The following is a 60,948-nucleotide window of genomic DNA, read 5'->3' as shown; positions in this document are numbered from 1 at the left end:
TAACACCGGTCCTGAGAGATCTACATTGGCTCCCAGTACGTTTCCAAGCACAATTCAAAGTGTTGGTGCTGACCTTTAAAGCCCTAAACGGCCTCGGTCCTGTATACCTGAAGAAGCGTCTCCACTCCCATCGTTCAGCCCGGACACTGAGATCCAGCACCGAGGGCCTTCTGGCGGTTCCCTCACTGCGAGAAGCAAAGCTACAGGGAACCAGGCAGAGGGCCTTCTCGGTAGTGGCGCCCGCCCTGTGGAACGCCCTCCCACCAGAAGTCAAGGGAATAAACAACTACCTGACATTCAGAAAATACCTGAAGGCAGCCCTGTTTAGGGAAGTTTTTAAACTGTGATATTTTAAATGTATTTTAATGTTTGGTGGAAGCCGCCCAGAGTGGCTGGGGAGACCCAGCCAGATGGATGGGGTACAAATAAATTATTATTATTATTATTATTATTATTATTATTATTATTATTATTAGGGAGACGTGTAGCTGCCTGTAGAAGTAGTTTTCTCTAGCCGTATGCAAGATGAGGCTTCCAGGATCATCTTGATGCATGCTATTCTCCAGTAACCAAAATAACTTCGGGAAAAAGCAATTACTTTCAACGTTCTGTAACAGAAACATGACTCACCCATGATTACATTTTGGAATCTTTGTTCCCCAAGGCAAAGCTGGCAGCGTATATAATGGGGAAGAGGAGCTATGCATGAATACAGATACACAGTGAGAGAAATGTAGTATTTGCAGAGCTGTCTTTGGTTGCAAATATACTTTAATAGCTTCATTCACTACAACCACATTTGGGTTATTTATTGAAAGTCCGTGTCAAGTAATTACATTTGCGGAGAAAATTTGTGCTGCTAAGTAACAACAAATTGCAGGTATGGATAGGCTGTGATGGTTGAGGGGACCAAGGTGAAAAGCTTAGAATTGCACCACTGTGCTATGTCAGCCTCTATACATTTAACAACAGGAGATTTGCACAGATGTTTCTTTCCACCAGTGGTTTCTTTAGGACATACCAGTGATTTTTAACTAAAGATTGCAATTAAGTACTTTTGAATGTAAAGCTTTTCTCCCTTGCAAGAAGAAAAAAAACCAAGGCAAATAAACCCACGTAAATGTTTCATAACATTGGCACCCCAAGTTGCAGTCAGTTCTCCTAATCTAGATAGCTCAGCTGAGGCAAGCCAATCTTTTTAGATGGTCCCTCTAGGAAGGTGCTGAAAAGGGGGATTCTCCACACCAAGGAGCTGTTCATCAGATCAGGAAAATTATGTCATCTGACATCATGATCTGGTTGTCATCTTGCATCTGTTCCAAGGCCACCTTGACTTCAGCAGATGAAAAAGGGTTTGGGTTGTCTCGATTGATAGACTCCATTAGGCTCTTCAACCCCACAGACTGCGCATGAGCCGCTTTGAACACCTCCAGAAGGGCAGCCTTGAATGCTTTCAGCCTGTGCACGTAGAAGAAAGATAGATAGATAATACTTTATTCGGCTATAAGCCCACAAGGTAAAACAAATCAATAAATAAAAACAGCATTTTACATTCTAAAATATCAACTAAAATATTTCAACGCATAATCTCCTTCGCATTACTTACAATCTCTAGATGTACCGTATTATGGCCTTAAAGATAAGGATGGAGCATAGAGTTTACTAGATTTTTAATAGTCATGAAGCATTCCATGAAGTCTTTTATATGAAAGAACTGAAATCAGGAATCTGGCAACCTGTAATGTTCTATAAGAGTCTATGTCCTGGAGTAGATAAGCTAGATGCAATTCAGGTGGTTTAGCAACAATTTCCAGAATGATTGAACTCAGGATCCTTGATCGGGGAACACTGTATAAAGGGCAATTTAACAAGATATGGTAAAGGGATTCTATTGATTTGTTATCACATGCGCATAAAACAGAGGTTTTACCGTTAGAAAATCAATTGCTCAGAACATTTGAGGGGAACACATTAAATCTGGCTCTAACAAATGCAAATCTGTGCGACGCAACCGATAAGGTAGACAGATATCGAGGTATCTGGGGCATAGATGTAATGCCCAGATTTATCGGAGAACATGTACCTCCACCTGTAGTAAGATTTTGTTGCAAATCAACCTCCTCCAATCTTTGTTTGATGACCTTTTTAGCTGCAATTAGATCTAAATTTATTAAATCGGAAGGAGAGATTCCATAAGACAACAGTTTGGAATGGATTTTTGTTGCCCATGGGCTGATGAATTCATCTCTCCAAAGGCAGTGAATAAGATGGTAATTTGGCAATTTATGCCAATAATTAAAGGCATTTCTCCACATCAGAATCTCTAGGGAGGGGATCTTAAGTTCTAAGCGAATGGCAGAGTTGCTTACAAATAAGGAGTCTAAACAGTGTGATTTGGCTACACAGTCCTAGGCTACGCTCTCAAGCCACGAAGCAGCTAAGATGCTTTTAAAGAACCGTGTCTGAGCTCTGACTCTCCCACCGCTGTCTGCATATTATTCTCTGCCTCTGCCACAAGATGGCACAGTGTTTCTGCAGCAGGAAGTGACAGCAGTCTGCAGTCTCTATCCATATTTAATAGAGAGAATACAGAACAGGGTGAAAGAGGGTGAACTGAATGATCCCTCAAGTGGGGCACTTTGGATCTTAAAAAGGCCAGCCATGAAGCCACTGAAGGAAATGCTTATATTTATGCCTTATGAGGCTCAGGGTGGGGAGATGGGAAAATCCCTTGCTGGATCAACATGAAACTTAACAATGAACCAAAAGAGATGCAGCTAATTTGCATACTTTAGTCATAAATAACTAGCATCATTTGACTATCTTTCAGACATGACAATCTTGGGTCTTATTTTTAAATTACTTTGTCGAACTGCAGAAAACTACAGTAAGACTGAAATCCCAACCGCGCTTACCTGGGAGTAAGTCTCATTTAACTCAATAGGACTTATTTCTGAGTAGACACAGCTGAGATTGCACTGTTAGCCTCTGAAAATAATACTGACCTTTGAGTTTTCAAATCAAGGGTCAGAATAAGCGTGGCCTTCTTTCATTTTATTTATTTAAACTACCACATTTTCAAAATGACCAGCCACAAGACTACTTGTAATTCTACACAGTCCCAAGGATCACACTAGTGCCTGAGTCTGCATAACCATTAAACTCTGACCTGTAATAGTTATCTGCATACTACCCACCTGGATTCATCCAGCTTTGACTTAGTCTCACCAGCGCCCAAAGGTTCAGCAGTCTTGGGAGTGTGTGCCTCAACTAAATAATATCGAGGAGAGATGAGTTAAGTCTTGAAGGTGTCACAAAAGAGGGGAATGCACTGTCAACTATTCGCCAAACTTTGATCTATTATACACCAGCATAAACTTTCATGGACTCAAGTCCTCTTCATCAGGTGTGTCTAACGGGTAATTAATGAATAACAGATTTGTTGCTATAATACATTTGTTCAGTCCTTAAGCTACAAGACTTTGTTGTTTTTGCTGCAACAAACCAACACAGCTCTCTCTCTCTCTGGAAATTACCCTGTTTATATAGCAAATATTTAACAGGCAGCCCGTGTGGTCTAGTGGGAAGGCATCAAGCCAAGCCCTATGACTGATGCTATAATCCTACATCCACAAACCTAGTAACAAGTCTCACTGAATTCAGTGCGACTTACTCCTGTTACATACCTTTTAGTTTCTTGAGTACTGTTACCACCGAAAAATAAAACACTTTTTTTTTTGTTAAAGAGCAGTGGATTTTAAGAGACACAAGAGCAAAGTTAACTCAAAAGGTTTGTAAGTACCGGAGAAACAAATACTGTGTATATGAACATTACGCAAGTGGTAAATTCTGGAATGGCGAAAACAGAAAAGCAGCAGTTTTTCATAGTCCGGGGAGTTCTCCAGGGAAGTCTGCTAGTTGACACTAAGCAGCTCCAAAGCTATCACACTTTCAGCAAGCTTGCCAGAGGTGAAGTGACTTTTGCAGCCAACTGCATGCTTAAATCCCTTGTGGGCAGATTCTACTGTGCAACTGAATCAAAAATATAGTGCATGAATGCTTTTTTGGGGGTCTGAATCCATTCATCTACTAGCCTGAGACAGACCAGAGGGAAACTGCTCACCTTCTGGCATTTCCTCTTCAGTGTCACTGAAGGAATAGGGATCATGAGTCTCCCCTTCTGCTGGCTCACAATCACTAGAACGCGTCTTCCTCCTACAGAAGGACAAAAAGTTTATAGCAATATTCCCACCCACAAATGGTTAGTAGAGGATACCTGGAGTGTGTAGATTTGCGGAGAAAGGGAGGGAGAGATGAGATATTGAGCTAGAAACATCTTATTTTATTTTTAAAAACTGTAAAAACTTATTCTGTGAAACTCTCCCTCCCTTCTATCTTCTACCTTCCCACCCTGCGTATGGGACTGAAAAGGAGAGTAAGACTGGAAGCAAGTGACAACGGGAGGCAAAAAGCCACGGACATGATCCGTTCCGGGGTGCTGTTCGCACCCCAAAAAGTCCACAACCAGAGCGGCACTTTTACGCATGCGCGAAGCGCTGATAGAGCGCTTCTGCGCAAGGGTGAACCGTGCAAAACGCTTCTGCGCATGCAGCGAAACCAAGATATGAACGCTTCCAGGTTTGCTGTGTTCTTAACATGAAAAAATGCATCCTGAAGCGGCTGTAACCGGAGGTACGATTGTACTTCAGGTTTGTCCTTCAGGTGGGTTTGAAACTTGCAGCCCTTCAGATGTTGCTCAACTACAACTCCCATCAGCTCTAGACAGCGTGGTCAGTGGTCAAGGCTGAGGGAAGCGGTAACTCGATTACGTCTGGTCCCCCCATCCCTGTTTTAGAAGAAAGCGGTCCAAATTATTCCAGATTTTACATTAAAAGCCATATTCTATGCGGCAACCTAATTGTAGCCATTTACATTCCTGGTCTCTGCTACTTGTCTTTAATTTAGGTGGATGTATTGGGGAGGGGGGAACGACAATTATATTGCTTTTTGTTTTAGATGTCATTATTTGGGGTTGGAGAAGGAATGTGCAACCCGTTTGCTGAGCGTACGCTGCCCACCTGCCCATCACCTGATGTCATGCGATGCTTCCCTTTCAGAACTTCCAAGCAAACCTTAGCAAGCACCCTTACAAGGGCTTTCCATAGGACCGGGAGTGCATCTTGCTTGATCAAAGGAACAACCCGGATTATCTGGGCCAGTGAGCTGCATATAACTGTCTGAAAGCAACCCACCAAGTGAGCCACTGGCTGAACAGATAGTTGCAATGAGATGGAAATGCATCTGGTGGCAAGATGATCCATTAAATATTACAAATTTGTGGTTCTGCTATCTATTGCCCAATGAAGACTTCTTGAAGAACCAAAAAAGCACATTGTGAGAGCCAGTGCGGTGTAGTGGTTAAGAGCGGTAGACTCGTAATCTGGTGAACCGGGTTCGCTTCCCCGCTCTTCCACATGCAGCTGCTGGGTGACCTTGGGCTAGTCACACTGCTCTGAAGTCTCTCAGCCCCATTCACCTCACAGAGTGTTTGTTGTGGGGGAGGAAGGGAAAGGAGAATGTGAGCCGCTTTGAGACTCCTTCGGGTAGTGATAAAGCGGGATATCAAATCCAAACTCTTTTCTCCTTACACTGCTTTTCTTTACTTACCTCTTTTTCTCTCTTGTTTCACTTTCTTGTGCAGCTTCATTCTCTGTGTCTGAACCATCTTCAGTCTCCTTCTTTCGCTTCTTTTCTTTCTCCAAAACCTTTGAAATGAGAGAAGCCCAAAGAATCTTTAAGTAGGTCTACTAAACAACCATTTGCTCAGGAGCTGAGAAGTCTCAAAAGCAGAAGCCATCAGCATTGTGGCTCCTTAGAACAGGAGGGTGAATCTTAGGTAGTTTTAAGCCTTAATTAAGGTTCAGTCTCCAAATAAATGAGCTACCCAACACTGTACTTTGGGGAGACATATACCAGTAACCTGCACAGAAGCATGGTGACTTCTGTGTTATGATTAATACTACAAGGGTTTAGAGACAATTTGCAGAAGAACGCAACCATTCCTTTCACAACACACCTGATAAAAACTGACTCCGATTTTCCTGCTCGCTGCACCACAATTATGTGGCCATTAGCTAGACGCTTTTTTATTTCATCAGGCTTATGCAGGCAACTAAGAATACCTATTTCCACAACAGTTATCTGATTTAAACTTGTTTTATATGGCTTTTATTGTATGGTTTTATGCATAGCTATTGTGAACCGCTTAATTTTAAAAAGTGAGATGGCTGTTGGATGGACAAATAGATTGATTGTGAAAGAGAAAAACAACTACCAGACTTTTAGAAGACATCTGAAGGCAGCCCTGTTTAGGGACGCTTTTAATGTTTAATAGATTATTGTATTTTAATATTCTGTTGGAAGCCGCCCAGAGTGGCTGGGGAAACCCAGCCAGATGGGTGGTGTATAAATTATTATTATTATTATTATTACTCAGTATAACAATAAGCTGGCCACCTGCACCTGTGAAATGCTTCGTAATTCAGGAGACTGTAAATTCTCCTACATGTCTCAAGAAGGCACAACCCACAATCTCACTCAAAAGCTCCCAGGGATGCTACTAGAGAAGTAAGCATTCATCACTTAGTATGGCCACCGCAGCCTGTTGGCTCCAGCTTGCCGTCCATGACATGGAGCTGAGATCAGGATCCGCCAGCTAATGTCCAAGTAACGAGGGGCAGATTCATATATATTAGGTTACTAACAAAGGAAGGTGTCTTTTACTGCACCACACTGTTGGTCCATCTAGCTGAGCACCACTTCCATCCTCCAGGGTTTCCAACAGGAGCCTCTCTCGGCCCTACCTGGAGACAGTAGGGGTTGAACTTGTGATCTTTTGAACATAAAAGCATGTGCTCTGCCACCAAGCTACGTCCCTTCCTCATGAGTTCAAGGAGTCTGGGCAGGAGAAGAGGCAGCTTGCTCCATTTCAACTGCCCATCCAACCTGCAGCATTCCTCCTTTCGTTTCCCAATCTCACCCTTTGTACGAAGGATTGCCAATGTGTGTCAAGATACCAAATACAACCCAAGTGAAGAGAATGCTATCACCTATGCACAACTGCTCAGAAATCTGCAGGAGGGCGGGGGATGACAAGATTTTTGTCTCTTGGAAGGATACTACTACAACAACTGACTTCTCAAGTGGTCCTAACAGTGCTGCAAGTCACCACATGTTAAACAGTTACCTGTGCTCTCTCATTCTGCCCTTGGCTAAGTGGGGCAGCACCATGGTGCACTTACTTTTTGCTACTGAAAATCCTCTACCCTTCAGGAACAAGGATACATGTGTTGCTTCAGCATAAGCAAATTGCCCTTTGATCCCCTCCTGAAGCACTAGTACTGTATTTTTCGCTCCATAAGACGCACTTTTTTCCTCCTAAAAATTAAGGGGAAATATCTGTGCGTCTTATGGAGCGAATGGGGGTCCCTGGAGCTGAGTTGCCCAGGGGCCAAAAGCAGATAGTGCTTTTTATTTTACAAAGAGAAAAGGGGGTGTTGAAAGGACCCCGCTCAGCAGCTGATCAGCAAGAGATCGGGAGAGAGATAAGAGTCCCGGCTCCCTTTCAGCCCCGCCCTCCATTGTTGAATGTGCTGCAGAGGGAGGTTGTTTGTTTCCCCAGCGACATGTGACTGGCTGATTAGATTATCCGTCTGGAAACTGTAGAAAAGGCTCCCTTTCCTTTAGAAGCTGCAGAAATGTGAGTTGAACCCCACAAAAATGGGGCTTTTTCCCCTTTGCAAAAGGAGCTTTGCTTTTCTCCCTTTGCAAAAAAGCTGCAAAACTTTTAGCTGATCCTCAAAAAACCCCAAAAACAAACACAGGGTTTTTCCCTTTGCAAAAAAGCTGTAAAACCTTTAGCTGATCCTCAAAAAAAACAGGGCTTTTAGAGGAGGAAAACCAGAAGAAAAAAAATTCTTGTTTCCTCCTCTAAAAACGAGGTGCGCCCTATGGAGCGAAAAATACGGTGACTGGTCCTGCCTCGACCCTGGTCAGAAGTCAAGTTCAATAGAGCTCTATTTTGTGCAGTAGAGCTGTGCACAGCAACGACCATTGCCAGGGAAAAGCTTCAGCATAGCAGCAATAATTCTGGTTCCTGCACTTAGCAGAGTGATTGAGTTCTCCTGTCCAATCCAGCGACATCTGTGTAGCAATTCACACAAGTGCTGAGCCATTACAAATCTCTGCACAGCAGATACCAATACAGGTTTCTGGAGCAGCAATGCAATTCAGCAAACCTCTGTGGCACTTGACGAGAAAAGACCTTCTGCCGTTTGTGAATATGAAGGTAAAGTCCATCTAATTACTGATCACTATAGGCCAGGGTGGATTTGATTTAAATCAAATCCATTTAAATCAAATCAATTTAAATCACTAGTGAGTAAGACTTGATTTAAATCTTTTTCTCTTTTTTTTTTACAGAAAGACTCATTCTTCCTGGTATAATCTTAATATTTACAACCAGATGAAGGTTTCATTTTTGGAATAATAAATGTTCAGAGTAGTTTTTACGGTTATATCAAAAATTACTGATTTGGTTATAATATTAGAGATAAATTGACAGATAATTATGAAATTATTGTGAGGTTTAATAAGTTTACTGTTTATATTTGGATAACTTTTCTGCTATACTTTACTAGAAGGAGAAAAATAATTTCCTTAATAACAATTTAAACAATTTATTTAACTAAAACAATAACATTATACCACATGTATCCACGTTTGTTAACTGACGTGGTTAAACGATTAAAAAAAAACTTAGACTGAGTTTTAGCACACATGAAAAACTTAAAACAAATCCTTATTTCCTGATGAATAGCCTTTGGACTATAATGTAACTTAAATAGAAAGCTATCTTTAGAAAGATTTTTCCTCCAAAAGCATTTCATTTTAAAAAACTGATTTCAATTAAAAAAATCTGATTTAAATAATAAAATCTGATTTAAATTAAAAAAAATATCTTTGATTTTTATCCACCATGCTATGGGCCACCTTGGGAACATTTACAGGGAAGAACACTTGAAATAATGGATGACATTAATACCATTCAAAGATACAAGCCAAGCAGTACCAAATACCTGTCCCCAGGTTAGATGCATTTTTTGGGGTTATAACAGGCAATCCAACAACAGTTTGCACACCTTTTTGAAGTAGGCAAATTGCACCAGCTCTAAAGCAGCTTTGGCATCCTGCTTGTCCACTGTTTTGCTCATCCTGGCTTTAGCATGTGCCGTTGAGAGTCTGATCAATGTTTCCAGCGTACGGGCTGTTATAGGGGAAGTCTGGAAAGTAAGATGGAACCATTGAGCTGCTGAATGATAAAAAGAACCGAGACTCCCTATCTCAGGCAATCACTTGTAGAACACACACAGCAGCACATAAAAGGGAGAAGCCACAGGGCTCTTTTGCTATAGCCAAGCAAGGAGACTGCCAAGGTTATGCAGCTGACGATTCAAGCTGCAGGACAACCAACTGATAAGCACTACATGCTGCTGTAATCTTCCCCAATGTGAACTGCAAATGTCACTCCCCACCCCCCACCCCAGGCAGGAGATGACTACATACAGCCTTTGAAAAAGGGAAAAAAGTATGAAAACCAAATAAATGTAATTTCTCAGATCCATAAAAAGGATCTGCCCCACCCATCTGCCAATACTAGTATGCTGCATAGAATCATAGAATGATAGAGTTGGAAGAGACCACAAGGGCCATCCAGTCCAACCCCCTGCCAAGCAGGAAACACCATCAAAGCATTCCTGACAGGTGGCTGTCAAGCCTCTGCTTAAAGACCTCCAAAGAAGGAGACCCAACACACTCCTTGGCAGCAAATTCCACTGCTGAACAGCTCTCACTGTCAGGAAGTTCTTCCTAATGTTTAGGTGGAATCTTCTTTCTTGTAGTTTGAATCCATTGCCCCGTGTCCGCTTCTCTGAAGCAGCAGAAAACAACCTTTCTCCCTCCTCTATATGACATCCTTTTATATATTTGAACATGGCTATCATATCACCCCTTAACCTTCTCTTCTCCAGGCTAAACATACCCAGCTCCCTAAGCCGTTCCTCATAAGGCATCGTTTCCAGGCCCTTGACCATTTTGGTTGCCCTCTTCTGGACACGTTCCAGCTTGTCAGTATCCTTCTTGAACTGCGGTGCCCAGAACTGGTGCCCAGAACCTCCTGGTGAGGTCTGACCAGAGCAGAATATAGTGGTACTATTACCTCCCTTGATCTAGACGCTATACTCCTATTGATGCAGCCCAGAATTGCATTGGCTTTTTTAGCTGTTGCATCACACTGTTGACTCATGTCAAGTTTGTGGTCTACCAAGACTCCTAGATCCTTTTCACATGTACTGCTCTCAAGCCAGGTGTCACCCATCCACCTGGCTGCATGCAGCTGCAATTTTTTTTGACAAGCATACGTTAAGTTCAATGGGATTTTAATCCTGGGCTACAGGCTCAATTCCTAGATTTTGTATTAAAAAATCCTTCCACGAAAGCTCATACCAAGAACAAACTTAGTTGGTCTCTAAGGTGCTACTAGAAAGAATTTTTTTGTTTTTGACTATGGCAGACCAACACGGCTACCAACCTGTAACTAGATTTTGTATGTTATGGATGGGGGCCAGGGAACGTGATGATGCTCAGGTAACTTCCATCTGCACAAATCCTCTTATTAAGCAGTGCTGCAGCCCTATACCATTGTTCCCCTGCTGCTGTTACTCAGAGGAAAGTGAGGATTTCCAGGCCACATTAGGCTGACTGAAAAGCAGCTAAGCTGCACATCAGAAAGCAAAACAGCTGTCATAGTCAAGGCTACTTTGATCCAAATACACAGTACAATTATTTGTTCCTCCTCCTAAGAGTTCAAAAGAAACATTTCCTTTACCTCCGCAGTCCAGTGGTGTAATGAAACTGCCCATTGCCATCCAGAAACCTTTGCAGTTCAGCAGGTATCGGAACCTGGGTTTCTTTGTGTCTTAGCACAGTGGTCTTGTGCTACTATATCACACATAATATGTTATTTTCTCAATTTCACCTTTGCTCTCCTCCCCCACCCCACCTTTTCTCCAGTAAAAAGGACCCAGCTCCCTACTCACTCGAGCCACATCAGAGCTGATCTGGTCCTGACTGCGAAGAGAAGAATATTCCTGAGCAATGAAGGCTGCTGCCTCCTCGGTCAAGACTGGCTTGATCATCTTGGCGAAGTGAATGTATTTCCTCATGAACTCCACGCTAACAATCTTCTCTCTGTTTGGCAAACACAAAGTGATCCAAGTTCTGTAAGCGATTCAAACTAAGTTCCTCTCTTCAACATATCAAATACAGAGCCCTGACTCTGTATTTACCTATAGGCAGAGGTAAAAATATGAGAATTAAAGCCAGTGAACCCCTTTTGCCATTTCCCTTTTACGAACCCTGCAGCCTCACCCCCCCCAAACTAATCTTTGTACTGAGAACGGTGGTGGAAGCGCCTTGCAGGAGGGAAGTCTCAGAAAAATGCTGGGGTCTGTGTGCCTCTCTGGGTGACTCTCCTTACCTCCAACTCCCAGAAATGCCCTGCACAGAGAAGGCAAGTAGTAGGGGAGTCCCCAACACACACAAAAAATGGGGGAGGCGGAATCTTCTCTATGAGGAAGAGCAACAGTGCTTAAGGCTTTTTATGTTTAGTGGGGGGAAACTACTAAGGGGGGGGGGTAATATGAATAAAAAGCTTATAAACCCATAAATGCTGGAGCCAAAAGATCTCCCTAGTTCGCCTCTCTTGCCACAATACATGTCACCCAGTGACTTTGGACTGGCAATAGATCCACCACAGACAGAAGTACTACACAATAAGCGTAAGGAAGTCAATGAATTTATTGCCACAAGGTGCAGTGCTAGTTGGGGGTTGGACAGCTTCAAAAGTCATGGAGGATGCATCCTATCCTATAGCTAATCCCTGCAGTGAGAGGCTGGCGGGCAACTGGAGTGGGGCAATGTCTTCCGTCCCCTGCCTGTGAACTTTCAGACACACAGCTCACCACTGGAAGATAAAAGCTGGACCTTTGGTTTGATCCAGCTGAGCTGCTCTTATACTAACTAACCAAAACTTCCTGTCAGTTCCCGAGAAAGCAAAAATATTGGGAGTGTGTGTGTTACCGTATTTTTTCGCTCCATAAGACGCACTTTTTCCTCCTGTAAAGTAAGGGGAATACCTGTGCGTCTTACGGAGCGAATGGTGGTCCCTGGAGCTGAATTGCCCAGGGGCCAAAAGCAGATTGTGCTTTTTATTTTACAAAGAGAAAAGGGAGTGTTGAAAGGACTCCGCACAGCAGCTGATCAGCAAGAGATCGGGAGAGAGATAAGAGAGTCCCAGCTCCCTTTCAGCCCCGCCCTCTATTGTTGAATGTGCTGCAGAGGGAGGTTGTTTGTTTCCCCAGGACATGTGACTGGCTGATTAGATTATCTGTCTGGAAATGGTAGAAATGGCTCCCTTTCCTTAAGATTTTTCAGAAATGTGAGTTAAACCCCATAAAAATGGGGCTTTTCCTCTTTGCTTTTCCCCCTTTGCAAAAAAAGCTGCAAAACCTTTAGCTGATCCTCAAAAAAAAGCAAAAAAACAAAAACAAAACCCCAGGGCTTTTAGGGGAGGAAAACCAGAATTTTCTTGTTTCCTCCTCTAAAAATGAGGTGCGCCCTATGGTCCGGTGCATCCTATGGAGTGAAAAATACGGTATATAGGGCCCCTGAATGTAGGCTATTGATTTGCATTTGTGTACGGTCTGAAGGCTGTGGTGCTTTACATCAATCAATCTTATCTGCAAGGAGGAAGACTGTGGGAGGCACTCACTTCCTCCTCTTAGGCCCATGCAGTAGATCGTCGTGTTTTTCATACACCTGCAGCTCGTGGTCCTCCTCCTCAGCAAAGGCAGGGTCATCTGTGGCCAACAGCTCAACGGTGCTACCCAAAGGCATTGCTGGAAATAGAAGGGAAGGGTTGCCTGGAGACATATCTAGGACACATTCAATTACTATAGCAACATACACAAAAACCTGCACCTTCTCACTGTACCGTTTCCTGAAAAGCTCCATTTAAAATAAAATAAATAAAAATCTGAGCAGCAGAGAAAGTTTTAAGCCACTACCGGTGAGAAAATATTATAGCGATTGGGCAGTGCCTTTACTGACATGTGCATGGGCCTCTCTAGACATGCACTGTGTGCTCTGTGGCACCATTCCTGTACACAGCCATGTAGAAGTGGAAGTTCTGGCTGGTACAGCTTCCCTGCAGGGATGAGAAGAGCCAAGCTGCCAAAGCTCCCTCTAATAATGAAAGCAGGCGTGGTGAAATAAACTTGCCTCATCAGTCCAGTTTTGACTCTTGACCCTACCCACAAGGGGCATGTGGCTCCCAAACGGTTGCCCAGGAGGAAATGTGGCCCTCGGGCTGAAATGGTTCCCTGATCCCCGTGATAGGAGGAAAGTCTTCTGCTTTTTCTGCCCTACACACCTGCATGGAAAAGTTCTATTTTACCCTCAACTTCCAACCTGACTTCCTATTAGTTGCGGTGGAATTCCTTATCTAATGTTAGGAGCATCCCTGGGTTCCACAGGCAGCTTAGCATGATCATTCCACTTCCCACAACAGCAAGTGAAGACCTGAACATGTGCCATGGCACAACTCCGATTAATTCTCATGTCACACAGGATTTCCCACAAAGCTTTTCAGGAAGAGAGACTCACCGTCTCCATCCTGTTCACCAGCTGCTCTGTAACGATGCATCCGCAAAACATGGTCCGAAATCTCCCGATCTAGCTCTGGATCCATTTGATCCAAGACAATGAAGAGCAAATCAAATCGAGACAGTAAAGAGTCCTGCAGGCCAATGTTCTCCATGGGGGTTTTGTATTGGTCATACTGTAAAAAGTTATATGGGAAAAAAACATCGCGTTCAGCCTGCAGCTGTCAAGGGTATCTTATTCCTAAAGAGGGAAATAAGGCCTACTTGGATGGGGAGAGCAATAAAGAGAAACCCAGCATTTTCTGAAAAAAAAAATAAGAAGCACAAATATAGCTACTTATGCATACCACTGTTTTTGAGTACAGAAAATGCAAATGAATTGACAGCCCAAGCTTGCTATGCACTTTCTCCTGCAGTTCTCTATTACATCAAAGAACTCCATTTTCAAATAAAGACAAACAAACAAACCATTGTGGTGACTCTGGCCTGCTTGGCAGGGCTATTGCCATTTTAAAAACCAATTTTGGGAGCAACAACAATCACACGTCTATTCATATGCATATATACCTTGTTTCCGTTGCCTACGTATTATAGCACTTTGTTTTAATTGTTTAATATTAAATTATCTACCCTGAAATATTTATAAGCAGGCTGTAAATGGATTAAATAAAATATGTTCGGTACAATTCACAGCATGTACCTGGGTCATTACATCGTGAATCTCCTGTTTCTGTCAGCAAACACCATGTCAGCATGGAAGACCACAATATCAACTCACGTGGCAAGTTCTTCTGGATCACATGTTTCCAAGAACTCTTTCTCTATCAACTTGGGGGAAAGAGGGCAGGAAGCACCCTACCTGCTTGCCAGTCACTGTGCAAAGTGCAAAATGCAGATTGATGCCAACTGGAGAATTCCACCTGAAACTATGCCAGGGGTTCGCTACCAGCAGTATGTGAGAATGTATAAGACCCTCTGAAGAAGGCTATCCCCATATTTAAGACGACACAACTTCTTTAGCTGCAGCCCCACAAAGTGACTAACAAAACCAGTATCACAATTTAAAGCAATAAAAAGGAAACAGGAATGGTCTGCAAAGTCAACAACTTTGCCATTAGGTGTGCCTGAAGAAGTACTCACCTTTCCGTACACCGGGTTGGCAGCTGCCAGGACACTGCAGCGGGCATTGAGCTGGGCCTGAATACCCGCCTTGGCAATGGTAACGCGCCCTTGCTCCATCACCTCATGGATAGCTGTGCGGTCAATGTCAGACATCTTATCAAATTCATCAATGCATACCACACCCCGGTCAGCCAAGACCATGGCACCTGCTTCCAGACAACGCTCTCCTGAAGACAGTAAATTGAGAGGACACATTCGTTTGGACACAGCTCCCTTCACACCTTTGCAACTAGGTGGATTGGAATACTGATATCCAAGCACTCAAGTTTTGTACTACTTCCCCATTTCCATGAACGCAGTAAGCTGTCCCAGCACTGTCCCTTAACATTCAATAAGTCCTACAGAAGAGCAAAGACAGTCTAGCCCATTGCTTTGGGCCTCCAGTTGCCCTGGATCAGAAAATCGAAGCACACATGTTGATTACACCCATCCACTGACCACAACTTGAGCATTCATCCCAAAGTTAGCAAAAGTGACATGCTAAGCAGTACATACAGGTGAAATTCGAAAAATCAGAATATCGTGGAAAGGTTCATTTCTTTCAGTAATTCAACTTAAAACGTGAAACTAATATATGAGATAGACTCGTGACATGCAAAGCGAGATATGTCAAGCCTTTATTTGTTATAATTGTGATGATTATGGTGTACAGCTGGTGAGAACCCAAAATTCACAATTTCAACTTTGGGGTTTTCATCAGCTGTACGCCATAATCATCACAATTATAACAAACAAAGGCTTGACATATCTTGCTTTGCACATCATGAGTCTATCTCATATATTAAACTCTAGTAGCTAATGAAAACAATTGCTTACATAAATGGACTTTTCCACGATATTCTAATTTTTCCAGTTTCACCTGTATTAGCCAAAGGCTGCTGTTCTACCTCAAAAACAGGCTATTTAGCAGAATTAGCCCCTAGAGTACTGTTTCCAGCTATGAATCTACCAATAATCTGTGCAGATCCTGCACATAAATGCTTACTTCTGCAATTCAACTAGCAGCAACATTGTACTTTCCCAATGCCTCACTTCTGCTCAATGCAAATGGGTTACAAAGGAGGATATCAAACATGTTTTTGTCCACAGATGTTAGAAAGGATTAAAACATGCACCCATTTTTCCAGCAAGGAACACAAAGACCCAAACCAGTTATAACCAGCAGAGCAAGAGATATAACCCAATTTGTAACAGCCATAAGGCAGCTTTGCTCCCCACAGAGCTGTGCCCCATTGATGTCTCCAGTTCTGGCTCCAGCTGCCACGCAAGAACACACTATCTTGACTTCAAAGTGCCAGTCATCAGCCTGTGTTTCCCACTGCAGTGACTGCTAACCTTGCGTGTTAGCCTGCTCCTTACCAGTTTCCGGATCTGTAGTGACGGCGGCAGTCAGACCAACTCCAGAGGAACCCCTGCCTGTGGTGGGGATGGCCCGTGGAGCTGTGCACAGCACATAACGCAGCAACTGAGACTTTGCAACAGAAGGGTCACCTGAAAGAGAAGAGACAGTGGACTCGTTATGATGTTAACACCGCCTCGGTACAGAACCTCCAGCCTTCCAAGCCTCTTCATTTTGGCCCATGAGACTGTCATGGCCAAACCATGCTCACCTGCCTTACACTTGATGCCATCTATGGCATCAGGTATGGGGCAGACAAAGCTGAAGTTGGGCCAAAGGGGGTTTTGCAGCCATTGCTGATTGGCTGGTGATCAGCACCCAAAAAGCCCTATGCAAAGTGCTGTGCTCAGGGCTTCACAAGTGCTGGCCAACAGCTGACTAGTGCCACTTGGACAGTGCCTTTGCCCATAGGGTTTGATTTCAAATTGCAGAAGCCCAGACAGGTCACACAGGGTCACAAAGGCATTAGGCGATTGACAGATGAGTGGCCCAACTACTACAGGATAACTAAGTGGCACAGCAATACAACAAAATAGAATTAAAACATCTTCAAAACAATTAAAAACATCTAAACTATGGCTGGCAAGCTATGAACATTTCCATGATTATTATTTTTTTAAAGAAAAGTGCCCGCCCACAGTCATACCAATTAGCAGGATGTTAATATCCCCTCGGAGGCGACTTTTGTTATCCAACACCTTCTCCACTCCACCTAGCAGCATGCAGAGAATTGCCTTCTTGATGTACTCATGGCCATGGATACTGGGAGCCAGAGATCTTGAAAGTTGATCAAACACATCCTAGTTTCAGGAAACAATAGCAGAAAAATGTATTAGGAGGAGCCCATAGACAATTAACCACAGTTTCAAATGGCAACAGAAATCAAAACTACTTTCGAGGCACATCAGGAAAAAGAGAGTTCCGCCACAATTGTATGGAGGGTCAGAAGTGGATTAAGGTAACACCCACACTGGAACTAATATTTTTCAGTATCAGCTGAAAAGATATAATACAGTGATCATGATGTATTATGGGATATGTCAGTGCAAGATGGCACTACAGAAACACACTAAAATTTATTTGCTCATTAGCAGTATTTGTAGGCTAGTATACACCAAAGTTTCTCAATGTCTCACAACAACAAAACCCCACAATTTAAAACTGAATAAAAAATAAAATAAGCAGAGTAAAAAGGGCTTAAAACATAATATTTTAAAAAATTGAAGACATTCCTAATCTTACTTTTAGTTTTGATTTTACCATAAACAGGCTCCTTATAATTAAGATCTAAAGCCCTTCACATTACTCTCTGCAACCACAGTTTTTAGCACAAAGTTTACAAGGTCCACTTAACACATTCCATTTTTAGGCACATGGTTAAAAGCCTCAGAGCGGTCAGTGTGACTACAACAAACACATGCGTTATTTGCAACTCTGCTGAGTCAACATTAAAAGCAAACCTGAATCTTCCGAAGCAAAATACGTGAAATTGCCCTAACATCATAGCCCTATTTACCTTTGAGTGGCTTTTGCTGAATTTTTTTATCTTGGAAATATCAGCTGATGAATATTCAGGCCGAACCTCCTTATTCATTTGCTTCACTTGGCAAGCGATCAGAATAGTTCTAGAAAGGGTGAGAAAACACCTTTGTTACAGGTCTGCTTTGTTACAGGTTGAGACTGACCAGCTGCAGATTAGCATAAGATAATTAGAATCATAGAGTTGGAAGAGACCACAAGGGCCATCCAGTCCGATTGCTCAAAACAAATTGGCAAATGTTAGTTAACAAGTGTTTGGTCCATTTACAGTGAGTATCTAGAGAAGGTACAATGCCCAGGGAGCCTTTTTTGAAGCCAAAATCCACTTCATGACATTAATAACCGCAGAGCTGAAATGTTTTACATTTTCAAAAGACTCATATTCATTAAAAAATATCCCCAGTTCATATAATAGAATTTAGTGATTTAGCACTATGTACACAAGCCACCTAGTGCTAGATCACTAGGTGGCTTGTGTACGTAAAGAAGGCTGATCGCCGAAGAATTGATGCTTTTGAATTATGGTGCTGGAGGAGACTCTTGAGAGTCCCATGGACTGCAAGAAGATCAAACTTATCCATCCTTAAAGAAATCAGCCCTGAGTGCTCACTGGAAGGGCAGATCCTGAAGTTGAGGCTCCAGTACTTTGGCCACCTCATGAGACGAGAAGAGTCCCTAGAAAAGACCCTGATGTTGGGAAAGATGGAGGGCACAAGGAGAGGGGGACGACAGAGGATGAGATGGTTGGACAGTGTTCTCGAAGCTACTAACATGAGTTTGGCCAAACTGCGAGAGGCAGTGAAGGATAGGCGTGCCTGGCGTGCTCTGGTCCATGGGGTCACGAAGAGTCGGACACGACTGAACAACAACAACACACAAGCCACAATGAGCCTCAACTAATTACATACTACCTCCCAGCCACGGCTGCTTCCCAATACTGGCCTCATGTTGAAGGGAAGTCTGAAGTGGAGGAAGCCTGCGCACACAGATGGGGAACAATGCCATCTCTCCTACAGCCCCTTCTCCTTAATTTAGTGTAAGAGGCAGGTTGTACTTGATCAGCGGAAAGGGAAAAGCCTCAGAAGCACTTCTAGCAAACCCAAATTACCTAGGAAAAGTAATAATTGGCTACTAAGCCAAAGAAAAATTTGTGGATCTTTGAATATGATATTAAGGTTTCTGGGTGCTGCTACTTTCCTACATTTAAGAATGGCATGTTCAATGGGAGGAGAGGGGAATTGTCAGATTTTGCATTCACAATTTACATATTGGCATGTGTAAATTCTTATGTATGCACCACCTGCAATTTTAGGAGAAAAGTGTGATGGAGGAGAAACAAAGGAAACCATTTTGTGAGGGGCTTCAGGCCAATTCTTATGATGCCAATTCTTATGATGGGAGAGAGACAGAGAAACACAAACAAAACAAACCTCATATCAAGAGAGGCCAACCGAGATCACACAGACCAGAAACAGCAAGTCAAGGCATAAAAGGGTCGTAACAACATGTGTGAAGGACAGAATCACACAATTTATCAAGAGAACTAAGATCTACATGATGCCCTTTAGAAGTCAGGCTATCTAGAATTTTTTCCAGCACATATATTTGGCAACGTCCTTTGTGACATAAACTGACATTAATCCTCTTACAGAAAGGGGGGGGGGGGGGGTCTTGGCATACCAATATCTTCCCTAGGACAAGGCAGAATCTTTGTAAACTGCCAGAAGAATTAACAGAGAAGAGGAATGATGTTTGAAATGTTGTAATATGGTTACCATAACTAGGCAGATAATGTCTTAAGATTCTGTGACAAGTAGGCAGCAGTAAGGGCAAGAATCCATTACAAGAAGCTTTGCTGAGTAGCTTGATTTTATGACAGCACACCAACAAATAAGCTTGCCTGCTGAGCGTTTTACCTAAATGTCCCTGAAGTGTAGCCACCTTTCTTCCCTGGCAGACAACGGAACGTCCCAATGACCTGCACTCTGTCCCCTGGTTTCACCTTGTCTACCAAGTCATCGTCTAAAATGATGTCCACAGAGCGAGGGAGCTGCCCAGCTGGTGCTTTTTCTGGCATCTCTTGGATTGTGATTGTCTGGTGGTCCTTGTAGGTAGACAGGCCAAATTCTGTCTCAAGCGGGTTGTTGTCTTCATCCTAGACAACCAGCGTAAGATTAAAATATAACTTGCTTTTTATTGTTTTTCACACTGGGTGGCGCCCAGGCATGGTCCAAGTGCCACTTAGGGAAATGCTGTGGTTAAGTAATTTAGCAAGGTACGTCATGTGAGATTATTTTAACTGTAAGCTTGGAGGATCATAAAATAAATGGTTATTTAATTGGCAAATAAATTGAAGAGATTTTGATAGACTCACTACTTCAACACATCAACACTTTCTACTATTATTATTTGTTAAATTTGTATACTGCCCTATACCTGCAAGTCTCAGGGCGGTTCACAACGTATCCAAAAACAGCTGGTTTTTCAGCCAAAACAAAATCACCACAGTTAAGGAGTTACAAGCTGACCAGTATATCCTGTAGATCACTATGTAGAAGCAGTTGCTGAAGCATCTGTTGCTGCAGCACCTGTTTTTTTTTTTTGGGGGGGGGTTACACACAGAGATATTGAACAGCACAAACCCTTTCACACAACTATTTGGGGGTGGGGTGGGGTGCACGTCATTTAGAACCAATTTTCAGGGAGCACAAAGGGCAGCACAAATAGCCTCCCTCAATTCTCTTTCCTTTCAGAAGAAAAAGAATACACGAAAGAAGTATTATTAAAGAGGTAGGAAACTGGGGAGAAAATAGAATTGAGATAATTTGGATAAAAGATCCACTGAGAAATGTCCATCCTATTGATGGGAACACCCTTGAGGACACGGAACCCACTTGGCTCACCTTGGTAGGGTAAACAGCAGCTGATGGAAAAGGTTCCAGGGATGTCATATCTGTGTACCGGCGCTCAATTGTCTTCTTGGTAGCAGGGCAATAGTGCACACTACGCACAATCTTTGGGCGGACCAAAGAACCTGTGTTGGAGTGGGAACAGGGAACAGCCTTTAATTTTGTTTTAGGTCACAGTATTCTGAAAAAAAAAAATAGATGTTGCATAAACACCATTCACCCCAGACAAGTGAAAGTCCAAATTTCCATTTCAGAGCATAACTTTTCGACTGTGTTACATTAAAAGCCTGATTCTGTCCAGGGCTACAGCCTAATACTTGTTTAAATATGTTGCAACTGACCCCAAAGGAAATCTATTTCCCACAGGTGCTTCCTTACTCCCCAGGAATAGCCATGACCAACATCAGAGCTCATGAACGTTCTTATTCAGAATGTGCTTCAACATTCCCAATTCCTTGTCAGATTCCTTCACTGTCTCTCTTCCAGCTAATGCAAAGACTGGAAGAAATCCCACAGCTAGACTGACACGTCTCCAAGCTGGCTGGGGGAAGAGTCTGCTGCTCCTGGCCCCCTCCCTGTACCACTGTTTCCACACAAATGTCCTCTCCCACAGTAGCATCAAGAGACAAATAACGTTGGAGAACACCCCACCCCCAGCTACCCATCTTCCTTTGTGAGTGGCCCCACCCCAGTCAAAAAAGGCATTTGCCAAGGTAACATTTACTTCCACTCCAATACACAAGACCTATACAGGTATACAAGACGCATAAAGTGTGCATGCACACGAAAGCTCATACCAAGAACTAACTTAGTTGGTCCCTAAGGTGCTACTGGAAAGAATTTTTTTTTTGTTCTGACTATGGCAGACCAACACGGCTACCCACCTGTAACAAGACGCATAAAAACGCACAGGGAAAAAAACAAGGAGGGGTTGTGAGACCACTGCACCCCTGCCCTCTTCAGTCTGGCACTATCAGCCTCGATTTGCAGACCTGCAGAGGGCAACTGTGTGAAACAAGCACCCTCCAGAGTCCTGCATCCAAGGAGGCTCCCTGAGCCCTGTGGAACCCATGGATACAAGAAGCTCCCTGCTTCACACAGTTGTCCTCTGCAAGTTGAGGCCTGTGGGCAGCATACTCATTGCCACTGCCCCCCATGTTTTTCTCTATACCTCATGGCAACACCCAAATAGGGTCACTATATATCCATTATGCCACACTTAGCTTTGCCCTGCAGAGTCATTTACTTAGACCACTGAGGGTACCGTACATGTTTTGGCAGAGAAATCATGAGAGGTCCTTAAAGTGCTTGAGAAGACTACCATTGGTCCCACTACACTCCCATCCATGCAGTATTAAAAGCTGTCCTCACTTTGTTTTTTAACTCACATTTTGTTACAATACCCTCCACACAGACAATGCAGCTGAGATAGTGGGATGTCAACGTCCGCGGTGTCACGTGTTTAGATCCAAAGCTTCCCTCAAGCCCAATGTAAAAATCTTCGTACTGCTTGGAATAGGTGGCGTCAACAGAAGCAACAAAGTCCTTCAGGGCACGCTGGAAAGCCACCATCTCCTCAAAGGCACTGTTCAGCAAACTGGAGCAAAGATGAACAAGACTCTGGTGTCAAAATCCCTAATGCCATGTCAGCCCCTACCAAGACATCAGTTGCCGGCAGTTTTTTTCCAGGGGAAGGGAGACAGAAGATCCCTGGTCTTCTAAGGCATGCTTATTGGCCTTCCTCCCCTTTCCCATCTCTGTGGCCAGACAGTTCTTTCTTCCTATATGGAAACTACATCAACTTCTGCCATTTTGCTCTACGTGTGCTAAATCTTCATAACACTTAGGCAGGAAGAACCAGCTGCATAAATGTAAGATAGGAGGCACCTGGCTTTCATGTATGATCTAGTTGAGATTCCTGCACTGCAGGAGGTTGGACATTGCAGGGGGAGGGTCCTCAGGGGTCCTTCCAACTCCACAATTCTATGATTCGATAATGGACTGCCCTAGCTAAGAAATGCAACACCTGGAAGCTTTCCAATGACAAGAGCCAGAGAAATCAGCAACCACTGCTCCTGAAAAGCCCTTAAGACAGCCTTCTCTTCCTTTTTCATCTCTTTTGAGGTTATTGTTTACATTGTATTACCACTTTCATATTTTCAAACCGTGCTCCAAATTTAATTCCACATATACAAGTTTCTTACTAAGGCAATTTTAAACCATTTTGTATCAGTCACATTGACAGTAGCATCTTATTCTTTTAAAATTGGCTGTCATATGTAGTTGTTTTAACATTCGTTTGGGAGCTGCCCAGAGTGACTGGGGAAGCTCAGCCAGATGGGCGGGGTACAAATAGAGAGGTGCCAGGCAAGAGTTCAATGGGAGAAGCTGTGGGAAGGAAGGCAAAAACGAAATACGGAGAGGAGGCAGGCGGAAGTTCAATGGGAGAAGCTGTGGGGAGGCATGCACTTTCTCTTTTACATCTTCCTTTTCCATTTCACAAAACGAGCCAGAGCAACGCGTGGCCTGGTCAGCTAGTATATATATATATGTATGCAGTTGTACAGGAGGCAGTGAGATGTTCCTGAGCTTGCAAGTACTGTAGCTGACCAAAAGAAAAGGGAGGGGGAATGGTAAGAGTTGGAAGGGACCCTTAGAGAAATCTAGTCCAACCCCTCCGCAATACAGGAATCTCAAGGAAAGCATAAACATACACACACTATATCTATCAATCCGCGGTGACCCAGTGCAACTGTAACTTACCGACTGGCTCTTTTCTCATTTTTTCTTCGGAGGTCATTGATGTTCACAATCAGGCGGTACTGGTTGTCGCTAATCATGTCCCGGACTTTGCTCTGGTAAATCCCCTGGTCCTCCTGCAACAAAGATCAGATCCCAACTTTTGCTGGAGCCCAAGACCCAAAGAATTGCAAGGGCATCATGCAGGGCGACATCCCCCCCAAATAGAAACAATCGCAACTATATGCCTATACACGTGTATAGACACACATACTGTACACACAAACACATACATATACGTGCATATGCATATACATATCCACGTAGTATAACGTTCAGGATGAGCGTGAGCTCTATTCCCTGGAGGCTTAAGCCCTCCTTCCCCCGAGAGACACCCACCCACCCAGGACCCGCCAGGGCCTTCCGCCAAAGCCCCTTCGTTTCCATAGGCACCGAGGCGCGTCGCCCAAACAACCGGGATTCCAACGAACTCAATTTACGAAGCGAGGCGCGCCGAGGCTCAAGTCCTTACGAGTCAAGAAACTGCACTCTGCACATGCTCGGGCGCGCCCTGCTCCTTCCCCTCGCGGGCCACCCCCGCTCCTCCCGCGCACCTCGTCGTCCAGGAAGTCCAGGTAGTCCCTCTGGGCCTCCCTCAGCTCCGCGTCGTCCAGCGCCACCGCCGCCGCCATCCTGCCGCCCGGCTCCGTCCGTCCTCCTCCCGCTCCGACTTTGGCGCCAAAAGCGCGCCGACTTTTCCCGCCAAACGGAGCGGAGGGCGGGGGGGCGGGGCTCTCGATCACGCCGCCCAATGGAACGGCGCGCGCGGCGCGGAATTCCGCTCGCGGCGCCGCGCACGTCCGGAAACAGCCAGCCAATCCGGCGGTAGGCGCGGGAGGGAGGAGGCGGCCCCTTGCGGCCCCGGTGCATTGTGGGGCGTGTAGTTCGCGGCCGTGACTTCCTGGTTTGTCCCGGCTTCCCAGAGAAATGAGCCGGCCTGTAACACTGCAGCCAGGAGGGGGCGCTGAAAGTTCCAGTGCAAGAGTGCAGGTTCCTTTGCTCTCCACTGCCCACGATCGGGAGCCTGTTCTCCCTGGGATTCTCCAGGAAAGAAACGCCTTGCAGGATCAGGCCCGGCCGGGAATAGCCCGCCACGTCCAGGATCCTGTTCTTGCAACACCCAACGTGGGAGGGGAAGGGTTAACAGCTCCCCCACCAAGACCCCACTTCCCATCCTGCCCTGCAACAGATACACACACACAGCTATTCAAAGTGTGAAAACGGGGGTTGTTTTTCTTTTAAATCAATGCAGCCACACGATTGTCATGTCCCGCTTGGCTCAAGAGCGCTATGCAAAGGAGCCTCTGCAGCAGCAGGACTTTCGTGTGAGGCAAAATGGGGTCCTGTGTTACTGGGAATTAGAGAATACATCTTTCAACCTGATCTCTCTGTATTTCTTAAATAACCTGTGATATTAAGCACATGATTTTGACTACTGATGCCAGTGGTCCTCCGTCTGTCAGCAAAGCAGCACTTACCGGTACACCTGCAGTTGCAGGATTGCTCCCTTAATCTTTCCTCTTTTTTTACACTACAGAAGTTGTGTTCTCCTTTCACACATCGTCGTGTGTGCTTAATTTGGTGTGTTTAGTAACAAATAGCCTACCCCAACATTTTTCTTGCGTTTGGTCATATCAGCAGAATCAGGTGCCACAGAATATCTGTTCCGCATTTATAAGAACTCAACTGTTTACTTTGGAACTCCCTGCCTATTGAGATCAAGGAGGAGGTGCCTTCATTGTACTCTTTCCAATACAGTACCTGCTAAGAAACATTCTTGCTTAGACAAGCTGGCCTAGATGCTTAGAAAGTTGTGGTAGTTTTAATCTGTTTCAGTATTTTAACATTTTAATGTTTTAAAGTACTGTTGTATTCCCACCCCCTGATTTTCTTGGTTTATCTTTTTGTAAACCACTTTGAGGTTTTTTTATGATGAAGAGGTATATACATTTTATTAAATAAACAAATGACAGCTGACACTGAGAAGTAAAGGTACTGCCCCAGGCTATAGAGTTATACCTAGGGCTTTCCCACCGCCAGAAATGGCATTGTCTCCCCTGATTTTTATTCATGGTTTTCCGATTCATGGTTTCTTAGATTTCCCAAGTGTTGTGTTCTTTGTATACTGCTAATGATTAAATGCCTCACTAAGACTCTCAAGCATTTCAATTTTCTGTTGCGTGTGTGTGTTTAATTTTTTTAAACAAGAAAAAAATATATATTATCCATTACTTCTTATATTTTTTGTATGTTTGGGTGAGGTGTACCATTACTCTAAATTTACATGTGTATATTTAGTAGGGCTTCTTACAACATTTTTTATATCGTGTGTTTGTGAACATATGTGTACTTCTAATATATTAAACTAAACGGACAAAAAAAATCAAGGTAAAATTCACCTCCAACTTTCCCTCAAAATAAGGTGTTCTATTGAAAACATCTATATTTGGAATCCCGTTAAAATTACAGTTACAGGTAGGTAGCCGTGTTGGTCTGCCATAGTCAAAACAAAATAAAAAATTAAAAAAAATCCTTCCAGTAGCACCTTAGAGACCAACTAAGTTTGTTCTTGGTATCAGCTTTCGTGTGCATATCTGAAGAAGTGTGCATGCACACAAAAGCTCATACCAAGAACAAACTTAGTTGGTCTCTAAGGTGCTACTGGAAGGATTTTTTTATTTTTTATTTTGTTTTAAAATTACAGTGTTAGTTTATGTTAGTTTTCAACAGAAAAGGATAAACCACCCAGTCTTGTAAACAAAGAACAAGGAAACTGCAACCAAATCTCCCAGTATTGAATGGAGGGATAGGTAGAACCAACATCTTCGTAGTAACACAACATACCCACTCTGGGCGGCTTCCAACATATATAAAAACATAATAAAACATTAGATGTTAAAAATGTCCCTATACAGAGGTGCCTTCAGAGGTCTTCTAAAGGTTGTATAGTTACGTAGCTCAGGGGTCGCATAACTCCACACCCTTTTACATTTCGCCAATGAAAATAGGGACATCCTAAGGAAAAATGGGACATTCTAGGATTATATCAGATTCTGTAAATCCAGGACTGTCCCTGGAAAATAAGGACACTTGGAGGGTCTGACATGAATGAGTGAAGTGGAGCAACAACAGCCACATAATAGTGTTTCATGCCACCCCAATCTCTGAGTGGCGTGAAATTCCAGGGGTCCCAGGCATTTCTCCAGGGTCTGTGTTTTCTTTTGGAAATGACACACAGTGGAGACTGTGGTGTCTTTATGATATATGGTTTGATTCCACACATATACAACCTAAGCCTAGATGGAGAGTGCAGAGCAGTCACATCCCAAGAGGGTCTTGCCTCCTCCCTAAGCGCAGCGTTTGATTCAAACGGACGCCAGCCATTTCTCGGCCTCCTGCTCTCTCTGTGTCGCATAATTTCTTCCTCCTGGCTTCTAACCCACCTGGTGTGAGGTGATAGCTCCGTGTATCAGATGCTTCTAAACCCACAGGACATCACATTGCACACTTGACGAAGCCAACAGTAATCCTTGAAAGAAAGAAAAATACTTTAAAGTGATAAAATTTTAGATGATAAATGTTTAGACTTTGAAGTGTCACAAGACTGCTGCAAGAGACTAACAAGACTACCCCTATGGAAATTAGTTTAATGGGCTAGATTGTGAAAGAAACTACCCTTAAGGCAGGCTTGTAAATACCCACTTAACTGGATACCAGTAGCAAGTTAGGGCGCTCTGAAGCAAGTGGGTATGTTTGTGACAAGCACAAGGAATCAAAAGATGTGTATCTCACAAGCAGCACCTTTTAGGGGGAGCCATCATGCTAAATCATTGCTGGCTGCAGCCCTGCTCCCCAGTGCTGTCAAGTATCCCGTTTTCCCCGGGAATCTCCCTTATTTCAAGCAGTTTCCCGCTGCTATCCCTTATTTTTTATATCCCTTTAACTTCCCGTTTTTTCAAAGGAAGCAGCTCCTCTCCCTCCCCCTGCTGGCCAGGGACTGGGAAGACCTCGCCTCCTTGCAGCCTCAAAGCAAGCGGGAGCCATTTCCAGCGCTTACAGGCGTAAACGGGCAGCGTTTCCAAAATACAGTAAGCCTACTGCGCGCGTTCACACCAGTGCCGCCCACTTTTGCTTCTGGCTCCGCCCACCACTGCCATGTGACTGTCCCCGGGATAGGTGAGGCTGCTGATCCCTTATTTTCAAATCCGAAACTTGACAGCTATGCTGCTCCCTTCCACCGAGAAAGTAAAACAGAAAACGGGTATCAGTGGAGATAGATAATTCTTACTCTTTCAGCCCTTTTAGGAGGTGAAATGGGCCTTCAGTTGTACTTTGCAAAAAGGGTTGTATGTCTCCCTCCCCAATAAGCTGCTGTTAGAGATTAAGGGGGGGAGAGAACCACAAAGTCATGGTGCCATATTCTTAAAGTGATTGTTAGCTACTTTGGTTTTCATTATTCAAATATTTTTCCATGAAGAACAGCCCAAAATGTATCGGGAAATACTATTGTTGTGGTTGTTTTTAAAGCACCATCCTGGAACCCATTGGAATGTTTTTAGAGACTTAATATTTGAAGGATGGGTCAGGAGCAGGCAGCCTATGATTTCCTGATTCTGATTTGTACCTTTTTCTGCTCCTGAATGGAATATCGCAGGCATGTCCAACAGGTAGATCGTGATCTACCGGTAGATCACTGAACGTCTGCAGTAGATCACTGGTAGATCATTGGCTCCCCCCAAAGAAGCTGAACAACTGTGGCTGCCCTGAAAAAAGCACAACATTTTACCTCCTCCCTGAAAAAAACTCAACAACTTTGACCTGAACCCCCCCCCCAAAATGGGCCTTCCTCCTTCTAAAAAAAGCTCAACAACTTTAACTTGAACCCCCAAAAAGGGGGTAGATCACTGCCAGTTTTTAACTCTGTGAGTAGATCACAGTCTCTTGGGAGTTGGCCACCCCTGGAATATAGTATAGATAATGAGTCTTCTTTTGCTGACGGCAACAAAGGCTGCCCGTGCGACCTTGAGCAGAACACCTGTAAGGACCAAGAATGAAGAATGCATTAACTCAGGCTCAGAAATAGCCTTGTATGGTAATTGGCATTAGAACCTGTTATGTATTGAAGTTCTCACCTTGGCCACCAGGGGTGTGTGTATATAGTTTATTCTGCTGTGGTTTTCACTCAGGTCAGCTTATGCAAATGAAGGATTAGAAACTGACACTCAGGGATTGGTTAGCTGCAGAATGTTGTTACTGTTACATTGTAGCTGAGCTCTATATAAGCTGGTGGCTGAGGCCTCCAGCTCAGTTCTGTTCCAGCCTGCAAATAAATAAGAGCTGTTTTGGAAATCGCTGTGTCGTCTGTTGTGTCCACCCACAACCTAACACTGGCGACGAAGGTGGGATCATGGACATCAGAACACAGACAGCACACAGCCAGTCAGCGCAAGAGCAAATCACTGAGCTGAATCACTGAGCTGAATCACTGAGCTGAAACGCTGAGCGAAATCACTGAACAGAACCAACTCAGAGCTGCCCGTTCTGGCTAGAGCACTGTGTTCCATCCATCGCCCACCACGTCGGCATCGGAGTCATGGCTACACTAGTGCCTCTACCGCCGTTTGCCCCGGCCTCTGAATCATGGGACTCATATCTCGCTCGGTTCGAATGCTACCTTCAAGCAAACGAGCTAACAGAGGTATCAGAGGAGCGGAAGCGAGGCCTTTTCCTCAGCCTCTGCGGGCCCGAAGTGTTTGAGACGGCCAGAGTTTTAGTCGCTCCACTCGCAGTTCACAGAGCACCGTGGGACGCGCTACAAGAAAAGCTACGCGGCCACTACGCGCCCAAGCCGTCCAAAATTGCGGCCCGCCACGCCTTTTACCACCGGAACCAGGCAGAGGGGGAGTCAATCAACGACTACGTCGCCGCTCTCCGAAAGGCCGCATTAACCTGCGAGTTCCGAGACTTAGACGATGCCATGATGGATCGGATCGTCTGCGGGGTCTGGGACAACCGTCTGCAACGGCGCCTCCTTGCCAAGCCAGACCTCACGCTGCAGAAGGCCATCGAGGAGGCTGCGGCCTCAGAAGCGGCTGAACTCTCCGCCCAGGAGATCCGCAAGGCCAGCAGCCCACGACCTACAAAAAAGCCAATCGCCGTACACCATGAAGAGGCTAGCAGCGACGAGGCATCAACCAGCGAAGATGATGACGTGCACCAGACGAAGCGGGAACGCGGGAAGTTCAAACAGAAGTCCAAGGGCCAATCAGAATGCGCCGGCTGTGGAGGCGACCACCCCCGCGTCAAATGCCGATTCAGAGACGCCATCTGCCGGCAGTGCTCCAGAAAGGGTCACATCGCCAAGGTCTGCCGATCTACGCCATCAAACACAGCCTCTTCACCATCTCGCAAGTCCAAGTCGTCAACCCAGTCCGCAAACAGTAACTGTTTCGCTCTCACCAACTGTTGCTGCTCATCCGGAACCACGATTGGACAAACCGACTCGCCTACGCGACGCAAACTACACATCACGGTGCTCATCGAAGGAGCTCCGTGTGACATGGAGATCGACACCGGGTCTGCCCTGTCCGTTGTATCCTGGAGCACTATCAAAAGACTTGTGCCCAAGCTGTCTAAGAGGCAGCTTGACCGACATCGTGTACACCTGAGGGACTACCAGGGGAACGACATTCCCGTGACGGGCGTCGGCCAGTTCCAGGTCAAGTTCAAAAACTTCTCGGGCCCACTCCGACTCGTGGTAGTTGAAGACCCACGGCCCAGCCTCCTAGGGCTAGAATGGTTTGGCGCCCTCGGTCTGGAAGTCACCGGCATCAACTGCATCTCCAACACGGAAGTGGAAAAGTTAACTAAAGAATTTGCCGAGGTTTTCGATGGCACCTTGGGCCAATATACAGGCACACCCATCTCCTTTAGCCTTGATCCACAAGTAGCTACAATCAAGCTAAAGCCACGCCGGGTTCCGTTCGCCCTCAAGGCTAAGGTAGACGAACAACTGGACAAATTAATCGCGCAAGGGGTTTTGGAGCCGGTCGACCATGCCAAGTGGGAAACGCCTATCGTCACACCTGTCAAGCCGGATGGGTCGGTGAGGATATGCGCAGACTACAAGTGCACGATCAACAAGGCGCTTCAGCAGCACGCGTATCCAGTTCCCGTCGTCCAACACCTGCTGCATTCTTTGGGCGAAGGCAAGGTCTTTGCTAAGCTGGACCTTGCCCAAGCCTATCAACAACTGCCTGTTGACGACGCCACCGCTGAAGCTCAGACGATCGTCACCCACCGAGGAGCGTTCCGATGCCGCCGACTACAGTTCGGGGTGAGCGTGGCTCCCGGCATCTTTCAAAGCCTCATGGAGCGCCTTCTGCAGGGACTGCCAGGCGTGGTACCATATTTCGATGATGTACTGGTATCCGCAGACTCAAATCAGCAGCTGTTCGAGCGCCTCCGCGCTGTGCTGACCAGGTTCCAGGAGGCCGGACTCAAGGTGAAGAAGGAAAAGTGTCTGATTGCCGTTCCACAGGTGGAGTTCCTGGGCTACCTCATCAACGCCTCTGGCCTTCACCCAACGGCATCCAAAATCCGGGCCATTCAGGAGGCCCCGATTCCAAAGAACAAGACTGAATTGCAGGCGTTCCTGGGGCTGCTGAACTTCTACAATATGTTCCTGCCCCACAAGGCAACGCTAGCTGAGCCTCTCCACCGCCTGCTCAGCACAAAGGCGCCATGGTCCTGGGGTCATCGGGAGACAGCGGCCTTCAACGCAGTCAAGTCCCTCCTCTCCTCAGACAGTGTGCTGGTACAGTACAGTGAAGCCAGACCACTGGTCCTCGCCTGTGACGCCTCGCCCTTTGGCATCGGTGCAGTCCTCAGTCACCGGTTCCCGGATGGGAGGGAAGCACCACTTGCTTACTTCTCTCGAACGCTGTCTCCGGCGGAACGGAATTACAGCCAGCTCGACAAGGAGGCACTGGCGCTTGTGGCTGGAGTGAAGAGGTTCCACGAATATCTCTACGGGAGAACCTTTGACCTCATCACTGACCACAAGCCGCTCCTGGGCCTCCTTGCAGGAGACAGACCTACTCCGCCGATCCTCTCACCACGCATGCTGCGATGGACTGTTTTTCTGGCAGCATACAGCTATCGGCTCATTCATCGCCCGGGAAAGTCGCTGGGCCATGCTGATGCCCTCAGTCGTTGCCCCCTTCCGGCGTTGGTGGAAGATCCAGCTCCTGCTTCATCGGTACTCCTGCTTGAGGACCTCCCAGCTGCACCAGTGTCGGCTACCGATGTGGCCTCCGCATCTTCCCAGGACCGCACCATCAGACGTGTGCTCAACTGGGTGTGGAGGGGGTGGCCAGAAGGGCCATTCACATCTGAGTTCCAGCCATTTGCGACCAGACAGCATGAGCTCTCGGCTCATCGCGGCTGCCTACTGTGGGGAGACCGAGTCGTGGTTCCCCAAAGACTCCGCCAACGCGTCCTTGAGGCTCTGCACATCGGCCACCCAGGGATCGTTAAAATGAAGGCGTTGGCTCGGTGTTACGTCTGGTGGCCTAACATGGACGAGGCCATCACCTCCTGGGTTGCCTCCTGTCAAGCGTGTCAAGAATCGAGACCTGCACCACCGGCAGCTAAGGGCAACACCTGGGAGACACCAAAGGCACCCTGGTCGAGGGTGCACATTGACCTTGCTGGCCCTTTTCACGGCCGGACCTTTATGGTAGTGGTGGACGCTTATTCGAAATGGCTGGAGGTGGCTCTGATGCCCTCCACCACTACCGAAGCCATAGTCCGGGTGCTGCGGGGCCTATTCGCAACGCATGGATGTCCTGATGTCCTCGTCTCCGACAACGGGCCACAGTTCACATCAGGCGCTTTTGAAAGGTACCTCTTGGGGCTGGGCATCCGCCACGCCCTAACAGCTCCATTCCACCCGGCCAGCAACGGACAGGCAGAACGAATGGTGCGCTCAGCGAAAGAGGCACTGGCACGCTTGGACCAGAAGGACTGGCATGAGCGAGTTACGGAATACTTGCTCGTGCAACACATTACCCCGCATGCAGCCACAGGGCGGAGTCCAGCTGAACTGCTTATGGGCCGTCGCCTCAGATCTCCGCTCGACCGGTTGCATCCAGACTTCGGGGTAGCTGAGCCCCCGGGCGGTGCTAACGCACCAAGGTCTTTTATTCCCGGGGATAAGGTTTTTGCCAGAAACTACGTGGGGGACGTTCCTTGGGTGCCGGCCACGATAGTGGGAGTCACTGGGCCCCGCTCATATCAGGTGGCACTTGAGGACGGGCGTTTGTGGCGCCGGCACATAGACCAACTGAGGCGCCGGGTTGGAACTTTGGACGATACCGCAGTACCCTCAACGGCAGCCTCAGCTCTAGAACCGACACCATTGGAAGGCGAGGCTCCATCTACACCCCCTTCACAAACTGCGGACATGGGGCCAAGCCGAGCCACTGCAGGGGTTTTGCCTGACTCCCTTGAGACGCCGACCACCGCCTTGCCTGAGTGTCCACCAAGTCCGATCGTGTCAGGCCTTCCAACAGCAGCGGAGCCGGAGACCTCAGGCCCAACGACACCAGTGGTAGCACAGCAGTCGCAACGGGACTCGGGCAGCCAACCGGGCTCTGATACTGGCCCACGGCGGTCAGGTAGGGTTCCCAAACGCCCAGCATATCTAAAAGACTATGTTACACACAATTTGCACACATAATGCTGCATCGTAAATTGAACTGTTATGCTATGTGTTTTAATGAATATTGCTGTATATAATGGAACCACTATGCTTGTAACCTAATGCCTTATCTCGGTGGGGAGGGGTGTTATGTATTGAAGTTCTCACCTTGGCCACCAGGGGTGTGTGTATATAGTTTATTCTGCTGCGGTTTTCACTCAGGTCAGCTTATGCAAATGAAGGATTAGAAACTGACACTCAGGGATTGGTTAGCTGCAGAATGTTGTTACTGTTACATTGTAGCTGAGCTCTATATAAGCTGGTGGCTGAGGCCTCCAGCTCAGTTCTGTTCCAGCCTGCAAATAAATAAGAGCTGTTTTGGAAATCGCTGTGTCGTCTGTTGTGTCCACCCACAACCTAACAGAACCAATAGCCCGTGTCAAGGTAACGAGAATTGGAACTAAAAATAGTGGCTGGCTGCTCTCCGTTTGAGAACGCCCGTCTGAGCAATGCTAAAGCCATGTTCTATTGGAACAGTCCAGCTTTAGAGAAAATGGAGAAATGAAATGAGAAGGCACGGCCCTTGGCTGGATTGACTTCTTCCTTTAACCCCCATGCCACCCCTACCTAGGGTTGTCACCTGTCCTGTATAATACAGGATTGTCCCATATTTCGTCCCGTATTGATACAGTTTGTCCTGTATTTCAGGTCTTTTCCCTCTCTGCCAAGTTAGGGATCCTCTCCAAATGTATGTGTTTGAAAGTTTCATGTAATTAAGCTCTGGGTAGCCAAACTCAGACCAGTCCCAGAGGGGCCACCCTGTTAGGCTGCAACAGATTGTCATGGATAGCTTTGAAGTCACGTCAGCAGCAGATGAAAAAATAAATCGCCCCCAATTGCTCCACCCTGTCCTGTGTCTTAACAGAACAAAGGTGGCAAACCTCCCCCCTCCCCACATGTTCTAAGAGAGGGACCACTGTATTGTTATCTCCACAAGACTGTTTTTATTTTGTAGCTATCAGTAGCGATTGTTTATTGGCTAACTATATCAGTAGCAATTCGCATTCTCGGTATTACCTGGTGCCACATTTCTGAAAGCTATCACTCTTAATGGTTGTCGTATATCGGCAGGATGCTACCGGTCTAGAACTCTTGTCCTGCCTGATTATGAGCTGGTCTGCTTGCTGCGTCTGCCAGGAACTGGGAAGCCAGCAATTCCTGGAAGGCCTTAGGTCCGTCCCCCATATCAAATCTGATTCTGATGGGAAGATCTTCATCTAGTCTATGGGATTTCTGTTCTCAATTAGCAGCTCAAGCACAAGGGTGGGGAGTCCTTCTGCAGCCCAAGGGGCACCTTTCCTCATGGGCCCCTGACCCTTCCTGGGGTCGCATGCCAGTGGTGGCAGAAGACAAAGACAAAAAGCAGGTGAACTGACAGAGACGATTCTCACCTTTGCACAGTAACCTGCCTTCCAGCTCCACAGGCGCCAGAGGTTTCTGCAGGCAAACACAGCCCTCTCTCCCTGCAGCTCAAGGGCACTTTCTGGCCATGCAAAAGCACTCAAGGAGGGTGTGGAGCAGAGTCGGCAGCCTGGGCAGAGTTTCGAGGGCCAACCAGAGACTCGGACAAGATGTCTTTGTGACAACTTGGTAGTTTTTTGACCAGTCAGTCTGGACTGTGGTTTGTATGACAGACCTTTTTTTTTAAATCATTGCTGGTCCAGGGACAATTTATGATGTTTATTTAAACACCTTACAGCCAAATTCTATGCACGGATAAGTATGGGCAATGTCTTTCATATCGGCAACAACAGGGAGGTGTTGGGTGTCTTCTTCTTCTTCTTCTTCTTCTTCTTCTTCTTCTTCTTCTTCTTCTTCACCTTCTCCTCCTCCTCCTCCTCTTCACTTATTCCCCCCTAACATATACTGTGAGTAATATGTCCATGTTCCCTTCCACCTCCTGCCTTTGTTCCTTTGTTCCCCTTGGCCCTGGTCCAAGAGGCGTTATGGCTCGCAAACATGAGCTGCATTTTTATTTCGCTGAGGAGTTCCTTCCTTGACTAAGGATAACCCTTGTTCAGAAACTTGGGAAGCCCCGCTCCTCCCTGACCTTTAGCTGTACACTGATATTGCTGGCAAATTCAGATGACTGGACTTGTTGCCTTTTGTTTGTCTACATGAGTCAACGAATTATTTCTTTAAATTATCCTCACTGTTAATAGTAACCAAGGAACAATAAAGCCAACACAACTTCTGGCGAAAAGATAGCACGGTCCCTAAGAAGGCAAAGAGTAAACCGCCTCTCACTCAGGACAACACCCTCTGTGAGTCAGTCCTGCAAAGTAAAGACAGGGAGAAGTTAGCTTTTTAAGGCCCATCGTAAAAGCCAAAGGCTATCAAAACCCACAGGGTTGGAACAGGCATTATTTTCAGCACTTCTGTCTTTTTCTCTTTCTTTTCTCTTTCTTGTAAATCAACAATGTTAAAAACATAATTATTACCATCTGTAATTTATGTTTTATTTCCTCCCAACCTTACTGTTTACAATTCTTTCTTCTGCCCAGAGCCGTAGGAAGGTCAGGTGGTTACCCGGTGCGGAAAATTTCTTGTCACCCCCCCCCCCATTGATTCCCCCCCCCCTGCAAAAAAGGGTTTTACGTTATTTCATATTTTCTTACAAAGGAATAATAACAAGAAATAATAATTTTAAAAAAACTTTTATTTATATCCTGCCCTCCCCGGCCGAAGTCGGGCTCAGGGTGGCTAACATATGTATAAGACATATATATAAGATATATAACATTGGTATAAAATCAAACAATAATTAAATTACCTATTAAAAACATATCAAAATCAAATGAAAGTCTAATTAGATGGCTTTCCACAGGGTTAGGGTTGGGAACAGTAAGTGCTCCACTGAAGTGAAATTTCAGCCTTCACGACATAGGAAAACAGCCAAGTAAACAGCTATTTTGGTGGAGGAGGGTCAAGATATTAAGCGATATGCGTGAAATTATTTGGGACTGTTTAAACAGCCATGTGGTATGGTACTAGTTTAAAGGTATGATGCAGATGGGACGTCAGTCAGAAAATGTCAACAAGAACTCATGTTTATATTCCCCCCAACCACAAAATGAAGCTTTGGTCCAGCTCATATTATGTACCTCCATGACCAGATGACTGTTCCCTTCAAGACCCACAATAACTTTTGGCAATAAAAAAGATCATGTTTGTGCAAGGTTCATAAACGTGTAGTGACCCAAGATGGCAATTATAAACGATCGGTTTAGCCATTGGTGGCGTTCCCTCAGTTCAGCCTTCTATGCAAGAAGAGAAGTAAAGTGAGCTAAAAGGTCCACCCCACCTCCCAGCCAAAATTGCTTTTTTCTATGGGTAAACAACAACTCTCAGGTCAGCTTAGAAATATCAGTGATAAGACAGCTCCTGTCCTCAAGCTTGGTATCGAAAAGGCAGGTTACAAAGGGGAAAAGGACTTGGGAGGAAGGGGGGGTGGAGAAAACCTAGAATCCCCCCCTGCTTTCATCAGTTATAGAGCTTGGTGGGGAACAGAGTCTGTTCAGCTTTAGCTCAAACTATTCTATTTCCATTTAAAAGAATAGTGGTCTAACCACAAATGCAAGAGGTTGCCCTTTGTAACTGGTCGCTTTTGGCAAGAAGGTTGTTTACTAGCCTACAACTGTCACATAGCAAGAAACAAACGAGAAACAAGAAACCCAACACAAACACAGTGGTATCTCAGGTTACAAACACCTCAGGTGACAGACAGACTCCGCTAACCCGGAAGTAGTACCTTGAGTTAAGAACTTTACCTCAGGGATGAGAACAGAAAAAGTGCGGCAGCAGCCTCCCGCCCCATTAGCTAAAGTGGTACCTCAAGTTAAGAACGGTTTCAGGTTAAGAACGGACCTCCAGAACGGATGACGCTCGTAACCAGAGGTACCACTGTAACTTGTAAGGTGCAAGCAAGACAGTAAAAACCTGGTTCGAGTTTTGCTTCTAACAGTTTCATAGTTAGTTCCCATATCAAGGCAGAAGTACTTTGAAATAAAAAGCAAAACAAAACTACAAGACAAGCGGTCTGCCGTAGTAGCTGATGTCCTGCAATAGCAGCAGGTTGGACTGGATGACCTTTGAGGTTCCTTCGGACTCCATGATGCTGTTATGCCAGGGCCAAATGACACGTGGCAATAATTCTGCCATTTTAAATTGCACGGATCTTGTACAATTGCAAACAGCAGCTGTGATGGGACAGCTGATCAGCAGTGGAACTCCGCTGGTCTATGGAGACGGCTTTTGAAAAACTTTCCTACTCTGCTGTGTTCCCAAAGAAAACCACCCCTCCCTCCTCAAGGTGATATGTGCCATAATGGTATGTGCTTCATTTGCTATTTTCACTTAAATTTTCAGCAAATAATTTCAGTCCCCTTCTGATGTGGTGGCATTGCTAAAGTAAGAACACGCCCATGTTTAATGCACACAGAAGCCTCTACATCACATCCAGAACGTCCTGCTAGTGAGTGGTGACAGAGGGCTGTGCCACAGCATTGTCCTGAATAAGGCAAGGATACCTTTCCCCCTTTCCTGAGCCCTCTCTAAGGCCTGGTTGCTGATCTCCACCTGAGCCCCAGATTGGGTACCAATGAGGCCCTAGATGCTGGTGTGCCAGGGACTGCCTCTTGTCCTAGCCAACGATAAAATAATAATAATAATAATAATAATAATAATAATAATAATAATAGAGCCTGTGATTGATATTGGGAAAGAGGAAAAGTCACCGTCACTATGATGTTTGTGTTTTCTTACCCAAAATGCCTTTCACCACCTCCTTTCAACATGCACTTTTTGTTCTTCGTCTTTCCTCTCTCCTTCCACCTCCTCTTTGCCGCCTCCTTCCAATCTCACCTCCTTTCACAACCTGTCTGCCTGTGGCCTCCTTCTCGCTGCTCATGCCTTCTTCCCCATCCCCTTCACTTTCTGAAACATTTATACACCTTTTCCTGCCTTCTTCTTCTTCCTTTCCCCTGCTGCTCCTGCCTTCGTGTCTCCCTCTCACTTTCCATTTGAACTGGCTCACTTTCTTCCACCTGACCTCATCTTCCCTGCCACTTTAACTCTCCTTTCTTCGACTTTGACTCCTCAGGCCAACTTGCCTGAAATCAAAATAAACAGGATTTCTGGTAAAGGTATGTCATTCTCAAAAACTCAGATAGCCAGCAGCTGTACTTGGTTGGATGATGACATCTGTGGACAACCCTCAGATTCTTTGAGACTGAAGTAACATGCAGCTGTAGTTCCAAAACAAAAAGGGTTTTTTGGTTGTTGTTTTTTAATTTGCAGAGTCCTGCCATTCTTTTTAAAAAGGCAAATCAGCACTGAAATATTCAAGTTACAGTCCTGTGCATACTTGATGTCTGACTTGTTACTTTAATTAATGTTAACTAAGGTTTTCTCTCCCTCTGGGGAGTTGAGCCTCTTCTCTCTTTCTTGCAGGTTTCAAGGTTTTGTTTTGCTCCCCCCCCCCCCCCGAGTCCTTTCTTTTCCTTTGTCACAACTACTGCTTATCTGCCCTCTCCTTGTGTCCACCTGCCTGCCCAACCCTCCTACTCTTAGAGTGTGCACTGAATACCACTCCTTACTGTTGAGTGGACTCTCAAACTGTGGGGCTTGCCCTCCAGAATGGGAGTTGTCTGGACATACCCCTTCCAGAGCGAGCGCCCCACTGCCGCCACCAGTCCAAGCCCCTCTTTTTTACAGAGAGCAGAGGTGCCCTGTCGTTTCTAGGCCTCCCGCCACAACCCTCTGCCTTCTGTGGCATGTGATCCACTAAAATTCGGTGGGCAGCCTCTTCCACAGCCAGGCAGCATATTCCCAACCGGGGTGGGACTGATGTTGCAGCAGGGCTGGGTCGGGTCAGGCCAAAGTGGGGAGGTGGAAAGAAAAGGGAAGAAAACGCCAGGCTCAGCTGAAGGGTTTGCATGCAGTGACAGATTTTCTGGAAAACACTGAAGACCTAGGGAGGTGTTTCAGAAGGAAAAAGAGAAAGTTTACTGCTTAATGGAGTTTGCTGGGTTAGTCCACTAAAGTCTACCACCTAGAATAGAATAGAATAGAATAGAATAAATATTTATTGTCATTGTCCCCTCGCGGGAACAACGAAATTCCTCAGTTGCTATATCAACTCAAATAAGGCACTCCACATAATTTAAAAATACTGATAAACACAATACAGTACAACACAGAACAATATATTCAGAGTCCAGAATTTCCATTTAAGGCCAATATTGCTCTAGGAAAGAAACTGTTCTTGAAACGGCTCATTCTTGCCTTTATTATTCTGTATCTCTGTCCCGATGGCAGAAGCTCAAAGAAACGGTGACCAGGGTGTGATGGGTCTCTTGATATATCTAATGCCTTTCTGTGGCACCTGATGGTATAGATACGTTGGTATAGATACGTTCTAAGGTAGAGAGTGAACAGCCAATAATACTCTCTGCTGTTTTGACTGTATTGAGTGATGTCCTGCAGAAAGGATCATGGCAGCTTCCAGCAAAACTGCATGATTTTGTAACCTGAGAATGAGTCAAGCATGTGTTCAAGTTCTGGCCTTTTTTTAAAGGTGTACACTTTTGAATTGCACACTTAACACTGTAATGTAGTGTTTGAAAGTGTGTGTATCATACTCAACAGAGAGCTGGGATTGTTTGAGTCTCTCTGTTGCCTATACACCCGGGGTGGCCAACTTCCAAGAGACTGCAATCTACTCACAGAGTTAAAAACTGGCAGAGATCTACCCCCTTTTGGGGGGTTCAGGTCAAAGTTGTTGAGCTTTTGTTTTAGGAAGGAAAGTCCTGTAAAAGTTGTTGAGCTTCTTTAGGGAGCAGTAAAGCGACATTGAGCTTTTTTTTTAGGAAGGAAAGTCCTGTTTTTGGTGGTTCAGGTCATTTTAGGGGTGCAGGGCAAAGATGTTGTGGGTTTTTTTAGGGGAGCCAAAGTTTTTTAGCTTCTTTGGGGGGAGCCACTGATCTACCGGTGATCTACCACAGACGTCATGATCTACCGGTAGATCACGATCTACCTGTTGGACATGCCTGCTATACACTGTGAGACAAACTTGGGTATACCGCTGTGTAATGAGCGATAGCACCATTTGGACTTGTGTTTGAGTAGTCTCGAAAGTCATGCATTTGTGGCCAGTTTATACTTGCTTCTCTATTTGAATTTTCAGAATACACAGAGTGGGGGAACTACCATTGCTCTCCTACCCCTTCAGAGCTTCAAAGGATTTCAGAGACACAGCTGTTTTTCACAGCTGCTGTGCTATTGAAAAACAAATTGACCTAAAGGACATGAAGATTTGGTAATATAAAAGAAACTATCTTTGAAAAGATCAAGGGTTTGGAGAGAGATGTTGTTTCTTCCATTGCTGCTAGTCTTTAAAGCTGATGATTGCTGATCATTGTCAGTAAATATTATAAATTAGATTAGGGAAGACCTGCAGAGGTAAGATAGGGGCTATTTAAGCTGACTGTGGAAAAAACCAAGCGGAGCACGTTGTATAGCATGCATCAGGAAAGATGAGTGTGCATAAGTCCAAGTGACTCTCACACGTGATTGTTTTGAGTGATCCTATTGTATGAAGGTGAACATTTTGCAGAACACAAGTTTGTGACTATGCCAAAAACAGGGATTCAGCTTCTAGCTGTCAGTTTCTGTGCAAATGCTTGTGGGCACACACATACTGTATCTTGTGATTGTCCCAGGTGCTGACATTGTCCCCATAGTGGCCCAGATTCTGATCTGGAAAACAGAGCAGGTTCTCTTCCAAGCATCCTTACGACCACAGTGAGAGTTTCACCATAGCTTTATTTTGATATGTGGGAGGGTGTGTGTGTGTTTTAAATATATTTCTCTTTGCCCTGGTTTTAATTGGGGGGGGGGAGTTGTTTGTTTCATTGTAAGTTGCTTTGAGTTGCTCTGGGCAAGATAACATTCAGTTTTACGCACTTGGCAGAAAAATTATGAAAAAATAAAAAGGAGGACATCCAGAGAAAAGAAGACACTGGCGATCCCATCTGCCATTGCACCTGATGTGTTTTGACTATGCGTGATTGGGGCTTCACGTGCGATTCTGGGAAGTCACCTGTTTGAGGTCTGTGCCCTGGGCGGTTGCCCAGTTACCCTACTGATAGCACTGGCCCTGAAAACCCTATAATAAAAAATGCTACAATGGAGGCTGCATTTGCAAGGTGATGAAAGGGGGCAGGTGAAGAGGAAATGCAGGAAGAGGAAGAAGAGGAGGGCGGTGGAGAGAGGAGGCAGTTCCCCCACTGCTGGGCATGTCCCGGCAGCCGTCTCAGATGCAGACCTCACAGGAGCTGACTTTGGAGGAGCACAGCTTTATACAGATTAGTTTTTGTTATACAGCATCTTACAAATTCCAGATAATATTTTAGGCCTTTGGCTAGGGTTTCTCAAAGGGCGTGGCAGGAGAGGATGGCAAGATTCAAGAGCTATCATAAAATATCTAAACATTCAGTGTGGGATCAAAATGAGAGCAAGAGCATCGTGGGGGGGGGATGGTTCATGTTCTTATGTGGCTGCATTGTTTTATATTTTCTGGATGTCCCATGATCGTATTCTAATGTACCGGTAGTTGTGTTCTGTGTTACAAATCAAGCACTGCTGGGAGTTGTTTGTTTTCCAATGTATTTCCTATCAATAAAAACATCAGTGCAGCACAAACAAATTCTGAGTGTGGCCCCAGATAAAAATGTTTGGGAACCACCGATGAGTAGTTTTTTGGTTGTTGTTCCTTACTACGGTATTTTTTTGCGTTTTTATATTGAAAACTGCTCCATGATCCTCAGATGAAGGACGATGTAGAAATGTAATATATAATAATAATAACAACCAGGAAGGCCAACTTGAATAAAATATTCGGGTGGGTGGGAGGTAAGCCCCGCCCACCTAATCGATCACATGATGCGGTGCACACTCATCATTTGAACGGCCATGGCCAGGGGTCTGCAACCTTTAAGACAAAAAGAGCCACTTGGACCCGTTTCCGAAGAGAAAAAAAACCTGGGAGCCGCAAAACCATTGCAGCCCACAAAAATATAAACACTCAGAAGCTCATAGCACAATTTAGACAGGTAATGAAGAGCAGGTAATGAAGGCAAAATGGCAAAATATCACAAAACGCTCCCCCCCCCCCAGCCAAACAACAAGCACTGTATTAAAGGAACCGTCCGAACGCCTGATGCTGCAGGGACAAATCTAGAAGGGGAAATCCAACCCCCCAGAATACTTCCGCCCCATGAACAGCACAAATGCAACCCTAAGAGTTTAGCAAACTTATGCAAAAGCACACAGCATGCACACTGCCCCAATCACTATTGGCCAGCAGAGGGGCTGGGCAAGGCAGCTGAGAGGGGCTGAAGCAGGGGGCGGATCACGTCCCCCCTACAGGCACGGGAAAACATTCCTTCAGAATGGCAAAAACCCGTCTTTCAGTCCATGGGACTCCCGCTTCTAGGGGGGGCAGGGGGCTTCTAGGGGGGGCAGCTGCCCCCTCCTGCCCCCCCGCCGGTACGCCCATTCTCGGGCCCCTTTCGCCACGCTGCTTAAGGGAAGTCTCCTGCGCGCCCCCGAAACAGAGCCCGGGACCGGTCGTCCCCTAAGCTTTTTCCCGCGCCCATCTCATCCCGTTGGGCCGGCCTTAGCTGAACAGCCGGGCTTCCTTTTCCTTCCCAGACTGCCACGTGTCCTGGAGCCGGGCCCTTCCACTTTTTAAAAAGAGGGCTTCCCCCTCGCCCGCCGCCCGCCGGCCCTGGCCCAGCCCGCAGCTGCCTCCTTACCTCGTCGAGTCGTCACACCTCATCGAATCACAGCAGCCAGCAGCTCCACCAGCAGCGGCCAAACACAAGCGCCAGGACAGGCGCCAAGGAGGGAAGCTGCTGCGGTCTGCTGCTGCGCCTGCGCTGGCACGAAACAAGGCACACATGGGCAGCACAGCCGCCGGCAAGGTAGAGAAGTGGGTGGGCGCAGGCGGGCCAGCAGCGCGGCTCGGCGCTAAACGCACCGGCCCTGCCCAGAGCCGCAGCAAAGGTGCAAAAGAGCCGCATGCGGCTCCGGAGCCGCGGGTTGCAGACCCCCGGGCCATGCCCATAAACTTTGGCGGGTCCGGCCCCCTCAAATATTTTATTTGGGGGCGGGCTGGTTGAAGGGATCTCTTTGTTATCCTATGATAACAAAAAACAACATTACTTTCATAGCCTGAAGAATTTCATTATTCCCACGAGACATCTGTTTCTGAGAATTGAAGTCAGCCAAATAAACACCCCCACTCCCCCCGCTTGTGGTTTTCCGCGTAGCCTGGCGCGCAATACAGGTTTCCCCCAGCGGCCGGGCGCGCAGCTTCGACGGCCGCCCCCAGCGCCGCCCCCGCCGGGACGAGAAGCCCCTTGCCGGAGGAGGAGCCCCGCCGCTCGAGCCCGCGGGCTCGCCCGGGGAGGAGGAGGAGGAGGAGGAAGGGGCGCGGCACCCGCTTTCCCGCCCGCCCGCCCGCCGAGAAGGAGGCTTCGGCAGCTCGCCGGGCAGTTTCTGGTCACGGCGGCGCCCGGGCGCCCCGAGACGCCGGGATGGAGGCTCCGCCGCGCACCCCTGGCAGCTGAGCGGGCGCCGGGCATCGCCCACCTGCTGCTCCCGCCGTGCGCCCAGGTGAGTTGGTTCGCGAGCCGCGCGCTGCCCAGGCAGCGGGAGTCGGGGTGGGGGGCTGTCCAGAATGCCCTCCAAGCATGTGCAGAGTGCCGTTTGTCCTCCCGCACCCGCCTCGCTTCTGCAGTCAAGCGCAGCTCCACGCTCGGGGCGCAGTCGAGGGCTCCCCCACCCACCTTTTTAAAAAAGCCCCCCAGGTCCGTTTGCATCCAGGCCTGAGGCCAGGTGAGGCGAGGGCTCCGGCGGCAGGAGGACCCCCCCCCCCCGCCGCCGGATGATGCCCGTCTCTCTTCCCTGGCGGCCACTTGGCGCTTCGCCGCAGGTGCCCAGATGACTTTGCGCAGAGCCCCGCAAGGGCGCTTGGCGAGGTCTGCAACGCTTGCAGGGCGCTTGCTGCGTTTTCTTCGGTCCTCTCTCTCTGCCCGAGTCCGGGCTTGTGTAGTTTGCGCACCTGCGTGTTCTGTTTGCGTTGCCTCTCTCTTTCAACTGCGTTGCGCGTTGCTTGAAGATGGGTTTTTGCCTCGGTTTTTCCATAGCGGCGAATCGGGCGCTCATCATCCTCCACCGTCAAGGAGGAAGGCGAGATGGGCTGCCCTTTATTGCTCAGAGAGCTGGTCCTTGGGACTCCACTGGCAGGGGACACTGGTGGAAGCCCTTTCTTACCCAGCTGGCCCGCCCTCATCTACCCCCTGCAATTAATTACAGGAGATCACACTCCAGATTACTTAAGTAGGATCACATTAACTTGTTGACCGGTCGGTTGGTGCTCACACTGGGGGGTGGGGTGGGGTGGGGTTAAGAGAATAGACTCTCCATAATCTTTCAACACAGCCCCATTGAATTGTCACCTGCTCCGTTTATTTTGAATATGGGATATTGTTGTTTCTTTAATACAGTAATCACCAAGAGTGCAATGTGTGTGTGTGTGTGTGTGTGTGTGTGTTTAGGGAAGTTTTAAAACTGTGATATTTTAAATGTATTTTAATGTTTGGTGGAAGCCACCCAGAGTGGCTGGGGAGACCCAGCCAGATGGGCAGGGTACAAATAATAAATTATTATTATTATTATTATTATTATTATTATTATTATTATTATTATCATTATCATTATTATGTGTTTGTGCTTTCATGAGGGAGATGAAGGGAGGTTCTCTTGCTCAGTTTTCTTACTGGATTATCTAATTGCCCATCAAATACTACACATGCAAGACCCAGGAATCTTGAGGAGGCCTGGAATGCCAAGATTCTTGTTTGTGTGCAAGAATCAAGCGCTGGTTGAAAAAGGAACAGGTCTGCTTTCTGCTTCAAAACTCCCAGCGAAAGGTGCTCAATGAGCTGTGTTGGTAGCCTAACTTGTCTCTGGGCCATAGCTGTCAACTTTTCCCTTTTTGTGCAAAAAATCCTGTTCGGAATAAGGGAATTTCCCTTTAAAAAAGGGGAAAGTTGACAGCTATGCAGATTTTCAAACCCCTGGATGGCTTGGGCCTATTGCCCTGTTATTGCTTGCACAGAGGAAGTCCGGGCTCCAACCTTCAAAGGTTTATAATGTCATTGGTTAGGTGTGGCAAGTCTTCAAAAGGAGCGCTTTGGAGGGAACTGGAGAAAAGTGCTGTGGTTATAAAAGCATCGCATGTGTACAACTTGCAGAATTAACAGTGGTAGAATTCACACAAAAGCGTTTACAGTTTATTAAGTTAATTAGGATTAGTGTGCCCCTCCTAGTAAGGGTAAAAGGAAGGAATGTTAACTTTTTCACTTCTCCATAAACAGTATAAGAAGCCACATTTTTGGCTGAAAAACCATGCAGAGGAATCTTATCACCACCATGCACTTCTGTTTTTAAGTTATTTTTGGTACTTAGAATAGTAGTTTAGTTTGTTTTGAGCCAATTTTGCAAGTGGGTAAGGAATGACAAACCTAGACAGCATCTTAAAAAGCAAAGACATCACCTTGCCGACAAAGGTCTGTATAGTTAAAGCTATGGTTTTCCCAGTAGTAATGTATGGAAGCGAGAGCTGGACCATAAAGAAGGCTGATCGCCGAAGAATTGATGCTTTTGGATTATGGTGCTGGAGGAGACTCTTGAGAGTCCCATGGACTGCAAGAAGATCAAACCTATCCATTCTGAAAAGAAATCAGCCCTGAGTGCTCACTAGAAGGACAGATCCTGAAGTTGAGGCTCCAGTACTTTGGCCACCTCATGAGAAGAGAAGACTCCCTGGAAAAGACCCTGATGTTGGGAAAGATGGAGGGTACAAGGAGAAGGGGACGACAGAGGATGAGATGGTTAGACAGTGTACTCGAAGCTACTAACATGAGTTTGGCCAAACTGCGAGAGGCAGTGAAGGATAGGCGTCGGACACGACTGAACAACAGCAACAAAGGAATGTTTATAATGACTTTCGTTGACAGACTTTTTTTTACGCTGTTACAGCCTTTAAGTGAAAATATTTCCTCTGTTTATTTGCGGATTTAAAGTTTTTTCCAGCTTTTGTGTAAATATAAATACACTGGATAACTTATCTTTTTATTGTTTTTTTCTGAATGCATAATGCTTTTATATATTCTTTGTTGTGGATCCATCATCCTTTCTCTCACACTTTCCAACTCAGTCTCCTGCTAAGCCCTAACCACAATTTCAGGCATAGTGCAAAAATTAGGAACAAACTAACTACCCGCTAATCAATTATTTCTCCAGCTACAGTCACTGACAAGTTCATTCAGCTTCATTTCTCCGTTAACATGATTTTTTAAATAAAAATCTGCATTAAAATGTGAATCTAAATATGTATTTGTGGAAATAGCCACCACTAGATATATTTTCTCTCACAGTACTAATCTTCAAATACATGTTGATATATCTTTTGAGCAGAGAACTGTGCCACCATAATTGGAGAACTGCAAGCTGCATTCTGATCCACACATTATTCTAGGAGGTGTAAGTCAGGTCAGCTAATACTGGAATTAAAGTACTATTGTATAAGTTACTAGCTGTAAGTTACTAGCTGGCCAGGCCACGCGTTGCTGTGGGTTTTTGTTTTTTTGCTTTTTAAAATTCTCCTGATCCCGAGAGTATTCTGGAAGCTCCTGTTTTCATTCTTCCCTGTCCCTTTAGAGCAGGGGTCACCAACCTTTTTCAGCCTTGGGCCGATCCACTGTCCCTCAGACCATGTGGTGGGCCGGACTATATTTTTTTTTGGGGGGGGGAATGAACTAATTCCTATGCCCCACAAATAACCCAGAGATGCATTTTACATAAAAGAACACATTCTACTCATGTAAAAACACCAGACATGCGAAGCTACAGCGGCCATTTTATGTAAGGGCAATGGCAACCTTATAGATCGTTCTCCCCCACCCCAGTCCCAAAATCACGCACCCCAGCGAAACAATCCCCTCAGAGCTGGTCTTACTCAGTGCGACCTCTCAGGCATGCCTCCTGCTCCGTGTTTTTTTTTCCCTCGGAGCATGCGAAGCTGTGGCGGCCATTTTAGGTGAGGGCACAGGCATTGTTGCTCTGGCCAGGTCTGATGATGTCGACGGGCCATCTGCCTTTCTATTGGATGCTGTTGGAGTCTTCATTCCTTTTGCTGGTGAGGTATAATAGGCGCACCATTTTTTGCCTTTATTCTATATTTTAGGCATGATAGGTGTGGTTTTTTTGAATTTTTATTATGCTAGATCCTTCCCCCCTGGTCATGTTACGCTTTGTCCTAAATTTGATGTGATTTGGTCCAGTGGTTACGGAGCAAGGTGGTGTCGGCCGCGCACGCAATGGGAACATATATATATATATATATATATATATATATATATATATATATATATATTCCCCTGAGGAACCATGCATTGCTCAGTTCTCCACTGGAGCTTGCAAAGGTCATAGAATTGAACTTAGCCTGTGCCAGGTTCTAACAGTGTTCGCTCATATACAGCATTTCTGTGAATTCAGTCTTGATTGGCTTTCTGCGTGCCATGCAATCACAGTTCTCACTGAAGTGTTTGCAGTGGATTCTGCTGCAGGCAGCTTTGCATGAGAATGCATGCATTCAAGGCCCAGGGGTCAGCAACCTTTTTCAGCCGTGGGCCCGTCCCTCAGACCTTGTGGGGGGCCGGACTATATTTTGAAAAGAAAAAAAATGAACGAATTCCTATGCCCCACAAATAACCCAGAGATGCATTTTAAATAAAAGGACACATTCTACTCACGTAAAAACACGCTGATTCCCAGACCGTCTGCGGGCTGGATTGAGAAGACGAATGGGCCGCATCCAGCCCCCGGGCCTTAGGTTGCCTACCCCTGGTTCAAGCCCATCAAACAAATAAATCGTGCCAAGTTGGTAGGGGTGCTGCCAAAGCCTTATGAGGAACAGTTGAGGGAGTCAAGTATGTTTCGCCTGCAGAATAAGAGACTGAGAGGAGATATGAGAGCCGTCTTCAGATATCTCAGGGGCTGTCACATGGAGCAAACTTATTTTCTCCTTCTCTGAAGGGTAGGACTTGAACCAGTGGCTTCAAATTACAAGAAAGGGGATTCTGGCTAAACATTAGGAAGAACTTTTTGACAGTAAGAGCTGCTTGGCACTGAACAGAACTCCCATGAGAGGTGGTGAACTCTCCTTCCTTGGAGGTTTTTAAGCAGAGGTTGGGTGGCCACCTGCCATGGATGCTTTAGTTGAGATTCCTGCATTGTAGGGGGTTGGACTACATGACCCTCAGGGTCCCTTCCAACTCGACAATTGTGATTTTACGTTGTGAACCACGCTGAGACCTGTCTGTATAGGGCGGTATACCACCATCGTCATAAACTTTATTGCACTAGCCAAAGGCCATGGCATCATTCACAAAGGGAACAAACAGAAAAACAACAATAACCATAAAAACACCCAGGCACTGCAGATACAATAAACCACAATCACGTCTCCTAAGAATTATTTTTTGTATACCAGGGTGGCCAACTTCCAAGAGACTGCGATCTACTTACAGAGTTAAAAACTGGCAGTGATCTACCCCCTTTTGGGGGGTTCAGGTCAAAGTTGTTGAGCTTTTCTTAGGAAGGAAAGTCCTGTGAAAATTGTTGAGCTTTTTTAGGGAGCAGTAAAGCGACACTGAGCTTTCTTTTCTTTTTTTTTAGGAAGGAAAGCCCTGTTTTTGGTGGTTCAGGTCATTTTAGGGGTGCAGGGCAAAGATGTGGGTTTTTTTTAGGGGAGCCAAAGTTTTTTTTAGCTTCTTTGGGGGGGAGCCACTGACGTCCAGTGATCACGACCTACCTGTTGGACATGCCTGTTGCATACGATAGAATAGTAAGGGGTCCTCAGGTAGAATGTGCCAAGTTAAATGTCCGAATCACCTTTGCAATTGACCTCTATTTTATCTAGTTCTCTTCTCCTGACCTTCTTAGCTGCCAACGCTTATGGTGCTACTTTATCAGTTACGAAGTCATCAGTATCACTCAGCGGCCATTTCACCCTTTCCGCCCTGTTCCAGTGTGTTCCATTCGTGAGCAGGGGAAACGGTCTCTTGGTTCTCTATATAGCGGGCATTGCAATAAATATCAGTGTGGTGGAGTCTCCTTCTTTGAAGGTCTTGAAGCGGAGGCTTGACAGCCATCTGCCAGGAATGCTTTGATGGTGTTTCCTGCTCGGCAGGGGGTTGGACTGGATGGCCCTTGTGGTCTCTTCCAACTCTAGGATTCTATGATTCTAAATAGCGGTACAGTCCGCAAGGTTGCCCACACAGACAAAGTCTCTCCTTGTACTGTACTTTGCCATACTGACCATCCGCCACCGTCGTGGGCATCGACTGGAATCGTAATTCTGTAAAGGCGATTCTTAGTACGGCAAGTGGGAGCTTTGTCAGATATCTAGCTCAGATGTGCTCCGTTTTGATAAGTGGTAACTATGGTGAACTTTTGGTAGAGGCAATCGTGGTTAAATCCCATTCTGCATCAGACCCGAAGAGACAATCTCTTAAGTGCCCCTTGGGCGGTATACATTTTTTAAAATAAATAAAAAATAATACAGTGCTGTGATTTTGTGATTATAACTGCTGTATTTCGCCCCTGCTTCTTTGCTGTGTCCTCCTAGGAGTCCTTATCTGCTACTACAGGTGAAACTCGAAAAATTAGAATATCGTGGAAGGTTCATTTATTCAGTAATTCAACTTAAAAGGTGAAACTAATATATGCGATAGACTCATGACATGCAAAGCGAGATATGTCAAGCCTTCATTGTTATAATTGTGATGATTATGGCGTACAGCTGATGAGAACCCCAAATTAACAATTTCAACTTTGGGGTTTTCATCAGCTGCACGCCATAATCATCACAATTATAACAAAGGCTTGACATATCTCGCTTGCATGTCATGAGTCTATCTCATATATTAAACTCCAGTAGCTAGTGTAAACAATTGCTTACATAAATGGACTTTTCCACTATATTCTAATTTTTCAAGTTTCACCTGTATTTTGTGATTTTAGGCATCCTATGTTTTGTAGCGGCCATTGCATCACACACAAATAAAATCAATCTTACCTCCATAGAAAAGGTTTAAAAATAATTAGAAAGTTGGGGGAAATAATTTGCCAGTGTACTGCATCTAACCTTTTTCTAAACTAGAACTCCTTCAGACATTTTGGGAGGAGTATTACATAGGACACTACCCCCCCCCCAAATGCCAAGCGCAGCAAACAAAGATAGCTACACTGATACTTATGGAAACACGTCCTAAAAGTAAAAACAGTGGAATATTGAAGCATAGAAATGCCGAATTCTGTACTCCCTAGGGACACATGAGCAGAAATTTGCAGATGGGAGTATATGAGCTCAGCATCCCGTTTTAGCACTGCATCAGCCAGATGTACCTGTAATTAAGAACTGGTTGCCCAATGCCAGATGTATTATGCAGAAGACACCTTACAGAATGCTAGTCCGACCCATCCGAGAGATGCTGTCCTTTCTGTTTAAACTGACTTAAACAAGTTTTAAAATCTCTTGCAGCTGTGAAAATGAGCTTGAAAGTGTGTGGGCAATGCCTCTTGGCATTTCAGAAGCTGTGCGGAAGGACTGGGGGGGGGAGAGGATGATTAGAAAAAAACTGGGCACTTCCCAGCACTATCCGGAGTACAGTTTTCTGGCTATAGCAATACCCATTTTATCCTCACGTTCTTTAATTCGTGCACCAGCTAGTTGCGCCTCCCCCATTCTCTTTAATTTGCACCGTCTAAGTTACTCAGACAAGTTGCACACAAATGCTGTTATCTCGGAGTAGCCAAAATAATTCGAAGCCCTCCGAAGGATAGAGGGGCAAGCTGAGGCTGAAATAGATGAATATAGCTCTTCAGCAAACGGCTGCGCCCACGCAGAAATGAGAGAATAGAAGCTTTGTGGAAGGGAAACAGTGATGGCTGCTGACCTTGGGCTTTTCAGTCTGTAATGTTAATTTCTCGCTGCTTTGTTTCCCTCATCACCACATGACTGCTGAAGCTGGCAAGTTGTTCTTGTTTGCTAGTGGTCCTGGAATTTCTCAAATGAAGGATTCAGCGAGTGCTGTTGATTTTTTATATTTTTAGCTTGTTTTCCATCTCTTGAGTGTTTTCTGGATGTTCGGATATTTTCTGAGAAATCTTGACTCTTAATTTAACTCTTCCAACACCAATGTTTTCATCAAGGCACCACAGATGTTTTGTTCCACATATCCAAGCAGCAGGAGATGGTTATCTGTGGTCATGGGAAACTTGTAGAACAGATTTTCTTAGTGCAATTGTGATAAAGCAAAGATGTCCTTTGCACCTGCTAATAATGAACTGGGGTGTGTGGGGGATTACGTGGTTCCTAATAACATATTTAGCATCAGTTTGGACCTTAGTACTGAATGGAAACTGTGTGGAAGACGCTGTCATTACAAAGCGAGAAAACAAGTGGATAGAACAGCAACAACAAAAAGCCAATGAAAGCCCTCACAGAGTTAGCCGTCATCATCCAGACCTTTTGATTTTGTGTTGGGAGGGTGTGTGTGTGTGAAGTTGAGTATGGCTGCTCTTTCTGTTTCAGGGAAAGATGAAACAGCGAGTTCTGAATTAATTTAAACTTCAAAAATAGTTGTTTTGAAAAGGAGCTCTGGTTGAGGTGGGTGTGAGAATTAGGCTCCCTTTCGCTGGAACTTAAGTTTTCAACAGTGGAGGAGTGGGAATTTGGTAACAACTGTGAAGTGGGTGGAGAAAATCATTTGACTTTCACAGGAGGGAAGAGTTGGCAAATTATTATGTGGCCAGAGGGACTTTTTCTCTTCCCCTTTCCTCCTCCTCCTCCTTTTTTAAAAAAATAAATTGTTGATTGAAGCCGCTAGGAACCACGACTCATGCTACACACACTTTCAAAACAGAGCAAGAAATCACCATGTGCATTGTATTGAGGGGGGGGGGGGGGAGAGAGAGATGGCTGCCTTGCCTATTGTAATTGTAAGCTAACTATCCACCCTCTTGGAAGTCCACCTCCCTCACTGGATCCTGCTCTTCAGGAGGGTTTCTGCACAGGCAACAACCTTTGGAATTTAGCTGGACCTGGCCTTAGTGAAATGCCAGCATGAAGCAGCTGGAGGTGTAGTACAAAAGCAAGGAACAATAGGCTGCCAGCTAAGAATGCCAAACAATTGGGGGCATGCGGAGAGGATCTTGCTTTCAAAACTGAGGAGCACAATGATTTTTAATAGTTTCCTGTCTCCCCACTGGGGTGTTAGGGGAGGTGTACTACCTCTGGTAGGGGACATGTCCTGCTCCTTCTGGGGAGGCTTGCCCTCCTTTGGTCCACACCATGTGTGCGCATAGTAACAATAGTAATCTGTTCCTTTAAATGTTAGCCTGCCTGCAAGTATTTAACCTGGAGAGAGTTTGAGTCCGCATTAGCTATATTGGAATGATGGGAGTCTGAGTCACTTTGAACAGCTTAGCTGTGTTTAATATCCTAGTTCTGATTTGATGGTGAGTACATGAATCTTTATTAAGCCTTTTTATTGTATATTTGAACTCATATTTCTAGTAAAGTTGATGGTTTTGTACTGTTGTTATCAAAGATAAAGTCCAGACCTTGACAAAACTGCTGGTGAAACGGGAAGATTTGAAGCTGGCCACCCGTCGGGAGGACATACCCACACGTCTGAATGACTTTGTATAACCCATAGCTGTCAACTTTTCCCTTTTCTTGCGAGGAATCCTATTCGGAATAAGGGAATTTCCCTTTAAAAAAGGGAAAAGTTGACAGCTATGGTATAACCTTCTCCAACATTGGGAAGATAGACCCATACATCTTATAGATTTTTGCATAACCATCTTTAACATTATGTTGTTGTTGTTCAGTCGTTCAGTCGTGTCCGACTCTTCGTGACCCCATGGACCAGAGTACGCCAGGCACGCCTATCCTTCACTGCCTCTCGCAGTTTGGCCAAACTCATGTTAGTAGCTTCAAGAACACTGTCCAACCATCTCATCCTCTGTCGTCCCCTTCTCCTTGTGCCCTCCGTCTTTCCCAACATTAAGGCCTTTTCCAGGGAGTCTTCTCTTCTCATGAGGTGGCCAAAGTACTGGAGCCTCAACTTCAGGATCTGTCCTTCCAGTGAGCACTCAGGGCTGATTTCTTTGAGAATGGATAGGTTTGATCTTCTTGCAGTCCACGGGACTCTCAAGAGTCTCCTCCAGCACCATAATTCAAAAGCATCAATTCTACGGCGATCAGCCTTCTTTATGGTCCAGCTCTCACTTCCGTACATTACTACTGGGAAAACCATAGCTTTAACTATACGGACTTTTGTCGGCAAGGTGATGTCTTTGCTTTTTAAGATGCTGTCTAGGTTTGTCATTGCTTTTCTCCCAAGAAGCAGGCGTCTTCTGATTTCGTGACTGCTGTCACCATCTGCATTGATCATGGAACCCAAGAAAGTGAAATCTCTCACTGCCTCCATTTCTTCCCCTTCTATTTGCCAGGAGGTGATGGGACCAGTGGCCATGATCTTAGTTTTTTTGATGTTGAGCTTCAGACCATATTTTGCGCTCTCTTCTTTCACCCTCATTAAAAGGTTCTTCAATTCTTCCTCACTTTCTGCCATCAAGGTAGTATCATCAGCATATCTGAGGTTGTTGATATTTTTTCCGGCAATCTTAATTCCGGTTGGGGATTCATCCAGTCCAGCCTTTCGCATGATGTATTCTGCATATAAGTTAAATAAGCAGGGAGACAATATACAGCCTTGTCGTACTCCTTTCCCAATTTTGAACCAATCAGTTGTTCCATATCCAGTTCTAACTGTAGCTTCTTGTCCCACATAGAGATTTCTCAGGAGGCAAATGAGGTGATCCGGCACTCCCATTTCTTTAAGAACTTGCCATAGTTTGCTGTGGTCGACACAGTCAAATGCTTTTGCATAATCAATGAAGCAGAAGTAGATGTTTTTCTGGAACTCTCTGGCTTTCTCCATAATCCAGCGCATGTTTGCAATTTGGTCTCTGGTTCCTCTGCCCCTTCGAAATCCAGCTGCACTTCTGGGAGTTCTCGGTCCACATACTGCTTAAGCCGGCCTTGTAGAATTTTAAGCATAACCTTGCTAGCGTGTGAAATGAGTGCAATTGTGCGGTAGTTGGAGCATTCTTTGGCACTGCCCTTCTTTGGGATTGGGATGTAGACTGATCTTCTCCAATCCTCTGGCCACTGCTGAGTTTTCCAAACTTGCTGGCATATTGAGTGCAGCACCTTAACAGCATCCTCTTTTAAAATTTTAAATAGTTCAGCTGGAATATCATCACTTCCCACTGGCCTTGTTGTTAGCAAGGCTTCTAAGGCCCATTTGACTTCACTCTCCAGGATGTCTGGCTCAAGGTCAGCAACCACATTTCCTGGGGTGTATGAGACCTCCATATCTTTCTGGTATAATTCCTCTGTGTATTCTTGCCACCTCTTCTTGATGTCTTCTGCTTCTGTTAGGTCCTTTCCACTTTTGTCCTTAATTGTGGTAATCTTTGTACGAAATGTTCCTTTCATATCTCCAATTTTCTTGAATAAATCTCTGGTTTTTTCCCATTCTGTTATTTTCCTCTATTTCTTTGCATGCTCGTTTAGAAAGGCCCTCTTGTCTCTCCTTGCTATCTTTGGAAATCTGCATTCAATTTCCTGTATCTTTCACGATCTCCTTCGCATTTTGCTTGTATCTCTCCCCCGCTATTTGTAAGGCCTCATTGGTCAGCCACTTTGCTTTCTTGCATTTCTTTTTCATTGGATGGTTTTCGTTGCTGTCTCCTGTATAATGTTACGAGCCTCCATTCCACAGTTCTTCAGGTACTCTATCCACCAAATCTAAATCCTTGAACCTGTTCTTCACTTCAACTGTGTATTCATAAGGAATTTGATTTAGATTGAATCTTACTGGCCCAGTGGTTTTTCCTACTTTCTTCAGTTTAAGCTGGGATTTTGCTATAAGAAGCTGATGATCTGAGCCACAGTCAGCTCCAGGTCTTGTTTTTTGCTGAGTGTATAGAGCTTCTCCATCTTTGGCTGCAGAGAATATAATCAATCTGATTTCGATGTTGCCCATCTTGGTGATGTCCATGTGTAGAGTCGTCTCTGTGTTGTTGGAAAAGAGTGTTTGTGATGACCAGCTTGTTCTCTGAAGAACTCTATTAGCCTTTGCCCTGCTTCATTTTGATCTCCAAGGCCAAACTTGCCGGTTGTTCCTTTTATCTCTTGACTTCCTACTTTAGCATTCCAATCCCCTATAATGAGAAGAACATCCTTCTTTGGTGTCATTTCTATAAGGTGTTGTAAGTCTTCATAGAATTGATCAATTTCGGTTTCTCAGCACTGGTAGTTGGTGCATAAACTTGGATTACTGTGATGTTTAAAAGGACTGCCTTGGATTCGTATCGAGATCATTCTATCATTTTTGAAGTTGCATCCCAGTACAGCTTTCGCCACTCTTTTGTTGACTATGAGGGCCACTCCATTTCTTTTACGGGATTCCTGCCCACAGTAGTAGATATGATAGTCATCCGAACTGAATTCGCCCATTCCTGTCCATTTTAGTTCACTGATGCCTAGGATGTCAATGTTTATTCTTGCCATCTCATTTTTTACCACATCCAGCTTACCAAGGTTCATGGTTCTTACATTCCAGGTTCCTATGCAATACTTTTCTTTACAGCATTGGACTTTCCTTTCGCTTCCAGGCATATCCGCAACTGAGCGTCCTTTCGGCTTTGGCCCAGCCGCTTCATCAGCTCTGGATCTACTTGTACTTGTCCTCCGCTCTTCCCCAGTAGCATGTTTGGACGCCTTCCGACCTGAGGGGCTCATCTTCCAGCGTCATATCTTTTATATGCCTGTTGTCTTTGTCCATGGAGTTTTCTTGGCAGGGATACTGGAGCGGCTTGCCAGTTCCTTCTCCAGGTGGATCACGTTTGGTCCAAACTCTCCGCTATGACCTGTCCATCTTGACCTGTCCATAGCTTGCCTGAGTAATTCAAGCCCCTTCGCCACGACAAGGCAGTGATCCATGAAGGGGGCAGTGATCCATGAAGGGGTTTAACATTATATTGCACTTTGAATCAGCACATTGATGTTTGAAAGCATATATAGGCTTTGCTCTGAGGAATATCTATGTATACTTTTTGTATGCTATTGTTAGTTTAGTTCTATAATTAATACATTTCTATCCAGAGATATAAGGGACCCAGGTGGCGCTGTGGGTTAAACCACAGAGTCTAGGGCTTGCTGATCAGAAGGTCGGCGGTTCGAATCCCTGCCAAGGGGGGAGCTCCCGTTGCTCGGTCCCAGCTCCTGCCCACCTAGCAGTTCGAAAGCACATCAAAGTGCAAGTAGATAAATAGGTACCGCTCTGGCGGGAAAGTAAACGGCGTTTCCGTGCGCTGCTCTGGATCGCCAGAAGCGGCTTAGTCATGCTGGCCACATGACCCAGAAGCTGTCTGCGGACAAACGCTGGCTCCCTCGGCCTATAGAGCGAGATGAGCACCGCAACCCCAGAGTCGGACACGACTGGACCTGATGGTCAGAGGGTATTTTATCTGCGGTACAGATACCGTGACTGTCTGTTGTTGTTTCTACCCCTCCAAAAATGGCTTTGACTGGCCTGCTAAACCAGGTGAGGGAGGTGACGGGTCTCAAACCCTCCGTGTGCTCCGGCTGATTGAGTGGACAAGACCAAGAGTGGGTCCAATGGTCAAAAAGGCGGTTTCTGCACATGCTGTGGAGGGAAATGAGGGCAGATGGGCCTCCTCGATGAGCTACCTTTCCAGGTTGCTGAGCCCCACCTGCCCCTCAGTTTCCTTTACAGCACGTGCAGAAGCCTCCTTTCTGACAGGTATCGCGGTAAGAATGCACACGTTTTAGTTTCCAAGATCCGTGAAGGGGAGCGGGAGTCAACGAATGCATCCCATAAGCGGAAGGGCTTCTGCAGGAGGGCTTTCTGCCCCCAAAATTGCCTCAGGGAAGTTGAGGGAACTGCCACAACTGTACATGGAGGATCATTCCCTCTGAGAAGCTGAAACGCTTGCCCAGATGGGACCATCACCTTAGTGTAACGTTGAATTCCTCCTAGGATGTGTGGTTGTTTTCTTAAAACAAGTTTAATAGCAGCTTTGCAGGGGAGGAAGAGACCGTATACAGAAGACTTGAGTTCCACCCCCCCTTGCTCCTGCCTTCTGTCCATAATTCTTAGATGTCGTTGTGACACACAGTGACATACACAGAGACTATGAAATATCTGCCTCTGCTTATTTTCAGTTTCTGCTCTTGCTAATGGCTTCTCTTTCTCTTTTCGCTCCAGGGATCCCACCAGGACCTCGCCCACACACTTTGGCACGATGACAGCCATCCTGGAACGGATCAGCACCTTGTCCGTCAGCGGACAGCAACTCCGCCGGCTCCCAAAGCTCTTAGAAGAAGGCTTCCCCAAGATGCCCGGCACCGTCAAAGAATCCGATGTCCCTCAGCTCTTCCGGGAGCCGTACATCCAAGCTGGGTATCGCCCCACGGGGCAGCGTTGGCGCTACTACTTCTTCAGCCTCTTCCAGAAGCACAACGAGGTGGTGAACGTCTGGACCCACCTGCTGGCAGCTTTGGCTGTGCTGCTGAGGTTTCATGTTTTTGCGGAAGCGGAGGAGTTGACTTTGGAAGTCCAGTCTCTGCCCCTCTTCCTCTTTGTCCTCTCCTCTGTCACCTATCTCACTTGCAGCCTCTTGGCTCATCTCTTGCAGTCCAAGTCTGAGATGTTTCACTACACCTTCTACTTTGTGGACTACGTTGGCGTCAGCGTGTACCAGTACGGGAGTGCCTTGGCCCATTTCTATTACAGCTCTGACCAAGCCTGGTACGACAAGTTCTGGCTGTTCTTCCTGCCGGCGGCCGCCTTCTGCGGGTGGCTCTCCTGCGCCGGCTGCTGCTACGCCAAGTACCGCTACCGACGCCCTTACCCCGTCATGAGGAAAGTGTGCCAGGTGATCCCAGCAGGGCTGGCCTTCATCTTGGACATCAGCCCCGTGGCACACCGCGTGGTCATGTGCCACCTTGAAGGTTGCGAGGAGACGGCGGCCTGGTACCACACTTTCCAGATACTTTTCTTCCTCGTCAGCGCTTATTTCTTCCTGCCCGGTTCCCGAGAAATACTTCCCGGGTTCCTGCGACATCGTTGGCCATGCCCACCAGATCTTCCACGCCTTCCTGGCCATCTGCACACTCTCCCAGCAGGAAGCCATCTTCCTGGATTACAAGAACAGGCAAGACATCTTCCGCAGGCGGCATGGACCCCTCTCCGTCATTCTGTCCTGCGGCTCCTTCTTTGGCTTGGTGGCTTGCAGTGCTGTCACCGCACACCTGCTGCAGCGCAGGATCAGGGCGGAGCTGGCCGTAAAGGATTCCTGAGGGATCGCCGTGGGGACAGGACTCGGGCCCGGCCTGCTTGAAGGAAAAACCCAGCAAAGATGAGCTGCATATAAATACTGTATACAAGTAAATTAACAAAGGGAGTTGCCTCTATAAATTATAGACAAGGAATTGCTTTCAGTCTGGAACTACCATAAAAAGCTGCCTTATGTCCTAAACATTTCTTCTTCTTTTTAACTTCAGTGTAACAATTGCTGGCCAAAGAAGCTTTTTAGGGAGATGTTTCTAAGTTGTCCTGCTCGTGAGTTACCTGCTGAAATTTGTATGTATGTCCAAAGAGAAGTGGGAACGGATAATAACCTAAAAAGGGAAGTGCCATGGAATTGCCCATTTACAAAGCACAATTCTAACTGAAGTACTAAATATGTGTCTGTCACCAATGGATGTCAGGGTTCACGTACCTGAAAACCAAAAGTAGGTGTGTGTGTGTGGTGTGTGTGTGTGTGTGTGTGTGTGTGTTTGGAGGAAATCCCTACATATAGCAAAGTAGCATGTCAGGGAGAAGACCAGACCAGACCTCATCCACCTGCCATGCTACTGCAGGAGTTTTGTTTTTGTTATGGGAGGCATTTAATAGTTTGAATTGCTACCTGCAACTGGAGACAGCGCATCATAAGTGCAGGTTTATGAACTCAGGAGAACTGGGTTGTAGATCCAGGTATATGGCGAAGCTTGGAAGGGTTAAGGGACATAACCTGATTTGGTCTGTTCCATTTTAGTTACCTGTGGCCCTGAGGCTTCAACTTCCTCCTGACTTGTAAATTTCAGGAATAAATATTTTACATGTCAGTAATAGTACAGATAGTGCAAACAGGAGTAATGTTTGGTCTCAGTGATCTGTTTACCACTGATTTAGGTATTTGTGAATTCACAGCTCTTTTGTGGGAGAGATGCCCTGTCCAAATTCCATTTTTCTTCTGTGAGTTCCTGTTTGTTTAACCATAGCAAACGATTCCCCCATAGCAAAAGAGGAACCTTCCCCTAGGTGTGTGTCCTCCCCCCTTGCCCCTCCCCCCCGCCTCCTGAGTTGGTGGAGGAGAAGCAAGGTAATGTTGTCATACATGCAATTTTATCTTGCTCATCTGATCCGTTGGCTCTCACAGTTTTTCTTCCGTCGTTGAGATGTTTCAGATAGCGCAGCCGGCTTCCCTCTGCAACTCGCTTGAAGGATCTTGGGATGTGGAAAATAGGAGGGGAGAACATTTCAGCAGAACAGATATGAGAGAAAGGGAGATGGTGGGAGTCCATTTTGATGGGGTCCAGCTGGCTGTGAAGACTGGTTTTGACAGGGGCTCTATGACCGTAAAATTGCCTGCTTCTCCATCACCCTCCTGGATCCTTTTATGCTCTGACTGAAAAGGTCTGTAGCTGCCATCTCTCTAGAAAATGATCTTGTATCTCCCAACGGCTGTTATTTTTGTGTAGCCTGGTTCCTCCTCCTTAGCCCATTTCTGTGGCCTCTGCTGCACACTCCGGCTCAAATCAGCTGTCTGGGTAATGCGGTGAGACTTTTCTGCTCCCTTCTTTACTTTTAAACATACCCAGAGAGGGGCTGGCGATGTCTTCATCCGATGCACGTTGCCTGTTTTGGCTTCCCCACGCCTGCAGCCTCTCCCCACAACTCCAAAGCAGCCGTCTTCGTTTATGCACTGGCTATCTCAAATGTACACACCTCCGCTTAACCACAAAATTAACGTGACTTACGTTTTGAAATCAGATGGAAATTGGCTTGTGGAAAACTACAAGATAGATACGGATTGTAGCTAATGTCTTGTACGCACAGCTTCAAACACCAGCCACGGGAACGAACTGGAACCAGAGTAAATGTCATGTGTACACAGGCAGCCTAAGATATAGGAGCTTCGAACCCTCCATTCACTTCCAGCTGTTCCTGCTATCCTTCCACTCTGCACGGGGTGAGCTCTGGGACCTGTGTTTCTTTTGAGAATGAGATACAG

General features: G+C 45.9%; 2 protein-coding genes across 2 annotated transcripts; one reads left to right on the top strand and one right to left on the bottom strand.

Annotated features, from left to right (window-relative positions):
* Positions 1-737: 737 nt before the first annotated feature.
* Positions 738-24,280, bottom strand: MCM3 (minichromosome maintenance complex component 3). The gene is made up of 17 exons (XM_033142693.1): positions 24,164-24,280; positions 23,574-23,686; positions 22,199-22,407; positions 20,805-20,935; positions 19,818-20,056; positions 17,879-17,987; positions 17,009-17,162; positions 16,323-16,454; positions 14,922-15,130; positions 13,783-13,957; positions 12,890-13,016; positions 11,157-11,307; positions 9,201-9,341; positions 5,668-5,765; positions 4,124-4,215; positions 3,198-3,270; positions 738-1,458 (listed from the first exon to the last, which is right to left on the bottom strand). Exons 1-17 carry the CDS (start codon positions 24,239-24,241, stop codon positions 1,260-1,262), a joined length of 2,430 nt encoding a protein of 809 aa, XP_032998584.1. The 5' UTR covers positions 24,242-24,280; the 3' UTR covers positions 738-1,259.
* Positions 24,281-57,874: 33,594 nt separating this feature from the next.
* PAQR8 (progestin and adipoQ receptor family member 8) lies at positions 57,875-58,984 on the top strand. The gene is given in 2 exon segments (XM_033142692.1): positions 57,875-58,697; positions 58,699-58,984. Coding segments are annotated over 2 exon segments (1,056 nt in total). The 5' UTR covers positions 57,875-57,912; the 3' UTR covers positions 58,970-58,984.
* The last annotated feature ends 1,964 nt before the right edge of the window (positions 58,985-60,948 follow it).

The sequence above is a fragment of the Lacerta agilis genome, chromosome 3 (assembly GCF_009819535.1).
Source record: "Lacerta agilis isolate rLacAgi1 chromosome 3, rLacAgi1.pri, whole genome shotgun sequence".
NCBI classification, from domain to species: Eukaryota; Metazoa; Chordata; class Lepidosauria; order Squamata; family Lacertidae; genus Lacerta; species Lacerta agilis.
The sequence above is the reverse complement of the archived record's forward strand: the minus strand, read 5'-3'. Positions and strand labels throughout refer to the sequence as shown.

Excerpts from the sequence above, each read along its gene's own strand:
- MCM3 (XM_033142693.1), bottom strand. The coding sequence starts at position 24,241 with ATGGCGGCGGCGGTGGCGCTGGACGACGCGGAGCTGAGGGAGGCCCAG. Across the intron at positions 20,936-22,198 it reads GGAGGGTATTGTAACAAAAT|GTTCTTTGGTCCGCCCAAAG; the intron begins GTGAGTTAAAAA and ends ACTCCAACACAG. Across the intron at positions 17,988-19,817 it reads TACACTTCAGGGACATTTAG|AACTATTCTGATCGCTTGCC; the intron begins GTAAAACGCTCA and ends CACCCTTTCTAG.